Source organism: Poecile atricapillus, chromosome 5 (genome assembly GCF_030490865.1).
Source record: "Poecile atricapillus isolate bPoeAtr1 chromosome 5, bPoeAtr1.hap1, whole genome shotgun sequence".
Taxonomy (NCBI): domain Eukaryota; kingdom Metazoa; phylum Chordata; class Aves; order Passeriformes; family Paridae; genus Poecile; species Poecile atricapillus.
This window is the reverse complement of record NC_081253.1, coordinates 6,353,454-6,423,711: the sequence shown is the minus strand read 5'-3', so window position 1 is coordinate 6,423,711 and position 70,258 is coordinate 6,353,454. Positions and strand designations below refer to the sequence as shown.

The 70,258-nt window shown below is 41.2% G+C and overlaps 4 protein-coding genes across 7 annotated transcripts in view; 2 read left to right on the top strand and 2 right to left on the bottom strand.

Annotated features, from left to right (window-relative positions):
* R3HDM1 (R3H domain containing 1) overlaps nt 1–16,591 on the top strand; it is a 78,428-nt gene extending 61,837 nt beyond the window's left edge. For 2 of the 3 annotated variants that reach the window (XM_058839986.1, XM_058839985.1), the window contains 10 exons: nt 150–270; nt 4,834–4,988; nt 5,524–5,672; nt 7,809–7,912; nt 8,512–8,679; nt 11,369–11,577; nt 11,787–11,937; nt 13,183–13,262; nt 14,070–14,154; nt 15,150–16,591. In XM_058839986.1, the coding sequence (XP_058695969.1) occupies nt 150–270; nt 4,834–4,988; nt 5,524–5,672; nt 7,809–7,912; nt 8,512–8,679; nt 11,369–11,577; nt 11,787–11,937; nt 13,183–13,262; nt 14,070–14,154; nt 15,150–15,499 (1,572 nt within the window). In that variant the 3' untranslated portion in view covers nt 15,500–16,591. The remainder of the gene's footprint in view (nt 1–149; nt 271–4,833; nt 4,989–5,523; nt 5,673–7,808; nt 7,913–8,511; nt 8,680–11,368; nt 11,578–11,786; nt 11,938–13,182; nt 13,263–14,069; nt 14,155–15,149) is intronic. The other variant, XM_058839984.1, reaches the window with a different exon arrangement.
* Nucleotides 16,592–23,169: 6,578 nt separating this feature from the next.
* UBXN4 (UBX domain protein 4) lies at nt 23,170–37,815 on the top strand. The gene is made up of 13 exons (XM_058840103.1): nt 23,170–23,326; nt 28,741–28,843; nt 29,699–29,727; nt 30,561–30,679; nt 31,271–31,436; nt 31,876–31,978; nt 33,523–33,577; nt 33,713–33,877; nt 34,659–34,786; nt 35,509–35,611; nt 35,949–36,080; nt 36,410–36,618; nt 37,184–37,815. The coding sequence occupies exons 1-13, from the start codon at nt 23,248–23,250 to the stop codon at nt 37,320–37,322; spliced, it is 1,530 nt and encodes a 509-aa protein (XP_058696086.1). The 5' UTR covers nt 23,170–23,247; the 3' UTR covers nt 37,323–37,815.
* Nucleotides 37,816–38,379: 564 nt separating this feature from the next.
* Nucleotides 38,380–55,099, bottom strand: LCT (lactase). 2 transcript variants are annotated; one of them, XM_058839925.1, is made up of 17 exons: nt 54,424–55,099; nt 53,442–53,521; nt 52,127–52,210; nt 51,339–51,441; nt 50,911–50,986; nt 49,491–50,178; nt 48,455–49,100; nt 45,603–47,165; nt 45,006–45,274; nt 44,555–44,845; nt 43,537–43,735; nt 42,699–42,901; nt 42,232–42,341; nt 41,572–41,706; nt 40,443–40,666; nt 39,325–39,561; nt 38,380–38,592 (listed from the first exon to the last, which is right to left on the bottom strand). In XM_058839925.1, the coding sequence occupies exons 1-17, from the start codon at nt 55,097–55,099 to the stop codon at nt 38,381–38,383; spliced, it is 5,796 nt and encodes a 1,931-aa protein (XP_058695908.1). In that variant the 3' UTR covers nt 38,380. The 2 variants fall into 2 exon arrangements, with proteins under 2 accessions (XP_058695908.1, XP_058695907.1); XM_058839924.1 differs by having other exon boundaries at nt 49,491–50,199; nt 50,926–50,986.
* Nucleotides 55,100–56,521: 1,422 nt separating this feature from the next.
* MCM6 (minichromosome maintenance complex component 6) lies at nt 56,522–69,819 on the bottom strand. The gene is made up of 17 exons (XM_058840493.1): nt 69,669–69,819; nt 68,671–68,817; nt 68,009–68,119; nt 67,285–67,534; nt 66,462–66,627; nt 66,233–66,378; nt 65,210–65,360; nt 64,668–64,809; nt 64,245–64,386; nt 63,996–64,103; nt 63,258–63,413; nt 62,090–62,218; nt 61,094–61,255; nt 59,891–60,026; nt 59,455–59,622; nt 58,428–58,567; nt 56,522–57,806 (listed from the first exon to the last, which is right to left on the bottom strand). The coding sequence occupies exons 1-17, from the start codon at nt 69,779–69,781 to the stop codon at nt 57,693–57,695; spliced, it is 2,481 nt and encodes an 826-aa protein (XP_058696476.1). The 5' UTR covers nt 69,782–69,819; the 3' UTR covers nt 56,522–57,692.
* Nucleotides 69,820–70,258: the final 439 nt, after the last annotated feature.

Genomic DNA, 70,258 nt, shown 5'->3' with positions numbered 1-70,258 from the left:
TTATAAGGGATTTTTGAATCGCTGAACTATTTAAAATCCATTGCACCTTTTAATAAATTTTGCATCTTTGTTTTATGGATTCTGCATTTAGATGTCTGCCTTCTCTAAAGCTGCATGCAGGTAATGACCTTCTGATTGTTCCTTTGCAGATGCCACCCTGTTACTGTACCTCCAGCCAGTACCCGCACTCCAGCCAGCAGTACCGCCCTGTTTCTGTCCATTACAGCACGCAGCAGAACCAGGCCCTGCCGCAGCCTGGCCAGCAGACAGGTTGGTTCAATTCTTTCAGCATTTCATTAGAACTTTGTGTGGTTTTTCTTCCGCTTCTTTGTTTTAAACTTATTTTGCTGTAAAATTTCAAATAAAGTAGAGGATCAAATGTAGAATACAAGCTGTAACTAACCTAAGGTGGAAAAAAATTTGTGGAATTTGGAATTCAAGCCATTCCTTTGACTGGCTCATGCTGTAACTTTGATAATAGAGGCTTTAAAATTTAAAAGTTAATAATTTTAAAGATTTGTAACTTAGTAACTAATAACTTGATTAACCTGCAAAGTAAGATCGATTAGTACGTTTAAGTGATGTCACATTAAAGAGATGTACCTTAAGTGAAAGTTCTAAGCTAAAGATCCCAACCTTAGATGCTGTGGCATGAAAAGAGTGCTGTGCAGAAGATATTGATGATACTGCTTTACTCTGTCTTTCTGTCCTGTGATTAAAGGTATCAGGGTATTGGATGGAATACATAATGAGTCTTACATGGCTACCTATTTTAGTAAAGACTTTTCAACTGTCTAAATTACCCTTCTGTCAATGTTATCAAGCTTGATTTCCATCTCCTTCCTTTCTTGTTGTCTTTTTTTCCTAACAGATTTTAACTGTAGGCTACCATTATTCTGACAATCTGTACTTCTAAATATTGTTATGACTTGTTCAATAAGATTTGTATTACTGAAAGAAATTATTTCTCAGTAATATCCTGACTCATGGTCAAAACTTTCAGAAGTAACTAGTGATGTTTGGGGGCAGAGATCCTTAAAGACCAGGCTTTTTTACCAGCTCTTAGTTGAATGCATAACATCCTTCTGATTTTCCTTCAGGAGGGTCTTAATTCCTTCCCCTGCCCCCAGCTATATGTTGCTCTACAGAAACCGGATGGAAGATCAGCTTTTACAAATATTAACTGGGTTTATTAATGTCCTATGAAGCAGCATGTAAGAGGGGTGGCTCCTCTTCTGCACTTCTTCTACGAAGTGCTCCAATAGTAGCAACACTTGATGCAGTTATTCAGGGTTCAATTCACAAAGATTTTTTTCAAAGGAAAACAAATGACTTGGTTTTGCAACTTGTGTTATCCACTGGTGTTAAAGATGTGTTACCCAACTGTATTACAAAACCTGCTTTCCTTCCTCAGAATTTTTAATACCTAGACTACTTAATAGCAAAAAGTCTGAGGCTCAAGGGGGATTACTTCTCACTGTGGGGACACCCTGTGTGACTAGCACACAAACTCCCCAACTCAGAGAGCTCAGTGTACATTTGTACCTAAACAAACCAGTCTGAATTGGACAGCACAGGGTGATAAGGTGCAAAGGTTGCTATTAGGTAAGTTCCTTTCTTATATGTTTTTGGCTCTTTGTATTTTAACTGAATTTCACTGGCTGTGGATGAAAAGTGTCAGCAGATAAACTTCCTCTCTGTCCTGGAAGAAATAAAATAAGCAAGCTGCACAGACAAGCTGCACTACTGCTTTGATCATGTGCCCTGTACCTGCACTCTGACATCAGGGGACCATGGTTAGGTAGTATGGGGATAGTCCAGCCAATAATTCTATTCAGTGTTTGGTAACTTGGTGTTTACCAGCACTAATAGGAGAAAGAAGGATCTTACCAGAAACTGATAATTACTGTTTAACTGAAAATCTCCAAACTGCTCTCTAGCCATTGCTGGTTCTCGCTTAGTGCTTTATAGGCAAATTTGAATCAGCATTTTAGAAACTGATGGTTCCATGTCTTGTTATCTGTTCTGAAAACACCTCATAAGATGGTGTATTTGAAAATTCTCTCCTTTGTAATTTATTTTAAACCATTGATGTTTGTATTAATTTGACTTAAAGCTACACCTGAAGTGGTTGATGCGTATTAGCAATGTGTGGTTTTGAGCCAAAGGCACCACATACTTGGCTCATACAGCAAAGTGCCTGGGCCAAAATGAGTGTTACAAATCTTGCATTACATAAAAGCCATGGGGTTTGTTCATCTCAGAAAGTGGTTACTAACTATGAAATAGCTTTGCAAACACAAATTCAGATAAAAGATGACAGCTTCTGAGAGCATGGCAACTGAAGCCACTTCTGGTCTAATGTTGAGGAGTGGCCTGACTTTATTGATGAGCTGTTGGATTCGGGGCCGTAACACTGTCTGAGAGGTTTACATTTCTCACAGTGAACCGGTCTCTTTTTCAGCTGCTTCCTGGCTTCCTTTTTAAAGGGGTTTCAGGTGAAATATTCTGGGGGGATTTGTTTTTAATAAAAATGCTTTCATTGCCTAAAAGATGTTGGGAGAAGAAAACTCTCCTTAAGAAAAAAAGCATTCCCGATTGCCATGTTAATGTGAGCCCAATTACCATGAGATCTAACTACAGGTTGTTTAAAAATCCAGCCTGAACTACACTTCCTGTAGAAACATCAGCTGCAGTTCAACTGGCTTCTGCTTCAAAAGCCAGGGATAAAACTACTCCAGTTGTAACAGTGGCTGAAGTTAATAATAATGGTAATAGTCATAACCAAGATCATCAACTCCCAGCTCTTTAACCAAGTGGTTGTACTTGCTTTTCTGTTCTTCAATATATGGTTTCTCACTCCTAATGCATTATTCAGAAAATGTATTTCTATATTCTGTGAGTTAACTTCTCTTACATTAACTGTGATTTCTTTTGAATTATGTAAATATTAAGAAATGTGCTCCTTTTTTTGCCTCCACTTTCAGAGTATTTCTGTGTAATGGGACAATCTGCTGTGGCAGGTGTGGGGTTTGTGCTGAGTGCTGCATTTCTGTCAGCCCACTCTATGCAGAGGTGAAACTGCAGCTAAAAATAGAGCATTCTTTGGAACGCTCTGGGGAACCTTCGTGGCAGCCAATTTGTATTGTTCCAGTTCCCTCTGCTTGCAGAATTGATTGTGTCTGTCTCTGCAAGTGCCAGAAAAGGCTGCAGAACTGCTCACGGGTCCATTGCAATTTCTGGGATATGAGGGGTTCTGACTGCACTGATTGGGTCTGTCACACCACAGCTCCCCATTCTGCTGCTTTAAAAATTCTAAGTACTAATCCTACCTCAAGCGTGTATTGTTCTGAAGTTTTGTCTAGTCCTCTGAAAATATTTATAGTGTTGTGTGTTTCTAATGAATAGCTGTCTTGGTTTTAACAAACTGAACCTTCTTCCCTTTAATTTTCTGAAGCAATATTTGATTATATTAACAGTCTTCTTTTATTGTTCATTGTTGCAATTTCTATAGAGAGCCAGCTGAGGCTGTTAGGGCACAATGTTCATTGTACCCTCTGTGGATGAAATCAATGAACATCGGTGGGTGCTGCTCACAAAAAGGTGTTTTATGTTAACTGAATTATTTTCAGAATAGACCAAGCCTTTATTTAGCACAGTTTAAAGAAAACCCAAGTGAGTTTTTGCAGCTAAATTTGCTCTATTATAGTTCCTTGCCAAGGTAGGAAGCGTGGGGAATGTCAAGGTCAGTGGGCTGTGAATGTGTCCAACTCAAACACAGACTCTTCTTGCCGTCAGTGCATCTTGACAAGCCCAGTTTTGTTATTCTGGAGGGATAACTGGCTTTGTCTCAGAAACACTGACTGTGCTGGGGTTTTGCTGACGTGGTAAGTAGTGCACACCTGTATGATAGAACATGAGAGAAAAAGAACTTGTGTTCTGCATGTGTTTGGATCATGGTAGCAGTTACCTGCTAAATGCTTTTTAAAAAGAGGAAACGGGGAGTTTAGGTTGGAATTTATAAATGCACAGATTTCCTGTTTGGCACTCATGCTTGGGGTGTTTTGGTTTGGGTTTTGGGGCAGGGTGGGGTTTTTTAGGCAATTTTTGAAAGACATGAGAGGATACCAGTTTAAGCAGTAATAAATTGTTTTAGAGACACTATAGAGGGGTGAATAAGAAAGTCTTTCTTTGTATCCCTAAGAAAACTTTGAATATAAAACATCTTCCACTGTGTACCAACATGACTTGAACTTGGAAGATTTTTCTCAGTCCCCAGTTGGTTTTAGCATTACAGATTTCAGAAGAAATTTCCCCTTTGGAAAGGATTTGCACACATGCCTTATGCAAATTTTCCTGAAGTCTGATTTAGTTTTGCATCAAGTCAAGATGCTCTGACCCCTGGGGCACCTGAAGTCCAAGCTGAATTTTGCATATATAGAATTTTCAGACTGAAGTACCTGGAATGGCTTTGTTCACAATACCAGACAATGAGTTGGGTTTGATCCTGTCTAGCATGCTTTGTTCAAGTGCTTCCAGCTTTCACCTGTCAAATCAAGGTGTTAATGCATGTAAGCCAGAGTGTAAATGAATAGCGCACGCATGTGGGAGCAGCATTGCAAACAGTATGGATAATATTTCATGCTGAATCCAAATGAGTAAATATGTTAATTTTAATTTTGGCTTCTTTTTATGTGCATGGTAAGTTCAACTGTTGTGAAGCTGCCCAATTAAACAAGCCATTGGAAACTGCTACACGTGTATTTTCGCATAAGCAACTATGCTTAAAATGTGTTCATTATTTCAAAATAAGATTTAAATGTATAATTTCAGGTTACCAGATTTTGCCCAACCAGCAGCAAAACTACCAGGGTTTAGTTGGAGTTCAGCAGTCTCAGAATCAAAATCTAGTCAGTGGCCAACACAACAACATTGGGAATCAAATTCAAGGTGTGATTGTTCCATATCCCTCAGTGCCATCTTATCAGGTGGGTAATGTATTCGTAACTTTCCAATGACTCTTCTGTTGGGGTTTTCTTTAAGTCCTTTGCTTTATGGTACAAATGGTAGAAAGCTGCAAGCAGGTGTCAAAAGTGACTTTGGGGACAGAAGTTAAAGATACAAACCCACAACCGAAGTGACAAGAAAGTGTCACAACTGTACAAGTTCTAGTCCTGTTGAAGGCCAAGTCCTGTGTCAGTTGCAGTTCAGAGGGTGTGGAAGAAAAGCTTGGAAGGTTTCGTCCCACCACTCCACTATCTGTTGTAGAGAAAATATCTTGTTACTTCATAGAGTCCCTTGGAGCCAACATTTCCACTGGGGGGGGAAGAAGATTTAAAGAATTTTTTTTAATAGAGCATTGTTATTTTAGCTAATGTTATCATCATTCTTCTGGATTTAGAGAACTCCAGGAGATCTTTCCATTTCTGGGGTTATTTTTAAATTCTTATATCAACTGGGTGATGGTCAAGAGGCAGAAACATTGTCTGCAGGAGAAAATCTTAACTGTGTGGCCTGTTGCAGGTTTCGGTGCCTCAAGGTTCCCAAGCAGTGCCCCAGCAGACATATCAGCAGCCTGTTATAATTCCCAGTCAGTCCAGCCAAGGGCTGCCCACCACAGGAATGCCAGTCTACTACAGTGTCATTCCATCAGGTCAACAGAATAATCTAAGGTAAGTTTAACTGATACTTGCTTTCTCAGCAGCTTAGTGGCTTTGTAAGAACTGACAGGATCTGCTTTTAGTACTGCAGATATTGAAACTATTAATTTAAAGGCAAACTTATGGGCTGCCTATATATACTCTATTTTTGCTCTTACACGATTAAGCGAAACAAGCAGTACTGCTTTAATTGTGATGTACTTGTTGGACTGGAAAACATTGTCTCCATAGCACTTCCAGCAATACTTTACTGCAGTTCCACCTCTTAAATTTTTTGCATTCCATTTCTTACCCATGAAACACCAGTGTGCTCAGCAGCTCAGTCTTTCTGCAGTAATATTTAAGAGGACTATCCATATTCACTGGTTTTGTCAAAGATATTACATTAATAATGTGTAGAGGAAAAGTAATTTGAATCCCAGAAAAAGACTGACTTCTTTTTTGAAACTTTGTATGGAAAAGGTTTATCTTATTCTGTATTTAGATGAGGCCTGCTGGCACCAAGCTGGCTGTGTAACAAGTATAGAAACTTGGCTTCTGTTTGATAAATAACCTTTTTTCTTTTCTTTTTTTTTTTACCTACCTTGGTAGCAGCAAATTGGTCTGCATGTACAGCCCTCCCTGAATATACACCCGTGTCCCCAAAGCAGTCTATTTGAGAACAGATAGGCAAGTACCTAGGAGAATTCATTAGGATTAATGCTTGTTACAAATTTTTCTTTCTCAAGTTTTTTTGAACTTACAAATGTGCAGCATCTAAAAATACCCGGGAGCTTTTAAACAAGCAGCAACAGTGTGAAGCTTGTTCATCCTTTTGAGAGTGCAGACTTCAGTAGTATTTGTGTCATCACCACATGGTTTTGTCTACTTAAATCTGAATTCCTGTTCTTTGTATCTGAAGGTTTTTTAATCCTTTTCTGTAGTTATTATATTTGAGATTCAGTGAAGTCACAGGTAGGCATAATTCTAGACTTTTCTTGAATTAAGTTTGGTTGCTTGATCTTTTGTGTACTTTAGAATGTCCCTCTCATTTATAAGGAATTCAGAGCAAACTAGCAACCAGTGACAGCATCTTACTTTCATCAGAATAGTTTCGCTGCAGCACTTGAACAAGGAGAGCAGAATGCTGTTCTGCAGGAGCTGAGTGTCAAACCTACAGGTCACTGCTGAAAACTAGAATCGGTAGGCAGATCAGAAGCTGTTTGAGAGCAACTGTGTTAGTTTTCACTTGGTTTTGTCTGCTTTAATGGAAGGGAATCTTACAATTCTGTAAGTGACCTGTGGGACAAAGGATGGAAAAAACTTTTGACAACATAGGTAAAAATAGTAGGTTCAAGAAGATTAAACCTACTCATTTTTTTCCACAGTTTGAAGGAATTGTTTTATTCTCAGAATGTTTTTCTGTTAGTACAGGATTCTATATGCACTGTTCTGATTATGGTCCACCAACTTGATGTTCTGGCTGAGCATTAGTGTGCTCAGCAGAATCTAACAGAATTATAATAGAATAATAGAATCTAACTATGTCTGTTACCTAGTTTTCCCCTGATTACCCTGAAAATCTACCTGGCATAAATAAACTTTTTTTAAAGTTACCCTTTTCCTACATTTTGCAAACAGGTGAATGGTTGTTTATCCCCTGGAGCCCTGTTGCATTTCCCACGCCCCGCTGGAAAAAGCCATCTCCTCCCTGGGCTGTGTCAGTGGACCCTGGAGCAGAGCTGTGCCCCAGCTGCCCAGGGCCAGCCCCCAGCTGAGGGACTGCATCCCAAATCCTCATGGCAGGGACTGTGGGGATCACTTAACTGAGACCTAGTTCTGCTTAAGTGAGCAAGACAACAAATTGGTGTTTTATTATTATTATTCTGCATGTCTTCATGCTGATATATGGACACAAAAACAATATCAAAATAGGTGCATTAATACATTTCTCAGTGTAGGCAGGGCACGTGTTTTTGCTAAGGAAGAGGTGGGAAGCTTCAGTCTTCTGAAGAATGAATGAATTCAGGGGTAGGTGGGAATATTACTGATTTAAAATTAACAAAAGCTCAGTGATTTGCAGTACATGTACACAGCAAATGCAGAAGTCGTGATTAAATGAGTGTAGCATAAATTCCTGTTAGTCATGTTCTTTTTTGGTTATTACAGTTCATCTGTAGGATATTTGCAGCCTCCTGGATCAGAGCAGATACAGTTTCCTAGAACATCATCACCATGCAACTCACAGCAGCTTCAAGGACAGCAGTGTGCAGGTTGGGAAAACAAAGTTTTTATTGATAAGCTTAAAAAATGTCTAGCTATTATTATGCTGGGTGGTTGGATACTTGCTGCTAAGGGTTTGATTTAGAATTAACTGCTGTATTCTATTTCCTCTTTTGTTCCATTTTTGAATTTATTTTCCATTTTTAACCCTGAGGCAGAATAATTTGAAATCTCAATTTTTTTTATCTTTGAAATATCTCAAGTTACTTTTTAAAAATCCAGTACCATACATCATAATGCCTTGCACATCTACTGGTGAGTTAAGACAGACATGGGAGCCATACATTGGCAGCAGAATCACTTCCATCCTTTCCTGAATAGCCAGATGGGTCTGAAAACTTGGAGATTTGGGCTTCCTTTTGACAGAAGGAGTGAGGTACATTTTGGAAGCAGCATATTTGGCTCTTCTACTCAAGAACCCTTCTAGGTTTCAGTTAACAGAGTAGGAGCAGTGATTTTCTTAAGAGGAGTTTGAAAACTGAGCCTTGTGGGGTAGCTTTTTGACCTGCTGGAAAGCTGAAGGTACTTCAAAGCTGTGTGGGGTGTTTTGTTTTTATGGCAGCCTTATTTACTGCTTTTACTTTCATAGTTTATAGCAACCATTCAAGTCAGAAGCCATCACCTCCTACATTATTGCCACCTTCATCCAAGTCAAAGCCACAGCAGGCTGCTTCCATTGTGCACTACAGCATAGTGTCTCCACCCTCATCATGTAAAAGTTCACCCACTGGTCTTTCCATCATGCAGCCAAAAAAAGGTATATTTTATTGGGATTTTCATCTAAGCCATTCTGTCTAGAACCTGTTGTAAATTTTTAGATTGGTTTCATGGCTAACTACTAGAACAACTGCAATTCAAGTGCCATCTCTGATTTTATTTTTATTTTAATTCTTCATCTGTATTGCTATTATTGTATCTTTTAAAATGGAAACTTGGAATTTAAGTGAAACAGTGGCTGCTTGGGGATGGCCTGGAGGCCACCCTTAGCAGGTAAATGTTACTCAGCGGAAACATTTAAGTCAGGTTCAGAAGGTTTTGATCTACAAAATACTTGGGTAATTTTTAGGAGACCTGCAAACAGAAGCCTCAATGTGTTTGAAAGCAGTGTTGACATAGATCTTGTCAATCCATTAAACCTTTATAAAAGTTAGTATCCAAACACTTAAAACTCTGAAGGTTCAACCATAAAATTGATGGACTGGTCAGGAAAATAAGAGCACTGGGGCTAGCCACCAAACAAGAGATTACATAACAATCCTGTGACCACAGTGGCACTGTCTTTATTTACTATTCGGGAATTTGATACATTAGAGGCTTGGCTGGTAAAAAAGGGATAATCTCAAATTCTGCTATCTCAGTATTTTGCAAGCAAGCACTAGATTAAACAACCCTAGATCAATGACCTAGATTCTGCTTCAGATGTGGTGTTTCTTACAAACATTAATCTTTAAGGTATTTTTTGAACCTGTTTATTAGTAAATAGATAAATGCAAATAAGTAGCAAGATAGCTGGATTAGCAGTTCATGGGCAGGTTTGGTTTGGTTTCTGTTTTGCTTCAAGTTTGTTTGGCTTTCATTCTGGAAGACCAGAATGTCATTTCAGAATGTCGAAAGTGGGCTGTGCACTAGTTTGTTTTTCTGCCCTCCTGTCTATCGTGGAAGTGCGAAGTGCTGGTTTTGTGCAGTTCTGATGGCCTGGTTCAGACTGTAAACTGGGGTTTAAGGAAGTTTCAGGAAGGAGGAAGCCCTCTATGGGGAAGCAAATTCTGGGGAATAAATCAAAGCTTGTGCTTTTCATTAAGTGAAGACATTGAGATGCTGAGTGAAGGCCTCTGAGGTAGGGCCAATGAGCCGGTCCACAGACAAGCAGCAGAGCTGTGTTACAGGGGACCAGACTGTAAAGCTGGGGAGGCTTTGAAGGATTTCTGGGTTTCCCTTCTCATGGGATTTGACAGGTCATAAAGTGTCTGCAAACTGACTGATGCACTGTATGTCACTTCATTGTGTCAGGGTACTCGGTTAGGAAAAGAATTCCATTTGTTTTAATTTCCTGAAATGCTGGGGAACTAGAAGCAAAAGAAAAAACACAATTTTCTGAATGTATAAAGTTTTCTTCTGCAGTTTAAATTGCGTTTTAGATTGACACTCTCTTAGAGACAGTACAGTAGATGTTTCTGAAAGACAAACATGGTTTTCTTAGGTGTTCCATTCTCACAGAACAGAGATAAGTCAAGAAGAGTGTGCTAGAGTGTTGCAGGGTAAAATACTGTATATAAACCAGTAAGATGTACATTATTATCATTTATAAAATACATAAATATATGCAAATATTAAAATTAAACCAAATGTAGCTCTTGCAGGGACTGCTTAATTTATGTCCTCTGTTAAAGCTGACCAGATACCTGATGTTTCAATTGCAATCTGTAACACCTGGGTAAAACTTCTTGCCATTAGAAAGAAAGTAGAGATGTTATAACATTGTTAATTCAGTTACCCATGTAATAAATATTTCCAAATACAATTTACAAAAGCTAATGTAGTTTTAATATTATGCTACATTGTTTAGTTTGATTTTGAAGAAGTCTCTTTTTTTTGAAGCCCAGGGGTAGTGAAAACAATAGCCCATTATAAAAAACACCAGATGAATGCATTTTATAATCTGTATCTTGATGCTGTGCTATGACATGGCAGTAAATTGAGAAGACTGCAAAATCCTGCTTCAAAGATGGATGATTAAATGACGTTTAAACTGTGTGTTTTAACTGTGATTTCTGAGAAACGCTGTAAAAAGTGTGTAAAGCAGAAAAGGAAATTGCAAACAACTGCTTGCAAATTAAAAGGGCATTATATAAATTACCTGGGGCAGAGGGGGTAGATGGCTTGTCTCTTGGGCAGCCCCTCCTTACAGCTCCTGGTGTGAAACCTTGTGGAACAGTGCTGAATGTTCAGGTGTTCTCCCCTAACTCTGGAGTTTCTGTGGCTACCACCGTGCCCAAGTGGGCCAGCATGTGGGGATCTGCAGTATCTGCCCAGGAAAGCACTCCTAAGGGAGAACTTGTAAGCTTGCCTAGGCTAAAAGCTGATCCCAGGTCTTTCTGATATATGCCATCCTACCAGAGAAAAAAGCATTTTGAGTCTGCATTGCTGTACATCACGTAAAACTAACTAGGAAACTTCTATTTTTAAATTAAGCATATTTTCACTTAGTATCACATTCTGCAACACAGAGCTCTGATAGAAACTGCAGTGAATGTTGAAGACTCTCATCTACTAATAAATAGAGCGATTTCTTTCAAAAGTATTCTCAGCAATGAGTTTCAGTGGCTCCACTGTCTCTCGTTCTGGGAACACCGCTCCAGTTTTCTAGAATCAGCAGCTTCTTTAGCAAAACATATTCCGTTTGTAATTTGTCCTTTTCTTGGTGCCTTCCCGGGCGATGTGCTAAGCGGCCGGTGCTGACGGTGCCCGTGGCTCTTGCGTTGCAGCCGTGGCGCCGCCGCCCGCCGGGGGGGTGCTGATGATGCAGCTCAACGTGCCCGGCAGCGCCGCGCCGCGGAACCCGTCACCGCCGCAGAGGAAACCCGGCAAGTACTACTGTGATCACCCCCGCGGGCACAAGGCCACGGAACTCAGCACTTTAGACGGTGCTGCACAGGTAGGAGGTGCTGGTTTGTCTCTCCAGGATGATTTAAAATACGTATATATTATAACTCTTTTAAAAAGTTCTTTTTGGGGAATAAAAATCTTGCTCTGATTACACCCAACAGAGCTGTTTTACCTTCATTTAAATCTTTGAAGGCTGTGGGTGCTGTCCAGCATCTTCAGGCAGTACTTTTTGAACCACTAACCTGTTGTTTATTCCAGCTGCAGCATAGTCCTCAACTGGGCAGCCCTGTCACCTCACCGGCCCAATCACCAGCACCAGCCCAGCTGTCAAACATGAAGAACATCCGTCCCACACTGACACCTCTTTCTATTGTGTCCCAGTTTTCTAGACCTTTTGTCCCTGGACAAGGTACATTTTTAATTAACTAAAATGCGTGTGTGATTTCTATTTGAATGTTTTAAAATACAGGTTATATGAGGATTTTCTGATGAGTTGTGGCTCACTTTAGTAGTATTGCTGTTGAAGCAAAATCACCAAAATTAATCACTCAAACATCATTTAACATTTCACCTTATCACTGTGCACTGATACTGTCCACCATATCTTCAAAGGCTTTTCATCTCCTCATTAATGTGTTTCTCTAGCACACTGGCTTTCTCACATTGTGAAATTTCCCATTTCAGCATTGAAAATATTAATAAAATGTTTGCTAGCATTTAGCTTCAGGTCTTAACCATAAATAATTAGCTGATGATGCACTGTGATTGCACCACTGCATAAACATGTATTCTCATTCCTCTGTAGAACAACATGATGGATCACATAGCCAGGACTGTACCTCAGTTAGCATTTCAGACAGGAGGACCCACCCAAGGACACAAAAAATTCCTTGCAGAGGAATTTCAATCCTCTGCTGCCATGTCAACTGAAAATCAGAAAATGGGGAGTTCTCACTGAAATGGGATAGTTGATAATGTTTAAAATGCAATCATATAAACCCCTTTTGTCAGTGAGTATTCCCAAACTCAAAATTAACAGGCCCATTTTACAGAAAGATTTACTTTAAAGCAAATCTTACAGAAAATTCTGTATGTCTCTCTTATTGATAAAGAGAACTTTATTTTCTTGTCTTTGTCTTATTTGTTGCATAATCTTTGTCACTGCTTTGTATTCTGCTGTAGTAAAAATTCCTGGTGGCCTGTTCGAAGCACACCTCTTAGCTCCCTTAATCTGTTGTGATTATTGAAAACTTCTAGTGCATTGTCTTTGTGCATCCTTGCAACAAATGGGAATCTGAAGATGGACCTGGCTCTAATCAGGGCTATAACCATGAAAATGACTAAATTAGCATACTGAGAGGAGCTTTTAGACTTAAGCTCATTTTGAAATGAAAGGCCTTATCTAAGACTGCAGTGAAGAAAAACTTTGAGTGTAATCCCTAAACACCAGAAAGTTTGTACCTTTTCACCTTGGGATCAGGATGTGGCTGACACTGATGGAGTCAGGGCATCTCTGAGTTTTAGCCCAGCCAGACACTCGGCTTTGTGCACAGCAGTTCTGCTTTCTCTTCTGTGTAACATATTTAGTGTGAGATGGACTTGGAGGAAGATTTCCTGTAACAGAAAAACCCTTCTAATTACCTTTCTCTTTAAGGAGATGCCAGATACCCATTGCTTGGCCAACCCCTGCAATACAATCCATCTTTATTACGTGGACAAGTAACAAGCCAACAGGTATTAAAACTGAGAACAATCTCATGGCAACAATGAGAAAAAAAAAAAACCAATTCAAGACTGCCATTACAACCACCTTGAATGGGGGAATGTGTTATTGCACTTGAAGAGTAACTGAGTGGAAGGTGCTTGCTTTGCAATAAGTTTTATTCCATGTCAATGCTCCCCATTGTTCTTGTTCGTTGTATTAAAAAAGTAAGAAACATTTTATTTTTTTTATTTTAAGCAATTCACTAGCTAATTAAAAAATCTAAAGGGGTCCCTTTGCTAAAACTATTTTCTTTTATTCAAGTAACCATTCCTAAAAAAACAACCAACCAAAAAAAAAAAAAACAACAAAAACAAAAAAAAATGCATGCAGTAATTTCTAAAAAAGAGTGGGTTTGTTCCTTATAAGAAAAACAAACCCAAAACATTGGTGTTAGCAAAGTTGAAAAGTGTTTCCCTCTATTTAATTTTCGGGCCACACAAACCCCCTGCCTCTACCTTGCTCAGTTCTCCCCAGTTCCACCTTAGAGATGTGACAGCTGGGGCAGGGGAGTGTTCTTCCAAGATGAATTAAGGTGATTTCCCCCCCCCCCCCCACCCCCCATCACTGACTCCCTTTATTCTGTAGTGAAGGATTGAATGTGCTTGAGTTTAGGATTATCATATTCAATAAGTAAAATTGGACATGAAAATCTTCTCTGTCCCATGGTAGTGCGGGTTATTTTCCATTCCTCTGACTGCTTTTCACTGAGCTGACTAGAAATTTTAATATATTGATGGATTGTCATTAATGTATACCCTTTATGTCAATCTTTCCAGTGTCAGCCTGGAAACAGACATGGAAACAGGGGAAAGAAACCAGCAAAGAAGGCTGCTTCAGCAGATCTTGGTGCAGGAGAACCAGGTATGGAAATGCTGACTGACACAGTCCTCCGGAAAAATTAATTATGTTGATGGACTGAGAATGTTCAAGAAAAGCACAGGTGAGAAGGGCCAGAGTGAAGAGTAATTGGACAGAAATGGACGTGGCAAACATTGGAAACATAAGGATGGAGAGGAAGACATGGAGAGAGGCGAAGAGGGAAGTTAAATGGGAAAAATGTAGTTTTAAAGGCTGGAGAAAAGACCAGAGAAGTTTAGGATTGGAGAGTACTAGAAGAGCAAGCATGTCAGTTTACTGGACATAAATTCTATGATACTGTTATATTAAATATTAATTATACATACCCCTGCTTCCTTTTACTGGTGTAACAAGTGAAATCAGACATAAACCACAAATTAGTTTGTTCTTTTTGGTTTTTTTAGTTTTTCCTGTTCTAATATATATAAGCACATGGATGTGGGAGACATACTAGGAGATCTACAGATTAGCTCATTGGAATTGGTAAAGATGTCATCCAAATAAAATCTGATTGCATCTATCTTAATACCTTTACTGGAAAGAATTTTTGCTTCCTACTGTTAGCTCTTCACAGTTACAGATAAATCATTTTTTTTGTAACAATTTAGTGGAAAGGATGTTTTTTTGGAGACAGACTAGTTTTTTTGGCATGTTGATGTGTGAAGCATTACCAGGCGAGGCCAGTGAGATGCTGTAGTGAGTTCTGAAACCTGCTGCAAAATGAGTTGTTGACGATTTTATTATTTTCCCCTCTTTGTTCTGAGGACCCTCTTTGTATTCCCAGCTTTTATTTGCACACTTGTACAAGTAAGCAAATTATATTTGTAAGTAGTGCTAAATGTGAGGCCAAAGGCCCTCTAGAACATCAGGAAGGCAAAGCCTGTGGATTTGGTATCAGCCGACTGGAGATACAAGTATGAAATTAGTAATTTTTCATTTAGGGTGTTGTACCATTAAGTGCAATAACCAATTTAGATTCACTGTTTTTCTTCTTTCAGCTGTGGGGAAAGTTCTAGAAATAACTGAGCTGCCAGAAGGCATAACTCGTATGGAAGCAGAGAAACTCTTTGGAGAACTGTTGAAAGTGGGTGCCAAGATCCGGTGGCTGCGGGATTCCCAGTGCCTGCAGGCGCAGCAGCAGCGGCGGTTCTGCGGGGACGGCGGCACGGAGCCCTCCCGTGCCGGGGACCTGGCGTCCACCTACACGGTTCTGGCCACCTTCCCCAGCATGGCGGCCGCGCAGAGCGCGCTCAAGAGACAGAGCAGTACCTCAGTGAGCAAGTTCCGCCTGAGAACCAGCAAGAAGCACTACGACTTCCACGTCCTGGAGAGGGCCAGCTCGCAGTAGCAGTTACACCGCTGGACACTCGGCCTTTGCTACTTCCATGTCCTCCCTCCTCGATTGGTTTGATGTCATGGGGTTTCTGTTCTCTCCATACAGACTCCTGGGATGTTTTGTCACATGACATTTGCCATTGAAGAATAAATAACCCAGTGAATCCAGCAAGATGAAAAAAATTTACAGAGTTAATCCCAGACAACAGCAAGGAATCATCTTTGCAAGAGGCAGCTTTCTGTAAGGAACGCTGCTGAAATGCCCCCTACTTTTATAGTAGTTTTGTTTTATATTTTTGAAATCTTGTATCAGATCCAAAGTTCTATTGTACAGCAGATGTTCATAAAAATCCATATGCAGATTTGTATTTTATAATCCCTTTTCACAGCCAGCACACAGCTATCCATTCCAAGGCAGGAACCTGAGGATTGGTGGAGGGGAAAAGAGAACCATTCTTAAGGAATTATATTAATTTTCTAGCAAACTACCCAAGATCTTCAAGTTAACCTGTTCTTTGTCCCTTGTGTGGGCTTTTTTTTTTGTTGTTGTTGTTTTTTCTTTTTCTTCTTTTTCTGGGTTTTTTTTTTTTTTTAAGAAAAAGAGATTATCATTTTAGTAACTGACTCCTTAGGTGGTCCTTGTGTTTTGCAATACATTCAAACAATGTCAAAAGAGATTACAAGTTTGTACCCTTGAAGAATTTGCTTCTGATCCAGCAAGCTTAATAATTACTAGAAGGGGATTATGAATAAGTTACAAAAAATATTCACTGTATCACATTTTAATATTTCTTTTTAACAAAAGTGTGAAGAAGCTTTATGTATCTTCATACAAGTGACAAAATGTTTGCACTTTAATTGTGTTCCCACCAGTATGGGTCTCTTTCTCTTCCTTTTCACGCTAAGATAATTGTGTTTGATAAGTGCTGGAAACCTTTTTAATGGTTTAAGTTTTCATCATTTGCAGATGCTCACTGGACATTAAAGATTCATTGCACATAAATGAAAGAAAACTTTTTTCAACTTGTGTAATTTGCAAGTCTGTACAATGTGTGCTGATGCAAGCCTTTTTCAGTTCAAAAGAATAAATGTTTACAAACACAAACTTTTTCAGTTCACTTGTTTAAGCTTCTAGGAGTTTTCTGAAACCTGGATGAACTCATATTAATGGCTGGGATTCAAATGCGAGAAAAGAACTTAAACCCACAAATATTAGAACCTCCTAAAAAACCACCTGCTGTTCCTCCTATGGCATTTATGTTATCCTTCATAATATTTAAATGTTTCTCTATAAAAGTAAAAAAGAGAAATTAATCAGATGTTGTAAGGGACTGTTCCTGATTTTTTATTTTTAGCTCAGGAACTGATTTGCTGTGTAGACAAGGAACTACTTGGTCACTTCATAAGGCTATCATTTTGTGCATTTGTGACTGAGGAAACTCAAAATAAACTTTGTGTTTAAACAACATTTTTCAGGGGATAAAGGTGAAGAATTAAGGTGCCTAAACCAGCATTAATTCTCATTGTTTATACAAATTTTTCTATCCATGAACACCCAAACAGTGCTGAAGTACTTGGAGGAAAACTGACCTGTCTGGGAATAATGTTGCCTAATAAATTAGTTTTATGGGACTTGATCCTGTGAAATGCTGCAGCAACACATATTTACTAAAGATAAACTTAGATGCTCCCCTAAAACAAAGAGGAGGATGTTCAGCTTCAAGTCCCCAGATAAAAGACAAATGTACTCATTTGAGTCTGCTTTTCTAAAAGGATGGCTCTTGGCATTCAAGTTGTGCTTGACTGAGGATGTATTTCTTGCTGCTCCTTGGGCTGGACTGCTGCAGTTTACTGCACCCAAACCCAAAGTTGGTAAAAGCCCAGTTTATCAATTACTCCCTCCTCTGAACAGCACAGACACCATGACTACTGCCTGCATTCTGTGACTGACTCCTGCTGATTCCCATGCTAGTTTAGGATTGTGGTTTAATCCTGTAAAAGCAGATACAGGATTAAAGAGATGTAAGGACAGGTGTTTCAGCCCAGCAAGGCAGCTGCCTCCTGTCATTAACTCATTCCACAAGATTCTTCTAGATGTAGAAGGGTAGGCAGTAGCTGAGAGATTCCATCTATTCTGAATGAGCCCAGCACTAAATTCTGCATCAAATCAAACCCTTTCCAAAGGATGTTGCATAGCTTGCTGCATTTCATAAACTGTCCTCACAATAAACAGAAAAGGTAATGGGAGTTAAGCGTGGAGAATGCAGCCCTTTGGGAAGGGAGGGATACACTGGTTATGAATGAGACACAGAAAATATTTCATTTTTACCAAGGAAGTTGTAAACTTGAATATAAGTTACCCTAGAAGAAAAAATTAAAACATAAAAGAAGCCAGTTGTGTTCTAATCCAGAAACCAATCCTTCCCAGTTAGTACAGGTATGCCATCCTTTCTGAGGATGTTTTATTCTGTGTTAAACAGGGACAGGTAAAGTTTTTAATCAATGTGCTGATATGAGCCACACAGGTACAATTCACAGGACTTGGACACTGTCAGAGGCTTCTGATGTCTACAATGGGCAAAGTATTAAAATATTTCCACTTCACAGTTGTGTTTATTCCTGTCTTTGTGCTATTTTGTGCTTTCTCTAGTAAGCAAATAGGATGCAAACGCATCTAGCCAAGAGAGCTTATACCTTCCTGGCCTTTATACCCTCCTGCTCCTTTCGCTTCCTTAAACCACATAAGCCCAGGTACTGTATGCAAAACTCCTGGAACTGCATTTGTTCCACAGATTTGGATCACGGTCTAGGAAGCAAATAAAAGCACTTTATGCATTAAATAGATGCACGAAAAATGCATCCTCATGTTCTCAACAAATATTTTAGTACTTTAGTACTTTTTTAGTACTTTTAGTACTCCAGTGTATTTGAGCTTCCTGTCATTTACAATTAAAGCTATTTTTAAAGCAAATAGTGGCAAAAGGAATTAAGTGAGGACTTTATTGCAGCAATATAATATGTTTTGTTTTACTGAAAGCATGTCTTAACTTTTAGAACTAAGGAAAAGCACTGGAAGAATAAGCAGAAAAACTGAACAAATGTGGCCATTATCTACACCACAAGCTACTAATTTCTTGATTTTAATTTTTAATTAACACACATTGTAAAATCCCTCCTGAACTGTGAACACTTCATATAATTTCTGATATTACAGTCAAAAAGATAATTAAAACTTAATAAATTTAAGCCCCATGCTTTGAGGACTCCCCAAACCCCATGGGCCTGGATGCTGGAATTGGTTGGATCATTCCAGCACACCCTGCAATATCCTCATAGCTTGCATGTGCCTGCCAGGCTGTGGCTGGTGTGTTTTGGTAAGGTTGGGAACAAGCATCTTGCATCTTCCCTTACATTCCTTCCTGAGCAAATGTGACCTGTTCTAATATGAAATATTTTGTTTTCGCTCACATACACTTAGAAAAATGACATGAAAAGGAGCAGAGTGTCTGTGAAGAAAGAAACCCTGCGCTGTGGTGCACACAGACTGCAGTGCTTGGGTGTCTCCACCTGCAACCAACCCTTTTGTAGGACACATGATCTTCAAGATCCAGGTGTAGAGGGCAGCTCTTTGCAGTTGGGGTTTTATCAAAGCACCACAAGAACTGTGTGGCTCAGTGAATCCAATATGGTACTCAGGTACACAACACACCTTTAACAGGAGATCTTTTTACCTATTTCCTGTCTCTGCAGGCCAGTTCCCTCTCAAGGTGGAATGAATGGTTATATTCTCATCCTATGACACTCATTTATGCCTTAAAACTTCACACTTGACTTATCTATTGTTTTGAGTTAACCTTGTACTAGCTTGGATGCCTGAAAGGGAGTTAAAATTACAACTTTCTATAAATACTATTTAGTTCCATGATACATTTTTTCCACATAAAATTGATGCAGGCTTTAAGTTCTTGTATTTAGCCCTGAAGCAAAGAATGTTTAGATTAAGCTTTGGAGAAAATTGACCAAAACACTTCTAAGTTACAGGTCATGAAAAATTATTGTAGCTGGAATTTTAATATATTTCTAACAATGAAAGGAATTATTTCAATCCCTTCAATGTTCCTACATCTTGATTTTCATGAAGGTTGATGCACTGCTTCTCCTCAATGTCCTACTCCTATTAACATTCAAAACGTTTTGGGTATTTTGGCTACTGATGTCAGTAAGTATAAAATTAAAGTGCACAATGTTAGTGTGGCCTCATTTTGGAAGCTTTATTTCTTGGATGTAGACCAGAACCCTTAAAAGGGCCTGATTTCCGGAGCATTCTGAAAATTAAGTCCCTGTAAGTTATCTTATTCTGGAACCTAAGACTAAAGTCACCATTCACATCCAAAATCTTCGGTGTAAATTGTCTCTTGGATTACTTGAAAATGTGTGCTATCATGTTCTTACCACGATGTGTATGAGCCTCCTCTCACTCCAGTGTCTGCCTTGTGTCCTCAGACTCGTAGGGCTGGAGTTTGGCCCTGACTCAGTTCAGCAGCCCTCACTGTAACGTTTATTTTTTATCCTGCTTGCAACTGCTTGATGCTTTGTGATGTTTTTCAAAATTTGTTGGGTTGGAAGTGGATCTTGCTGAAGACATGATTAAGCATTAAAATTGGATCCAGGACACAAACACTTCAGTGTTTGCTGCTATTTTTTCATTTTCCAGTCTCACTGGTAAAGCTCATGCACTGAGTCATTATATGGGATGCATGCAGCTGTAATGGACTGTGCCTGCACTTGGGAAGAGAAACCAGAATATCAGATGAGCCCGGTGCTGTAAACCAAAGAGCTGTAGAGAACAACTTGTGTGTCACTGGCAGTTGTATGCTTTTAAAACTGGAATAAGTTATAAAAATAAACTGTGTTGCTGTGGCTAATGCTTAACAATGAAGTTTATTTCTTAATTCAGCTCCAGTGTCCCAGTTAACTGGAAATCTGAATCAGCTGGGGATTGATGACGATCCATGGTGCTGACAGCAGTGGAATGTTTCAGACACAGGCGAGCAGAGGTGGAAGGCACGCTCGATGCTGGCTGGGGTAGGGACTGACTTCAACACCAAGGGATCTGTTACACTTGATCTCCCAAAATTACTTGACAGTTTAAAAAGAATATTTACTAGCAATATTGCACATCATACTTGAATTACAGTGGCCTCAGTTTGAACTTGAGAGGGATACACTGGCATTCTGCTTTTTTCTGATATCCTAACTTTTGCCCTAGTTGTGGGGTTAATTAGCTCTGTCCTTCTTTGGTTTTCCAATGTAGTTATTAAGAAACATCATTAAGTGTGTTCTGATAGTCCACCACACTGATTTTTACAGTCTGTGAAATACACCAGACCTTGACTCCACAGTTGCTCAAATTTGTTGACTTTTTACTGGCTTAAACTGATAACTGAATTGTTAATTAACTGTTGATTTAGGGTGAAGCAACAATGCAATTTAAAATAGGAATTCCCTAATAAAGATAATTTCCATTTTAATCCAGATGGATGTGTCCTGGTTTTGGGGAGAAAAAATTACTCTCTTAGAATGTGAATTACTACCTTGCATTGTTTCCCATGCCAATAACTGAAAACACAGAAGACATCCCCCTTCAAAGAACTGAATCCCAGGTATGTTCCACCTGTCAAACTATTTTTTCTTATTTCTCAGTAAAATGTTCTACTTACTAGTTAGTTATCCTGTGTTCTTCTAGAAGAAGAAGACCTCTGTTGTTTCCAGACACACCTGTGCTAAAGGCTGTCAGATGAACAGCAAAGGCACATCCAACAGCAGCAAGTCAGTGACCCTAAAGTTGGAGAACTCCACTCCTAAAATTGTAATTCTTTGAGAATGTAATATAAATAGTTCCTGAGCATGTAAGAGACTGTACACCTTCACAAAAATTACTTGTCCAGTCAATAGTAAGCCCTTCTTTTTCTTCCTTGTTTAAAGTAGTATCGAAGAGTTTGAAAATCATACTTGCAAAATAATTTTCAAAACATACAGTGCTCAACATTTCACTCACCTTTCTCGTGAAACTTGGCTTATAACTTAGGGTTCCAAATCAGATGCAGTAAATGCAAACTACAGTTGCTGGAAATGTCAAGAGAATTAGTGCAACACATCCAAATTTATTAAAGAATTTAAGATACTCCTCAGAATCTACATGCACTTGTGTAACAGAGATGTCTCTTTGTTTATCGCCAAAACCAAATTTATAGTTTGATACTATCCAACCTTTGGCATTCTCCTTAAATCTGTTTTGTATCATGAAGAAAGAAAATACAAAAATATACAAAATTTTTACAAATTCATCTCAGAACCATGTTCTGATGGTATTTCTTTACAAAACTTTCAGAGGCACGACACACATGCAAAGCTCACCCAGTGAGCAGAATTACTGTGACACGACTTCCATATGCTGCATCTTGGGAGAGTAAAACAGATTTTGTACACTGTTGACAGCACTGATTTGCTTCCTTTTCACTGTAAGTTTGTAGGATTTTTTAGTTGTTATTATCCAGTTACAAAAGGTGCAACAGAAAAAGCTTTCCAGACTGAAAGACACTGTGCTTTTTGGCCTTTCAATGTTTGAGTGTCTGCCTCAGCAAGTTACCCAGTACACACAGTCACAGTCCTAGTGGTGTTTTAGAAAAGCTCAAGTGTAGTGTTCTGTCCAAAATGTTATCATTAGAGCACTTGACATCAACTGTCCTGTCCCCATTGCTGTGAAATGTCGACCAAGGAGTCCTTCTGCCGTGCTGGCTGTGCTGTGCCAGTCCCTCACAAGGCCTGGGAGCAGGGAGGATGGCCTGGCTTCACCCCCTGCCTCGTGGAGGATCACTGCACACCACACTCAATTTTTGCTGCTCTTCTTGACACTGGGCACCCACCACTGAAAGAAGCCTGGCACCATCCTCTTAGTACCTCCCTTTGAGATACTTATATTCTATCTATCTATTGTGCACTACAGAGTCACAGAGTCCACTGGTTTAGAAAAGACCTCTGAGATTGAGTTCAAACTGACCAAACACCACGTCAACCAGACCATGGCACGGAGTGCCACACGCAGTTTTTCTTTAAAGAGCAGAGGAATGGGGACCTCCACCACCTCCCAGGGCATGTTCCAATGTCTAGCTATCCCTTCTGTGAAGAGATTTTTCTTGATGTCCAAACTAAAGCTGCCCTGGCGCAGATTAAGACTGTGTCCTATCATTCTGTCGCTGGTTCCGTGGGAGAAAAGCTCGACTCACACCTGGCTCCACCCTCCTGTCACGAACTTACACAGAGCGCTAAGGTTCCCCTGAGCCTCCTTTTCGCCAGGCTGAGACACCCCCTCAGCCGCTCCTCACAAGACTTGTATAAACGAGATCCCCTCTCAGCCTTCTCTTTCCTAGGCTAAATCCGGGCAGCTCCCGCCGCCTGTCCTGACGCCCCGAGCCCGTTTCGCAGCGGGACAGCGCAGGGGGCGATGCAGAGCGGCGGAAGCACTCCCGACTCTCGCTAAAACGCCAAGATGGCGCCGTGCTGAGGGGGGGCGGCATCCGCCACCGCCCCCCGCGCGCGATCGGGAGGGGACGGGCGGGGCGCGTGCCGCACGCGGCCGCCAATCAGGGGGCGGTGGCGCCGGGCCGAGCGCGCAGGCGCGCGGGGGGCGGTTGGCGCGGCGGCGGCGGCGCAGGCGCGGTGCGGCTGTCGCTGAGGGCGGCGGGTGCCGGCGGTCCCACGATGTGGTTCGGCGGCTCCGTCCCCGCCGCCATCGCCGCCGCCAAGGAGCGCAGCTCCGTCTTCGTCGTGTTCGTGGCAGGTACGGTACGTCCCGGGGCCGCCCGCTGTCCTCCCGGCAGGGCCCAGCAGCGCCTTCCCAGCTGTGTCCCGCCCGCCGCCCCTCCCGCCGAGCGGGATTTGTGCTGTGTCAGCCTCAGCCCTCCGTGTCCGGCCCCCGCCCGCCCGCTTGTGAAGCGGAGTCGCCCGTCCGATGTATCGCCTTCCCCTCCGTTCTGCTCTTCTGCACTCGCCGGTGCAGCTCTCCGGGCTGTTTGTTGTGTTTTGTTTCCTTTCCTCGTACCGACAGTGCGTGTTTCATAACACTGTAATTAGAACCTGTAGGAATCACATCGTCTTGTGTACGCTGCCTTCCTCTATGAAAAAAAGATGGGAAAGAGGAGGCGGTCTTGAGCTGCGCCAGGGGAGGTTTAGGTTGGACATTGGAAGGAATTTCTTCCCAGAACGAGTGATTAGACATTGGAACAGGCTGCCCAGGGAGGTGGTGAGGTCCCTGGGGGTGTTTAAGGGAAGCCTGGACGTGGCACTCACTGCCATGGTCTGGTTGACAAGGTGGTGTTTGGTCATAGGTTGGACTCGATGGTCTCAGAGGTCTTTTCCAACACGATTGAAACTGTGATATTCTGTGATTAGACCATGCTCTTTAACTTATTTTTGAGCTTTTGCATATCTCTGTATGTGTTGTTTCTTAAGATTTTACTGTTGCCTTAAGTGTTCATGGCTTGAAATTTTTCAGGTGCCTCATGAAGCAACAACGATGTTAAAGGTGTGACTTGATGTTGTTCCCTTAAGAACTGTTGAACTGTAGGACTCACGTGGCTTCAAGAAGTTCACTCCCAGATGGGATGTGAACAGAAAGGTGTAGTTAAATTCCTTTTGTTGACACAACTCTCCATGTGCTTGGAGAACAACATTTTCTGCTGGATAGTAAACATACTAATAGAAATCAAGGTCTTGTAAGACCACAGATTGGGCTGTGTTGGTGTTAGAGTAAGGGATGGGATGGAGCAGCTCCTGAAGAACCACAGCCCTTGGGAAAGAGTCACATTGCAGAATTTGGGAAGGACCCCATGCTGGAAGAGTATGAGGAGTCCAACCCCTGAAGAGGAAGGAGCAGCAGAGACAGGGTGTGAGGATCTGACTGCAGGAAGGGTGGGGAGGAGATTTGTTTTTATTTCCCATGATCCTGCTCTGGTTTTTGATTAGTAATAAGTTAAATAAATTTTTCCCTAAGTCACATCTGTTTTGCCTGTGAAGATAACAGGTGAATGCTCTCCCCCTGCTCTTACCTCTTCCCATGAGCCTTCCTCATGAGCCATTCTCTCCCCTGCCTGGCTGAGGAGGACAGGGATAGAGGGACTCTGGTGGGTCTCTGAGTAGTTTCAACCTGATATATGAGGGGCAGAGAAGTGCATGTTGTAACTTATGTCTAGTATTTTTTATTAAACAAAGATTGTGCGCATAGTGGGGCCTATTAGATGCTGATGTTGACTGGGTAGATGTAGGAGTATGTAGATGTACAGGGGAGAAATAAATTTCTGGTTGCAGGGCTGTAACCTAGTTTTGTCATTGTGTGTGCTGTGAGGATTTGTTTTGTTTGTTCTTATGAGCCCTGGAAAAGGCAGAGCGTGACTTCAGCCAGGCACATCTCTGAAATGGAAGAGTTGGGAGAGTTCTGCTGACACCTGGTCCACCCTGGGCCCCGTGGGATCAGGGCAGCTGACCCATGGTAGAGCTGATCATTAAACTGTTCTGATACATGTGCTGGGAAAGGGAGTTGGGAAGCCCAAAAACTTTCTCACAGTGTGTGGAAGCAGCTGTGTTTGAAGGATGTAGAGTGCTGAAAGAATTGTCTGGTTTTGTGTTAGCAGAGATTGGGTTTGTTGTTTGGGTAGAAACACGTTTCAAACTTCACAGTGATGGTAACTTTGAGCCTCTACGCCCCACACTTCCCACTGGAGACAGGCATTTGAGAACACCTGGAGAATAGGCTTTCAGCAGTGTTTGATTCTGTACACTTCATCCAGTAATATCTATGGGAAAAAAATGAATAAAGGGAAAAAATAATGAGAGAAATTGAAAATGTTAGTTAACAATCATTTTGGGGTGGCCATTGTGGTGGGATAGCTGTTCTGATATGTCCATCTGTGTTTGGTTTCTGCCACCATCTGCCTGTCCCTCTCTTCTTCTCTGCACTTCATTTACATTTTCTCTAGAAAATGAAGAAGTGGATTATTCTTTCTGCTTCCAGTGTATTTTCTAGTCAAGCAAGGAATAATGTGTTTATTTATCTTAAAAATGAGGTGACATTTGTGATGGTAAGTGTACATTGTTCAAGCAAGTTTCTCCTAAAGTGTTTTTGCTTGCAGCCATAATCCCAACATTCTTGAGCTCAGTGTTTAAAACCTTCATGGCACATTCTGGTGACAGGATGGTGTAAGAGTATTAAAGATCCCATTGAACTCATGGGAAGTTGCAATAAAAGGAATTTCTCTGTTCTCCCAAGAGAGCATGAGGTGAAGCAGGTCTGCGTTAGGAAACTGGTTTGAAATATTAAGGTGAGATGTTAGAGGCCTCTGGACACACCAGGTAAGGGGCTTGTGTTGGGGGTCTGATGAGTTACTTTTGGCATCAAGTAATTGCCAGCAGCAGTTTCTCTCTGTTGTTGCACAGTGAGCCTGTTCCTTACGCTGAGACAGGTCTGGCAATGCAGGTGCCCCAGGGGATGGTGTGAGGTGGTGTCCAGGGAGGTGTAGGCTGGATATCAGGAAAAGGTTCTGTCCCCAGAGGGTGTTGGACAATGGAACAGTCCCTCAGGGAAGAGTTCAGGATGAATTTGGGAAATGGTTTCAGGTACATGGTAGGATTTTTGGGGTGTCCTGTGCAGGGCCAGGAGTTGTACTCGATGATCCTTGTGGGTCCCTTCCAACCCAGGATATATTATGATTCTATCAACATCCCCGGTATCTTGTTGGTAGCTGTTCTGTAGATGATTTTATAGCCTACAGAGGTAGAAAAGCCTTTGATTCTTTGAGTCTAAAGTCAGTAGTTCATTTGATACAAAACCTAATCTGTTCTGACTGAGGTGTTTAAAATTACTCTTTCCAAAGGTTAGACATGTTCTGATCATGAAAATACCAGGCCACTCATAAAAAGTGCTTTTCAGAGTGAAAAAATGAAGGGGTATGAGTGTGACAATAAAAAGCTTTCAATTAAAATGTTTGTTTCTTTTTAAGAATGTTTGTAGAAACCCTCCTCCCTTTGTTCATAACCGTATTACTTTAATACTTTTTTTTACAAAACGGTAATTTGTACACATAAGCTGTTTGTTAGTTATTTGCAGCCAAGATGTATCAAGTCACTTTCCAAGTTAAATAAGTGAAATGATGTGGAGGAGGAGGAGGAGGTGAATGGTTTAATGTCCTGGCTTCCTGGCATTTCCAGAATGGCAATCCTCTTTTACTGAGTAGTTATGAAATGTTGGATATGGGAAAGTCAGGCTTATCTCTCTCCTGAAAGGAAAACACTTCCCTGATGACTGTGTGCTGAGGGGAATTAAAGTCTTCTGACAACCTGTGATGGTTTTGAGTAAGTTCCTCATACAGGAAGTAAATTATTGCACAAAAAGAGTCTTGTCCAGTATGTGAATCACTTGAGAAATGATCTATGTTTTCCCTCTGTAGATTTACCTGATCAGATTTAAGAGATGAGGAAGTGTGACTGTGAATTGTTTACAGATCATTCCACTAAGTGAAATAAAGTGATGTTTGTTTGAGAAACAAGAAACATGAGAGTTTTGGGATCTAGAATTTTGAGGCTGTTGTTCTGGCTCAGTGTTAAGCCAGAATTATGAATTATCCCAAGTTCTGTTGCGCTTGACCTCTTGACTTTTCTGATGTTTTTCCTGTGATCTGGCAGTTTTGATTTTAGGATACAATTGCTACTACAAAACTGTAATAAATGAACCCTAACCCCTGAATGAGAAAGGGTTATCAGACAAAAAGATGTATGAGAACAAGCAGCTGTTCAGTGGGCAGTTACAATATTAATCAGTGCATCATGGCACAGAGCTTTATAAAACTTGAGCTATCAGCATTTTCATTCAGTCATTCTCAGACTCTACTGTGAGCAGCCTCTGCCCTGTTCGTGTCTTTCAGCATTCTTTTTTCTCCAGCAGTTGGTTGTGTGGAAAAGTTAGTGTTAGGCAAGTATTTAGATATTTTTAGTAGCCTAATCGGATAAGCACATGTCCTTTTGCAACAGTGTGTGGTGAAGCAGCTGCCTGCCTGTGAGCATTTGGAAACAGGAGAGGAGGCTGAGCCGCTCTGGGCACAACAGCTGCATTGGCCACACTTGGAAGCACTGCACTTAAAGCAAGAGGAAAGGTTCCCACGTAAAATAGCCTAAATATTTGCTTGCTTATGCAGAAGAATAATAATAGAGGTAGATACTTTCTATCTTGCTCCAGTAATGCCAGGGGAAATTGAGACACGTGGTTGAAAACCACTTTTCCAAAATTGTATTTTTGATACGTGCCCCTGTGAGAGGCCTTGTGACCAGATAGCAGCACTTCACTGGAAGATTCCACATGTAGCTCCTGATCTTTAACAAGTCAAAAATATTGCATGGAATGGCAACTGGGATGAAACAAACAAGTGGTTTGTTGTTGTCACTGAATAATGGACTACTATACTTCCATACTTGTGACTCAGATTCTTCATCAAGACTGCAGTCCATTCCAAGCTGCTAGGAAGTAATACAGATTGAAGATAAAGAAGTGGTTGCAGGCCAGTGTACTTGTTGAAAGATGGTTAATATTAATCAGAATCTATTAACCCACACCCTCACTAAAATGGTGTTTTGGGAGATAAATGTACGATGTAAGATTGATATGTTTCATCTGATCAAAATAACACCTCTGAATCTGTGGACCCTGAACAGCTTTTCAGTTTCTCTTATCCAAGTAGTTCCTCTGCATTTATTATTCTTGTTCTTCTCTGCTCCTCACACCTTTTCCTCTCCTCCTACTGTTACTGTTCATGTCAGGAATACAAGACTAAGTTATAAATAATCTGCAAATAAATGTTTCTTGGTTTGGGGATTTTTTTTAACACTTTCAAACTGTGAAACCTTACCTGTTGAATTACGTACTTACACGGAGTGGAGAACACAGCTTTACCTACTAGCAGCTGATGTACTAATATGTAATTAAATTTATAATGAGGGGCAATCAGAACATAGTTTTGACATGTTACCAAAGTGAACCAGCTGGAGTGAATTGTGTCCAGATTATTAAAAAAATAATTATAAACTGACTTGAAAATAATCCCCAAAGTGTTTTACAAAGGTGATTCCAAAGGATTGAAGCAAAGCTGAAATCAGTCAGAAACAGCAATCTGTGGTGGATTTAACTCATGTGTGTGCTGTGTCTTGCAGGTGAAGATGAACAATCTACAGAGATGGCTGCAAGGTGGGAAGATGAGAAGGTGACTGAAGCAGCATCAGATGGTTTTGTTGCTATTAAAATTGACACCAAAAGGTTTGAGCCTATTCTAATTCTGTCTCTTAAACAATCTTTCATTGATGATGATGATGAGTGAGAGGCTTTTGAAGTCCTCACCCTGATTAGGAGATAGTGTAAATACTTGGTTCCAGAGCAGAAGTGAATTCAGTACTCCTGAAGTCCCTAGAGCCTGAGAAAATGTCAAATTTTATTGTTGTGTTCTGCACATACTCGTGTATTTCAGACTGTATTCCAGTACGAGCAATAGAATGCTTGAAGCTGCCCTTTCTCAACTGGAAGAGACACAAAAATGCTATTAAAAATGCTGTAATAAAAATGCAAGTGCTAGAGGCAGTTCTTGGTTTGCCAAGTTACATAATGAATTAAAAACCTTTCATGAATTCAGAAAGATAAAAATCTGTAAAGCCCCAGAGAAAATGTGTTTGCCTCCATTGTAACACATAGAATGGAGACACACTTAAGTTCCTGGGTAAATTACTCAGCTATTTTTGTTATGTTTGTGTTCCAGTCCATGTGCACAAAGTGCAATGACATTTCCCCAAATGGTATTATTTTGAAATGCTCTATAGACATTTTATTAGATTTACTACATTATTTGTGCTCAATAGACTAAATTTCTTTTTCCTGAATTGCCTCTTAGCACTGCTTTCCTTTCCTAACTCTTATGTAGTCAACTGCGATAACCAAGGATTGTCACCATGTCAACACTTTTGCAGAATGTTAATGATAAGATGCAATGCAAATTTGCTTTTAGTGTTCTCTCAAGTATTTAAATAGTTTTGTAGGACAGTTATTTTTATGATGAAAGACTTAATCTGAAGTTGTTGCAAAATGATTGCTACTCCTAAATGAATATTTTCTTTTTAACAGTGAAGCATGCCTGCAGTTTTCTCAAATTTGTATCCTTTGAGATCCGTTTAGATGCTACATTATGATTACAGATAATTGCTCTATACAAGTTAATACCCTTCTTAAGACAAATACTTACAAGCAATGCTATTGAAAATACTTATTTTGGCACAAAACTATGCAATAAACTGTGTAGTTAATAGATACCATCTGTGTATTCAACTAGCTGTCAGTTATTAGAGAAAGTGAGCAAATTGGGTTTTTTTATGTTAATTCTATGTAATTCTCTAAATAGAAAATTATCTAAAGCTTTATATAATCTAAATAACCTGTTGGTCCTACTAATCAGCATTAGAAAACAAACAAGAAATGCTTTAAATTTTGATCTGGGGCTCAGAGGTGCAGAGGAGGAGGAACAAGCTTCCAACCCAAGGATCTGGGTTCTGTCACATACACAGGTGTGAAGTCAGGTTAACCCCTGCCTGCCTTAAGGAGGTCACTGCTTATGGTCCATTAATTCTTTTTGATGCTGGGAATTCTGTACCTTAACTTGGATTTCCTTCATGCTCTGGAGATTTCTACTTAAAATGTCTGACACTAAAACAAAATCATTCTCAAATCAAAGCATAATCAGTTGCCTGGAAAGTCGGAGAAAAATACTTTGGCCTAAAGCAGTCCAAAGAAAAGAAGAAATGCTTACCAGTTGCATGTAATGTTTGCCAGCATATTTTTTTTGCTTCCTCTCTTGGCCCTGGCTACAGGTGACCAGTGGGAGATAAGGGCATTGGGCTAGAAGCTCCTGTAGGAAGGAGGTCTGCTTTGCCCTGTAAAGTTACTCTGTATCAGCTTCTGGCATTCACCACCCTTAACTGTCACTGTGCAGATCCTGTAGTGTGCGTCCCATCCAGCTTTTTTATAGGAGACAATGGAATCCCTTTGGAAGTTATTGCTGGCAGCGTTTCTGTGGAAGAGCTTGTCACCAGAATCCATAAAGTCAAACAGGTAATGCTGACAGGCTGGATCTTCCAGATGGAGCTGGTAATGCTCTGGACAGTGATGGCCCTGGCCCTCAGCTTGTGCCTTTGGGAAGTTACTGGTGAAACTAGAACCAGTGAGTTACTGGTTCTGTCCTTCCAACAATAAAATCAGCAACCTTGAATTCAGTACACAGGTTGGAAGCACTGTGCACAAGTGCTGCATTAATTCTTGTTTGATTTAGATCACCTCTGTAAACCCACAGTACTGAAGAAATGTGTCAAGAACTCTAAACTGGAATGACAAAATGTGACAACTCACCTTTAAGGGGATTACTCTTCAGCTCATAACATGGTTTTGTAATATTGTTCTGTAATGTGGATTTATGAAGTTATAGACAAGTGTAGGTTGCTTTATCACTTTGATTTCAAGTACAAGACTAATATTAGTAAAAAATATGAAATGCAGGATTGTACCATACTCAACAATATGTGTTAATTCTAGTTTTATATTTTCAATAGGACTGATTCTTCAATAATAATTCAGTCTTGACCTTTTAACCTGTGAAAAATATTTGAACTTTCATAGGCTCCATTCTCTCTTTTCCCAATTTCTTAGATGCACACAGGGAAAGGGCGGCCTTTGGAAAATGGCAGTCAGGCATCTGCTCCCTGTCCCTCCTCTCAGTCTGATGGTGCTCCAGAAAGTGCAGAATCCAGAGCAGGGGTTTGTGACTCTCCTAAGGCTGTTATGCCTGAGACAATAGCATCTTCTGCTGGTAATGGTTAGTGTTCTGACAAAAATGCCACCTCATTTGCTTTGGAAATCGTTTTTCTTAAGTTGTTACATGATAGTACATAAAAGGCAATAGATTGAGCAGACTCACTGAGGAAAAGCTTGGCATATTCCAGAATGCTTTGCACAAGTCTAGAGGGAAGGATAACTTGTCATTCTGCAGTTTTAATAAGTGAGGAATCTAGGGTTTATAACTCAATAAAATTGTGTATGCTCTCTTGAAAAATTATTAAATTGAAGAGTTTTTTTGCTTAGTAACCTGAAACCAAATTGTTGAGGGGGGGAGTCTTAAGTAGCAGAACCTCATATCTCCTTGAGGTATCCCAGTTGCTGCAAATTGTGGCTAGCAATGAGCCTAATAATTTTTATGATAAGAAATACATCTTTCCTACTTTCTTATGCATTATTTTCTTGTAAATCCTTTGAAGATGAAGCAAATTCACGTCAAGCAAGCCAGGAAGCAACTAATTCTACAGATGAGCAAGCAAATGAAGCTCAGCCTGTGAATGATCTTACACGCAAAGTAGAAAGGCAAGTCTTCTTTTGCAGGCTTTTTAATGAGTTGTATTTGCTTCTTAGGAGGGAGTTCTGTTGTGTTTTGGGTTGGTTTGGGGTTTTTTTAACAAATACATTTAATTACAGGATTTTGGTCCTTAATCTGTTGTCATCTGGCAAATATTTACGTGGTCTTGTTTTGTATTACGTGTCTCTGACAATATTAGGGCTGATACCAAACCAGGTTTTTAATTAATATCATTTCTCACATACTTTGAAAGAAAGAGGTAATCTGGAAAACTCTTAAGTGTTCTTTGATATAACTTCAATAGAGATGATATGTTTGCTGCAAGTTCTTGAATGAATTGAAACATTGAACTCAAAGTACTGGAAACTGGTGTAATAAAATGCCAAGCTAGGTTTTGTATAGAGATGTCATCTTATTTCTTGTTAATTCCATGTCTTCTTGTAGTGTAGGGATATTGAAAAAGTCAGTGGAATCCTGTTCTGAGACTCATGCTTTGATCAGTGAACAGTAATGAATTCAGTTTTTTGAAGTATGGTGATCAGAAACACCTGGCTCAAAATATGATTAATTCATTATTCATTGTTTTTAAAAAAGGGATATTATTTCTAAACTTGTTTTTAATAAGATTGATCCTATTTGAAATATCCTGTCTAAAACCATAACACAAGTTTAGCAAATAGGAATATTTATAATGCTAAAATATATCTTAAATATTTTCATGCATATTTCAGTGTTTTTCCAAAGTTATTGGACAAGAGGTATATATTTTACTTACCACTGATCAGACAATGCAGTCAATATTTTAATACAATTATCAATGTTCCTTTTTAAAAAATGCATTAATCTTACATACAAATCTGGCATAATTTATGTACAGCATTTTTTTTTGCAAGGGGGAAGATGAGGCCAAGCTCAGTGGTAATTATGAAAACAGCTACCTTACAAACATTTTTCTGATTATATGACTTTTCACATTGGGTCACGCCTGCCGTTTCCCCAGACTTCAGATATGTTGGGATTTTATTGTCAATCTGTATTGAGAAATTTACTTTGTTCTTTTAAGTCAATCTTTATTCTGAAGCATTTTTCTGGATAGCTAAGACAGATGCATGTGCATCTATGTCAGGGCTAAATATTACTTGTGTTCCCTTTTAGGAGGTGATGTGCAGAAGAAACCAGATGGCTTAAATATCTAAAACGAGATTGAGATTTAGTGTTTCTGTTGCCGCAGATCATAAATAGTATTTGCTTATTGTATGTCTTCATAAGTTAGTTTAACAGTAGGAATATATAGGATTCTTCATTTAATGAGTGGAAAAAGGACAAAAAGGAATATGTTAGAACAACTCTAAAAGTGCAAAAGGAGGTGGTGAAATCACCACCACCCTTTGCATGGATGGTGCACCCGCATGGGAATGAATCACTGCTGGTACACAAAGTATTAGCACTGTGCTACAGCTCATTTTCATGTGTTCTCCTGGGTTTGCAAATGCTTCATTAACATTTGAAAATACTGCAATGATAAGACTTTTCACTTTGTTCTTAAATTTAGGTTAACAAAAAGGCTTGAAGAAAGAAGAGAGGAGAGAAGGAAAGAAGAAGAACAGGTAACACAAAAATGTAAAACCCCTTGCAGTTGTTTTTTTCATATACCCTTATTTGAAAAAAAAATGTTTAGTTCCTTCTTAAACAAACATACTTCAGTCTTTTCTCTTGTCCAATTTTTATATCTATCTATTTAGAAAGAAATTAAGAAAGAAATTGAAAGAAGGAAAACTGGTAAAGAAATGTTGGAGTACAAAAGACGGCAGGAAGAAGAATTGACCAAACGTATGTTAGAAGAAAGGAACAGAGAAAAGGCAGAAGAGAAGGCTGCTAGAGAGCGCATAAGGCAACAGATTGCAATGGTAAATTTTGCATTTTGGAAGAAAGCTTGCTGCTTCTCTCTCTCTCAGTGTACTAAAATGATAAATTTTCTCATTTGATGAAGCTTTGAAAGATTGTTCATTTTTCCATTGGGAATCCTGTGGCCTTGTATAGTAATGATTTTTGTGTTTGGGGAGTATATAGCATTTCCTATGTATAAAACGAAACTTCTGCTTTCATCTTTACAATTCTTTTCTATCTGAACAAATATTTCTGTCATTGCTTGAGCCTAGTGGAGAATTATCATGTAAACATAAAAATAATTGCAGTTTAAGCATGGTGCTAAAAGAGAAGCACAGTGAGTATTTAATTGTAGAACATACACAAGAACACTGCTCTCAAAATGACAAGGAGGATTATTTTCCAAGTTAGTATATATGTGTGTGCATATACGGATGTAAATAGGTGGTAACAACTGGAATTCTTCCTCGTTATTAGGTTTTGGTATAGAGCACTTAGAATTGCAGTCCTGTAATTTGTCTTCAGTTTTTTGCCTTTATCTTCCCTGGAGTGTTGAGCTCACATGGGAGGATCATCTATTAACAACTGGCTGTGGGAAGTGACTCAGTGATCTTGGCTAATGACACAAGTTTGTGCAGTTTGGCAGCGATTAATTCTTCGCAGTTCCACTGTCTTTTCACCATATGGTCTGTTTGTATCTGTGCAGTTGGTTCATGAGTATAGATCATAGCTGTCTGTTTTAAGGAATGTTAAGTAACAAGTTATGTTAACAATTAAGGTTTCCCTTTGATCCTTCCACAGGATCGTGCTGAGAGGGCAGCTCGCTTTGCAAAATCGAAGGAAGAAGCAGAAGCTGCAAAAGCTGCAGCTCTTCAGGCTAAACAGGCTGAAATAGAGGCCAGAAAAGAGGCAGCTCAAAGGGAGCGAAGGTGAGTTGTAGTAGACACAAGTGTGTATCTTGGGGTGGAGAGGTAAAGAAACCTTTTTAAGAGAGTTAATGTATATCCTAATCTCTTGGCAACATATTGCTGTGTTGAGCTGTTTAAATAGTAACATTAAAGGTAGCTATTTACATGAACATTATGTTCTTTGATAGCTTTCATACTTTTGGCATTTGTGATCATGAAACACTAACCACCTTTTCTCAAATGTTATTTTAGTTAGATAAGAGCTTTTAGTGTGTGAGCTTTGATTTAAATACCAGTATAATGGAGCTTGGTGGGGTCCTAGGTAAGGTGAGACTGCAAAAGATATTCTGGACAGAATGACTTGATGTCAGCATGCTGGGCAGCTCACTGCAGATCCAGGTGCTGTGGGTCCAGGGGCTGTGTGTGTGGATGGCTTGGATTCAGCAAGGCTGGGTTGGGGCCATCAGCTGCCCGTGTCACAGCTGTCTCCTACTTTGCCCAGCACTGCTGGTTTAAGAATTATCTGAACCTATGGGGACCTTATATGGAGTTACGGAAGAGATGCATTGTGACAGATCAGCAGGTGGTTTTCCACTGTGAATTCAATCTTACAACCCATCTGCACTGCCCTGGGCAGGATGACTGTCCCTCTGTCCCACATTTCAGTACTACCAAGCCTAAGACCCAGGAGCCTTTGTCTGTAAGTGTTCATGTCCTGACTGACCCCAGTACGTGTCCCACAGTGCAATAGCCAGGATTCAGTTCCGCCTCCCCGATGGATCTTCCTTCACTAACCAGTTCCCATCTGAAGCACGGCTAGAAGAAGCCAGGCAGTTTGCTGCACAGGTAAATGGGCATTTTGTTTCTCAGCTATGTGCTGATTATGATTTGGTGAGCATCAAGTAGTTGTTGATGGTGGTGGAGTTGTCATCAACTCCTTTCCTTGTTGGGTATTTGAAGAAAGTTTTGTAGCAGCTTTCTTCAGTGCCACCCGCTGCCTTTGGATTGCTGCAGTTTATCATTAGTAACAGATAGAGAAAAATGAAAGATATTTCATATCCTGCTATGAGGATGATTGATAGTTTGATACAGAACTCTTGTTAAGGTATACTCAGCTAGCAAACATGCAGTTGTTTGAAAATGAACAGTTATAAATAAAATGTTTGTATTATGTGCTTCACAGACGGTTGGTAACACTTATGGCAATTTTTCACTGGCGACAATGTTTCCCAGGAGGGAGTTTACCAAAGAAGATTATGGAAAGAAGTTAGTAGAACTCGAGCTAGCACCCAGTGCTTCAGTAGTGTTGCTGCCGGTAGGTGTTGGATTTTGGTGTGTTTGATTTTTCAAACAGCAATACAGTAGCTGGATATTTGCTGTTAGTCAGCCATGATAGTATTTGGCTTGAATTTGGAGATTTTCTTTGTCTAAACAGCTTGCAAAATTATTCTAGTTTTTGTCAGAACTGGTTTAGAGAAGTTTTTCTGAAGCAGATTAAATGGTGGCATAGATACTAGCCTAATGTGTAACCAGAGTTGTTCCTTTGTGTCTACTGAGCTGTTGTATGTAATATTGTGTGAAATACTCTGTCCACAAGAGCAGGACTTTAACACCTGACAAGTTTGTTTGATGTGTTCATGACAGGCAGGAAGACCTGCAACTTCTGTTGTTCAGGCTTCAGGCAGTGACCTGTGGAAGTTCTTGGGCACAATCCTTTATCCCCTTTTAGCGGTTTGGAGATTCATTAGCAACTTTCTGTTTACGAGCCCACCTCCCTCTCAGCCCTCTGTGAGATCAGCCCATCAGCAAGACCACTCAGCTCCCTCAGCGTCGGGCAGCATCGAGCAAAGCAGGTAAGGCAAAGTGTTTAAGGCAGCTGTTTTCTCAAGCTTCTTGCTGCGGTTGCTTTAATCTTGTAGTGGGGAACTGAACTTCCAATTACACAGTAGGAAAAGCATTGTCTTGCAGTCATTTATGAATAGGGAATTCAGCTGTAACTACAAAGGTGAGCTTCACTTCAGCTGATACTGTTTGGAAGATAAAAATGTTAAAAATGAGATATCAAACTGTTATGGGATGGTTGTTCATGTAACAGAAGCAGATGGAGTCTGGTTTTGACAGGTTTTGTATTGCCTAGAGAATGAGATCTCCCATGTACCAGGAGAGCTGCTCAGCTGTTTCTGGTGAAGAATCCACATCTTGCTTCAATGACAGGGAAAATGAGAGTCTGCCACTCTCTCTGACTGCTAAGTGACACATTTTCACCTGGGTATTGCTTCCCAAGGAAACAAAGGGCTGAAGAAAACTATTATTGAGGATAAGAGAAGGATGGATGATTTGTGTTTATTGCATTTGCTGCTTCTCTTGTGTAATTATTACTGAGGAAACTGTCAAACCTCACTGTTCTTTGCGCCCTAGGCAAGCAGTCAGGAAACGAGTAGTGGAAAAGAGGGGGGAAGACTTCAAAAAAGAAGGCAAAATATATAGACTGAGGACTCAAGATGATGGAGAAGATGAAAACAATACTTGGAATGGAAATTCTACACAACAAATGTAGTTTTGAGTAACTGCAGTTACTATCAGGCTGCTTTTCTTTTTTTTTCTTTTTTTTTTTTTCTTCTCTTATTTGATCTAAGTCAACTAAAGCTTCTGGACAAGTGGGGCTTATTTTACACTGACTGAATTACTTAATTCTTATTCCTGTGGTGGATTATGGAATAAAGTCACCTATGTCAGAAAAATCAAGTGGGTGTAAGTGGAAATAGTAAAAAGACTGAAAATCTCCATCAGCTTTCATAAATATTGCCCTATGCCATAGAAAGGCACTTTTTAATCTATAAATATTCTGCTACATAAATTTAAGGGCCAGCTATATTAATATAAAGGTCATGGTAGACAATGACTGATTAAAATGAGGGTTTCAGAAGCACTATAAGTAGCAAATCAGGTAACTAATTTATGTTTAACTTTTTTCTTGCTTCTGCAACTGCAAGCAAAACCTTGTAGTTTTTAATTCCCTAAGCACTCAATAAACTATTTTCCAGAAAACATGACTGTCTTGTGAAGTTCCTCTGATGTACCACAAGGAAGCAAGCAGGGTCATGCACTGAAATTTAAAATATAGCAGACAAACATTTTGTTCCAGTTTAAATGACCTCACTGTACATGAAATAAAGGGAAAAGGGGGGGGGGGTGTGAAAATCCAATCTGTACAATAGCTGCAGTATAACAGTTTTCACCAGGAGAGACACTATTTTGTCTTAAAATTCTAAGGAGCTGGAGAACTCCCAGGGGTCCTTTCAGAACTGTTGATGATGAAGCAAGGACAGATGCCAGGTGATGTTCAGAATCCTTATATGCAGACAGGAACAAGCAATTTTACTTTGGTCTTTAAGAAATCAAATCAGTAATGCCCATGAACAAAAGAGACAGTTAACATAGAAAAATAACTTTCCTCTCCCTTTTTAAATTGGAAAGCAAACAACAAAATGCTGGGGAGCCATCTCTGAGGCAAGACAAAGCTGCAATACTGCAAGCACTAGTTTCTCTTCCTGGTGCTATAGACTGGTTTTTTTAAGAAAAAAACAAACTAAAACATTTTATGAGGTGGAAATATTACATTTTACTACTAAGTTCCATGTGTGATTGTTTATGGGATCTTTTGGACAATTTTCCATATTTGTATGCAAAAAGAGCCAAGCTCAGTGCTCCAACTGCAGAAAGAGCAAAAAGCACATAGAGTGCTATTTCTGCATCTTGGGATGTCAAATCCAATCCCAAAAAGCTCACGGTGTCAGCTGTTCCTGGAGTGGGGTCTGTTGGTGTCACTGAATGGGAAAAACAATGAGAAAGTGTTAGTGCAGAGCCTTGGGGAACTGTTCCATGCAGGTGTGAGTGCTGCTGTTTGCTGCCTCCACCAGGCTTTTAACTGTGTTCAGTACCCTGGCAGGAGCTGTAATTCTGGGCATCAGGGATTGATACAGTTCTAGCTCAGAGTAAAGGCACAGCTGAGGCTGACAGTGCAATTCCTGATAGTACTAGTGAGTATTCTCATTCCCAAATCCCCACATTAACACTGGTTGCTTTTCACTGTACTATTCCAGTTGAGAAGACACAAATAGTGATAAAGGAATCACTATTTCCAAAGCCTTACCCAAAACAAAGATTTGTATAAAGGATTCAATTTTTTTTTCTAAACAATCTTGTGGGAGTATTGAATGTGTGTGGTTTGGAAAACATCTTTTCAGTTCTGCCCTTCAGAACAGGGCAGTTCTGTTGGAGAAAAGTCTAATGGAATAACTTTTGCTACATTTTTAAGATAGACGTGTGTTGAAGTGCTCTTGCACAAGGTTTAGCTGCTAGTCTGATTTTGCATAGGGAAGTGACGACTGAGGTCTTAAAAAATACTTAATAAATAATAGAATACTTAATACTGAAAAAAAATACTTTAAAAAAATACTGCAGAAAATGGTGGTGTCTCTAAAAAACTTAGACTATGGAACTCTTGGGATTAGGATTAGATGCAAACACACAAGCACCATTTCTCTTGTATCACTTACCTTCTGGCTCCTGTTCCAGACAGGGATGTGGGCCCGTTGCTGGGTCTGGAAAGCCATTGCAGTTTATGATCTGTGAGTAATACTTGGCTGAGGCCTTGGGGCGCCGTGGCAAGGCAGGGTCTGAGAAATTCACATGGTAGAGGCCAAACTTCTCCTCATAACCTGCTGCCCACTCGAGGTTGTCCATCAGTGTCCACGCAGTGTAGCCCCGTAAGTCGACACCGTCGAGTACAATGGCTGCAGGCAGGAGCAGAGAGGAGAGAACAGGTCAGTGGTCACCCCTCAGCCAGCCAGAGCAGGAAGGTGCTCCAGAACATCCACACATGGCACACAGTGAGGTTCTTGCCACTTGGGACTCATTGGTTTTGTTCTCCCCATTCCCACCTCTCTCCTGCCTTGACTTGCCTCAGCTGCTTTGAGGTAGCTCAGCTGCCAAGTTACAGCCAACAAGTAGCCTGGGTAGTTCACTCAGTGCCCAGGACTGGACACTGCTTTTCTCTGCTCCAAAAATCAAAGCTTTTGTGCAACAACCAAACATTTAGGAATAGAGAAGAAAACCCATTAAAATGCAACCCATTACCTAAACAAGTGTTTGTGGGGCCTTGCTGCTACAAGGCAGTAAATGCCTAAACACCTGGCTGTTTTAGTACATCAGAAAAGCAAACTGAAAAAGCCCTTTCCTGAAGTTGTTTGACCACTGCTGTAACTGAAACCAGTTTGGAGGTTGGGTTTTTAGTGTTGTTTTTAAAAAAGATGCTGTTTTTAGACATAGCAGTAGTCAAGACTAGAAGGAGTTAAGGAGTTCATCAGGTACTACTACCTTCTTCCACGAGGTACAGCAAATCAGGGAACCTGCAGGTTACCCCACTAAACCCAGGGTTTGTTCTTACTTTAGATCTTCTTTCCTGGCACATTTGTGACTATCTGTGGACAGTTTTTGGCAAACCCAAAGGCTCTTGGAAATGGATTCAATAAGCCCATGTAACCGTGTAACTTGCAAGTGTGATGGCAGTGGTCTTTCAGCTCTTCACATCTTGCTTTAAACACATCAATCTTGTGGTAAAGCCACTGCTGCTCTCTAGAGCTTTGGATGACCAGATGTCAATAATCACTCTTACCTTTGAGTGCCTCATTAATGTAGGTCCGAAAGTAATGCATTCTCCAAGTGTCATTGAATTGAAAGGCTCCCCTCTCTGAGACCCCATTTTCAGTCACATAAATGGGAGGGTTGTTGTACTCTTCCTTTATCCACTTGAGGATCTTCCTGAATCCAAAGGGTGTCACCTTCAGCCAGGTGGAACCGGAGCTCAGCCAGCTGCGGTCGGTCACTGTGGCTACGCCCCTGTGGAGAAGGACACTGCTCAGGGCCAGTCCCAGTGCCAGGCTCCTCTGTGCCCAGGGTTGAGGTGCTGCTGCTGCTCACAAGCCTAAAAACACTTCTCATGCTTTGATTTACAATAATGCTGTGTAAATCAGCTGTGCCTGATGATGTGATGTTGGTTCCAAATCTTTGTATACTACAACACCATTTCTACTTTTCAAGGCATAATGCAGTGCTTGAGCATGCAAATTTGCCCTTTATATTGCATGTAGGAATGTAATGAGCCCACTGTCCTACAGGGTTAAATTATAAGGGACTGGGATCTAGCAGCAAAGAAAGTTATAACAATTTCATCTATTCCCTGTGGAAACATTTTGGAAAGGAGACAATTTTACCTCCATGTGTGGTCCCCACCAGTACCTGAATTCTCATTAGAAAAACTAGTAAGCTCCTACTGTTTACTTTTAGAAGCTGAAGAATGAAATTAGCATCTAAATAAAAAATCTTGACTTAATCTATACTTAACCATGAAGTGATTTAGCTATTTAGACTTTGAACTTACATTTATCCAATGCAGTGAGGGACCTAAACCTGTTTAGCAGCAAACCAGGGTAACACCTCACAGTTTAAACTGCAGATTGAAGGCAATATGATAAATTATGATAATTTTACGATAGATAAAAACAAAGGAAATATGATAAAATATTTTTTTATCACCTCATGTCCAAGAGAAAGGCTGTTGCTGGACTTTTGTGAAAATAACAGGACCTCAGGTACTGCTTGGTTTTATTATCCCTAGTATTGGTTTATAACAGCTTAAAACACCTATCTCACAGCTTTATTTGCTATAATTTTACACTTGTCAGTTAACCCAGGCTCCAGGTGCGCAGATTTTACTTGAACAATAATTTACATTCATCTCTTACCTATCAGAGTCATATGACATAACACCCTTAGGATAGTTTAGGTTGTATGTTAAAACTGTGGTATAATGATTTAGACCAAAATAGTCATATGTGCCTTTAATTCTTTGTTTTTCACTTTCAGTAAATTCTGGAAGTCTGCAAGAGAAAACAGAGAATACACTTTGCACACACTCCATGGGTAATGCTGGGACCCCTGGTACCAGCACCACAAGCACAAGAAGAGAAACTGGGAATGGAAAACAATAAATGTAACTGAGGAGGACCAATGAGTTCAGTATATAGTGTTAAGAAAAGTTAAACAAATTTACCACAGGCATTAGATAAAGTACTGTGGCTAATGCAGGGCAGTTACTGTATCAGTGAGCTGACAATTTACTACCCCAAAGATATATTAGCCAATTTAGTTTGCAAGAGAGGTAAAGACAGTGAATAGGCAAAGCCTCCCACCTAGATTGGAACTAAGTGATCTTTAAGGTCCCTTCCAACACAAACCATTCTGTGATTCTCTAAAAATGTACACTAGAACTTTTCTGTGAGGATACAATAAGCCTTTTTTATAGTAATATTGGAATAGAATCATTGAAATGTATAATTTTTGTAAGAAAAGCATGTTTCAGCACAGCCAGTGAAACAAAAGCAGGTGTGTGCCTGGGCTCTTACCGGGATTTGCTCAGGCCCTGAGCCAGACTTCGTTCCCGAATCCTTCTTTTCATCACTTCATTATAATCACCATTTTTGTAAATGGGGTGAGCAAACCAACCTAGAAAAAACTAAACCAGGAAATAAGGGAGGACAATTATATGTCAAAACATGGGATTTAGCCATTCCTCTGTCATGTGTTTCTTTATAGGTGATACCTAAATTTATAACAGGCACTTGGAGATACAAAGGGATGCCCATATAACAGCAGTAAATTTAATAAGCTTTTGTCACTGCAACCATACTTTGTCTCATTTCTGTTGCATTCTTGATCAGCCCCCATAAGGGGATACACTTCCTTGCAGTGATGCCTCTGCCTCATTGTTTGATTTCAGTGAGATGCTGACCTGTGTCCGGGCACATCCAGCACGGGAGGAGGGGGTGTCACCTGAAGCAGCAGGGGGAGCTGTGACCAGGGGTCTCTGTACCTGCATGAGTCGTGTGGCAGCTTCGATATCTGCCTGGCTGTGTGGGTTGCGTGGTTCTGCCCAGTCAGAGTTGATGGTGATGGAGATGAGCCCTCCCTGCCTGGCCCGGTAGGTCTCGTTGTAAAGGTGCCAGGCCTCCGCGTGTGCCTTGATCAGGTTGTGTCCCACCACGTAGGGAGCACGTCCCGGCCGAATTGAGACACCTGCGGGGACAGGGACAGCTCAGGCAGTGGAGCAGCACTTCCAGCCCTCTCATGGCTGCTTCCCAAGTTAACACAGCCCCTGGGCACCCAGAACTGCCCCTGGTAAAGGAATGAACGAGCAACACCTGGCACACCAAGCCCAGTCTGGAATCAGCGCTAGGCAGAGGCAGCTGAAGGAGCAGCTGCCACGGGAAGGCTGTGCGAGGAGGATCCTGCATTGGCCCCTCCTCCCTCGGCAGTGGCACACGGACTGCCAGCCCTGGCAACAGGCTGCTGCTGCCAGTTTGGAAAGCAGAAAGCTGTGTGTTCAGGTCAGCTCACATCCCCTCTCTCTTGGTTCTACCCCTCTGCTGAGCTGGGTCTTCTTTCAGCCCTAACTCATCTCCACAGTCCCTGGAGCTGGTCTGGAAATAAGGTCTGTTCCAGGCAACAAGTGTAATCCAGACTTGGAGGTGACAGCAAGAGTGAAAGAAGGACCTGTTCATCATACCACAGCAATCCAAACCCCCTCTATTCACACCACGCCATTTTCCTTGTTCCACCTTTGCAAGCCCCAAGGAACTACTCTGCTGCAACATAAAATAATTGTGCTGACAGTGCCATGAGGGCTCTGAGGTTATGCCCAGCAGTCTTACCTGGAGCAGCTGTGCCAACGCCATAGCCTAAATAGGCAGTATTGAAGGGTTCATTGAGGGTTATCCAAAATTTCACTTTATCCCCCAGCCTCTGGAAAAGGACCTCAGCATATTCCTTAAATCTCTGAACTATAGCATCATTCTCCCACCCACCAAGGTCCTGCAGTGCCTGTGGGAGGTCCCAGTGATAGAGAGTTACCTGTGGGGAAAGACAGGAGGACAAAGGACTCAACCAGTCACTCTCACAGTAACTCAGATTCATTTAAGATCACAAACTGTGCTTTGATCTGCAGTTACCTGCTACTAATGTAGTTTGATGTTGTAGTGATCACTCATGCACTCAATAAAATACATTTTTGCCAGTTTCTTTAGGGACTGCCTAATGGTGAAGATGAAGCTTTTAGCAAAAACCACCTTATGACAGCAAGAACTCCTCAGTGAAGAACTGCTGCACCTGCACTGACTCTCAGGTGAAATACAATCCACCAGAACACCTGTCTGGGCTGGTACAGGGGTATGAGGACAGCTCACAGTCACTCAACAGTGCTGAAAGAGCTGATTGATGCAGGGGTGAGGTCACCATCCATGGTATGTGACAAATAACACTGATCAGTGGAGCTTCCTGACTCCCAGAAAAACAATTGGTTACATCCATCTCTAAGAAAGGCAAGAAGGAAGATCCCAGGAATGATGTTAGTCAGTCTCACCCCAGTGTCTGAAAGATGCCTGCATAGGTCCTGTGGAATCTATTTCCAAGGTGAAGGGACAAGAAAGCAGTTGGAAACAGCCAGTAGTAAGTTTACCGTAGTCTTTCTGGGTAGTAATTTCAACATATCTCTACATTCCAAGTTCATTTGCTCATGCAATACCCCATGTTTCTTCCCATAATGAATTGAAAAAACATGAAAAACAGTTTCTGTGTGAAGGAGGGTATGGATGGAAACACACACGTTGCTCTGAGCATCAGATTTGGGGGTTGCTATTTTTTAGTTACCTGAAAGTTACTGGGTGTAGTTACCTGAGGAACAATGTTGGCTGCCAGAAGGGCATCGATCAGCCTTTCATAGTAGTTCAGTCCCTTTTCATTGATGTACCTGGTGGTCCCATCTGGGAGAACTCGGGACCAGGAGATTGAAAAGCGATAGTGAGACACCTTGAGGCTTTTCAGCATTTCCACATCCTCCTCAATCCTGTGGTAGCTGTCACAAGCTACATCTCCAGTCGCATCCTTGCCAATTCTCAAGGGAGTGTGGGCATATTTGTCCCAAATGCTAAGTCCTTTCCCATCTGCTCTCCATCCTCCCTCAATCTGTAATTGAAAATGGGAGAAGAATTATTAGTAAACCCAAATTTAGGTCTTGGCCTAGCAAAAAATTCAGCCTGTTATTCTTTGTGGTGCCACACAATGAATTAACTGTCCACAGATACTTGAGGAGCCCATCTCAAGTATCTGTATCAGTTTTCCTGACCTGGTAAGCTGCAGTTGCTACACTCCAAAAGAAGTTCTCTGGAAACTCTCCATATAAAAATTCATCTTCCTTGGGCAGTGGGATGCCATTATTGCGGATGATTTCTGCATAGTACATAGCAGAGCGCTTTGGCGTTCTCGGCCTGTTGGGGTTGTCAAAATCAATCTGGTGCAATCCAAATCTTGGATCATAACCATCCACCCATTCAAAGTTATCCATCAGAGACCAAGCATTGTATCCTTTCAGATTAACACCATCTACCTTGTAAGCTGAAAGACCAAAAAAAAAATGGAGGAGCATCAGCAGCATAATCACACATTAAATGAACCCTAAGGAATTCACATGCAAGCACATACAGGTTCCTGTTTCATACAGGTGGCACTGGTCAACTAAGGTCATTGATAGAACCTTCATAGTTGGAGGAAACAGAGTACAGCCACGCAAAGGAGATCATAAAAACAAACACTATATTTATATTGTGTTCAGACTATTTAAAGAGTGATATCAATCACTTTTAAAAAGTACTCTTCACAGAAGTAACCAGAAATCTAGAGAGGAGACACACAACACCAATAGAATAAAAGCAAATTCTGGTACCTTTCAAAGCTTCATCAATGTATGTTTTGTGGTAAAATATCCTGGCATTGTCATCAACATCCGATTTGGCCTTTGCCCCCACGCCATTCTCAATGATGTATATTGGGGGGTTTCCATATTCCTCTTTGATCCAGTTCAGTAGCCTCCTCAGACCCCAGGCCACAGGCCGATGGTCAGTGAGAGCTGAGGAAGGCCAGGAGCTGTCAACTGTTAATGAAACTTCCTGGTCATACTCATAAGAGAAGGGCTTCAGACGTGTTGTTGAATGGCTTACAATTTTGGAGGAGTATGTGTTGAAGCAGAAGACATCTGCTGTGCCCCGGATGTATTCGCGCTCCTCCGCTGTGAGAACTGGCAGGCGCGACGATGGCAGGTTCTGGAGCTCACTCCTGTTCCCAACTTTCCACTTCATGACCTCGGGGTAGTCCCCGTTTTTGAAAATTGGGTGTGTGAACCAACCCACCAAAAACTGCAGGTACCTGTCAGCAGCTTCAATGTCCCTGGGGTCACTTGGTGTCTTCGGCTCAGCCCAGGCAATGTAGGGGCACAGGGCAATGACCCCTCCCTGACTCGCTCTGTATTTGTCATCGTAGGTGTGGTAGACCCTGGCATGAGCTTTCAGTAAGATGTGGGCAACCCTGTAGGGAGCAGTGCCAGGGTCCTTGACATTGGGTGGGAACAACCCGGTGCCATAGCCCAGCCAGGCAAAGATGTTGGGTTCATTGATTGTAATCCAGAACTTCACCCTGTCCCCAAAGGTCTGGAAGCAGAAGTCTGCAAAGCTGTCAAACAGGTCAATCAGCTCGTTGCTCTCCCAGCCACCGATGTCCTGGAGAGCTTGTGGTAGGTCCCAGTGGTAGAGAGTGATAATTGGAGTGATGTTGTTTGCAATCAGTCCATCAATGAGACGGTTGTAATATTCGACTCCATGGCTGTTGATTGAGTTGTTCCTTCCAGTGGGGAAAATTCGAGGCCAGGACAGTGAAAAGCGATAGTTCTTTACCCCTAAGGCTCTCAGCATGTAAATATCTTCCTCCACCCTGTGGTAGCTATCACAAGCTATATCTCCATTATCATTATTGTTTACATTCCCTGGGACATGGGTGAAGTTATCCCATATGCTGGGTCCTTTGCCATCAGCATCCCAACCTCCCTCTATCTGGTAGGCAGAGGAAGACACACCCCACGTAAAACCCTCTGGGAATGTCCCATAAAAATACATGTCTCTTTCAAAGGCAGTCTGGGATGAAAACTTCTGCCAGACAACCTTTGTTGCCTTGGAGGGAACTTCTGATGCTGGTAAATTTGGCAGCTTTGCTGGCACAGGTTGGTCAAACACCACTGGTACAGAAGATCTGCCCAAAGTTTGGGATGGAAAACCATTTTTTTCAATGACACCAGAATAGAAGTAAGCAGATGCCTTGGGAGTCCTTGGTCTGTTGCTGTCTTCAAAGTTGACATGATGCAGCCCAAATTTTAGGCTGTATCCCACTGGGCCTTCGAAGCCATCAAGCAGGGATCGAGCAACGTAGGACCGGACATCAACGGCGTCCAGTTTCACCGCTGCCACAGAAACAACGAGACATTGTTAATTACCCACCTGAACATTTCCTAAACACACCTCAGCACAACAGAAGCATCACAGCCAAGGATATGTGTCACAAGCCAAACACTTACAAATGGTTTTAAAGGCTAAAAAAACTTCCCAAATAATTATGAGTTATCTGGCAGGAAAAGCAGTCAGCACCGTAATAGGAGCTGATGAAATGCTTAGTGGTAGAAATATGTGAGAAAAGAAGTACTAGTCAAGAGGTGTCTGAGTACAAGACACTTGTGCCACTGGCATTCCTTCCCTTGTATTCTTGTCATAAAATGTTCAAGCAGATTTCATCAATTTAGGTGTATGGTGCACTTTTAGATTTAACACTGTAATTAAACTGAAACATTTCAGGTATTTAGTGCTTGCCTATATTCCTTGAGCACAAGACAGCTTCTTTTAGCAGAACAGTGTACCCAATACCAGCAGAGGCAAGTCCAGCATTCCTCCTCACATTGCTTACAAAAAAGCACTAAATCTCTCTTATTCAAAAAAAGTTCACTCCCATGTGCAGTCCATCCTCTTTACTTCTGCTGAGGCATAGCAACACTAAATTGTGTTTTCTGTAGTTCTTCCAACACTTTTAGCAGTATGTTGAGATCTAGGCCAAGTAGATAAAATGATGTATACACTGATCACAAACACATTTAATACAGCATATTTAATGTTTTCCTGACAGTATTGTTTAGTCTATCTAGAGAGCATCAGCCAAATCTCTACTTGAAACCTCAGCTCTCTACGTTTGTCCAGAGCTTGCCACTAACGGTATTTTTATGTCAAAAGATAGACATCTTGCAAAGATACAAGCATAACCTGAACATTCTCAAAATGATTTGAGGTAAAGATTTTAAGGAGATATTTCCAGTCTGCAGTGGTTACTGCTAGTTAGATCTGATTAATTGGTAAAGGCAGTTCAGCCCAAATTTATGAGAGGTCTACAGGCAAGAGCCTGGAGGCCAATCATCTCCAGGGGAACTGGAGTGCATGAACAATGTTGTCACAGAGGGACTGACCTTAGGGTCCAGGCTACATTAATCCATATATAAAAAAATGCATTCCAATATCTAAAGAGAATGGAGAGCTCCATATTGGACACCAGATAGGCTTAAGTATATAAAGTCACACTCATTATCCATACAACAGGTGGCTGACCTCACATCACAGTGCAAGTGGTGATGTATCAAAACTAACCACCATGGAAGGGCTAGAATAACCATTTGGCATGATTAAAAAAAATAATTTAATTTCTCCATACCTTTCAGGGCCTCATTAATGTACAGGCGGAAATAATCCACTCGCAGAGTGTCATTGATAAGATCCCCGGCATCTTCTGTGGGCACACCATTCCCTGCTATGTATATTGGGATCTTTGACCCTGTGTATTCCTGGGATACAAACTTCAGCAGCCTTCTTAATCCCCAAGGGACCACATGGATCCAAGAAGAGGCAGCCTGTGGCCAGGAAGGATCTACGTGCAAGGAGAAATTCCCAATGCTCTCGTAGCTTGGTGTGCACATCCCGTTAGTGCCGGCACTGACCAGGCGGGAAGTGTAATGGGAAAGGCCAAAGAAATCTGCAGTCCCTTTTATCAAGGATTTCTCCTCCTCTGTAAACACAGGCAGCTGTGCAACTGTCGTGGAGCACTGCTGGTTCACTTCCTGGATCTGAGCCTTTAGGATATCTGGGTAATCACCATTAACAAATACAGGGTGAGCAAACCAGCCAAGCATGAACTGGAGGTACCTCTCAGATGCCCTCACATCCTCGGAGCTGGTTGGAGTCTTGGGTTCAGCCCAGTCCGAGTTCAGCACCAGCCCCACCTTTCCCAGTTGCTGAGAACGGTATTTGTCATTATACAAGTGCCAGACCTTGGCATGAGCTTTGAGAATTGTGTGAGCAACCTGAGAGCAGAAAGCAGAGGAAAATGTGTCACACTGCATTGCACAAAATCTCTTAAGCATTGTGTTTATTGCCATGTGAAAATGTCCTCTCCATCCAAAAGAAAAGACCTTGACAAAATAAATAATGATAGACAAGGAGTGTAGTAGGATTTGGAAAAAGCAAAAGAATCTGACTATCCATCCACATCAGCTTTCAAAATAGAAAAATAAAATAACAACACCTGGCCTCTGTTAACTGACCCATTTTTAACAAGTGTCATAAATCCAGCAACCAAGTAATAGTTGCCTCAGAGGCCACATTAGGTTTGAACATAGTTAAAGCACAGAACCATCATGGAAAACAACCCAACAAGAGTAGCTGCAGGATCCTAATTGTTCCTGTGCCCCTACCTTGTAAGATGCTGCTCCTGGGTCAGTGATTCCTGGAGGATGCTCTCCGGTGCCATAGCCAGCATAGCTGATAACCCAGGGCTCATGGAACGTAACCCAGAGCTTGACTCGATCCCCAAACTTGGAAAAGCAAAAGTCTGCATAGCTCACAAAAACATCTATGATACTTTCATTCTGCCAGCCACCAAGAGCCTGCAGAGCTTGGGGCAGGTCCCAGTGGAACAGAGTCACCATGGGCTCAATATTAGAGTCTAACAAGTTGTCAATTAAGCGGTTGTAATAATCAACTCCCTTGGAATTGATGGTCTTGTTGGTGCCAGCAGGGAAAATTCTAGACCAGGATACAGAAAATTTGTACAGCTGGGGGTGAAGACCCCTAAGCAGGTAAATGTCATAGCTGGTTTTATAGTAGCTGTCACATGCCACGTCTGCTGTTTGGTTCATGTGGACATGGGCCCCATGCCCAAACTGGTCCCAAATGCTCTCTCCTTTCCCATCCTCTGCCCAAGCTCCTTCAATGTTAAAGGCACCTGTGGATATGCCCCAGAGGAACCCACGTGGGAAAACATCTTGCAGGAAAGAATCCCTCTCCGATTCAGACTGCTCAGCAAACATTTCACAGACTGTTTGATAGGAGGACTGAGGGGCAAGAACAGCATCTGGGTTTTCCTGTAGAGTATTTGTTTCACTGGAAATGTAATGAATAGAAGTTAAAATCTCCAAGGTGGATGCCAGTGCTATAAAACTTGCAAACACAGAATATGAAGTTTGTTTCCCATACAAGTCACATAAGCCACATATAATTCCTTTGACATCTGATCAATCTAACCCTACTATCTGCCAGCTGGAACATGAAGGTGGAGGGCAGTGGGTAACTGCAGAACAGCTCTTTGCATGTAGAGTCTCATAATTCATTAGTTACGTCAGAGGTGCAAACAAAATCCTTGCAGTGAGCAGCAATTTACCATTCTACAACTGCTTCATGAGTTTCCTGCTACTGGAATCCTTAGCATCTCCCTGCACAATGACATCTCCCGTGTTTCCATAAGCTCAATTGGCTTCTCCCCTAGGAAAGCCTCTATTAGATTTGTTTATTTATAACCATTTTGCTCTTGAAAAAAAGCAGAAAGCTTGAAAAATGTACTTGTCACTATTGGCTTGAAGGTGCAATTTGGGTAACCAAGGATGAGAGAGTGGAAGAGGATTACATTATAGGATTAGTAGCAGATAGAGGATTGCAAGTAATTGGAAGAGACTGGGCTCAGCAGAAAAAACAGCCCTTTGCAGCCCTTTCAGAAACTAACAGCAGATTTTACCACTAAAATGTCTTGTCTCTCCCTGCACAGTTTTCTAGAGGATGCTGTTTTATTACTGTATCTTATTATAGTATTGTACGGTGCTACAGTATTTTCTAGAGTACCTTGAAACATCAGATAAGTAGTCCAAGAACTCATTAACATCACACCCAATCAGATGTGCTTCTTCTTTATTAATAGCTGAAAACAAACAAATGGTAAGTGTTGTAGTTTTAGATGCCATGACTGCATGACACTACTTGTAACAAACAATTATATCTTGAAAGAAATTTTTCCTAATATCCAACCTAAACCTCCCCTTCCACAATCTGAGGCCAATGAAAAAGAAGAAAAGATTTGTGAAAGATTTCTTGCTTCCCCTCCCTCAACACTCACCATCCATCTTTAATTTTCCAAGAAAATAAAAAAACTATAAAAAACCGTAAAGTTTATTTTATCTAATAAAAGCAGCCTAGATTGGATTATTTTGAATTTCCTCTCTAAGTTACCATGCAGATCTTAACTAAAAAACTCTCCTTCAAACATCACTCACCTGTGACAACGGCAGCTACTGGTTTGAAAGGATGCTCTTCCGTGGAAGCACAGCCAAGGACCTTTAGACTAAAAACCAAGATGTCTTTGTCCTTCCAGACACTCTGCAAAGCAGAAATCAGGGAGCAGTATGAAAAGAAGCATCAGCCACCTAGTAGAACCATGTTCTTGGCATGTTTTGCATTTTACACAAGCAGTTCCTTATCCTGCTACCCAGATGCTGGATGACTCTTTGCCTATGAATTTTAAGAACACAGTTTACTACCAGAGGTTTAACATAGGTTATAATAGGTACCAGCCTACAGCATCACTGATGTTGGTGCTGCCAGGAGATCTAATCCTTTAATGAACTCACCCTCAGTAACATTTCTAGCACTGCCTCTGCTGATGAGGAATGTGAAATTTTGTAGCACTGCTGTAGAGCTCATGGTAGAGTTTAGTATCTTTCAGTACTAAGGTATTGGCCAAACAGCTTATCAAACACTTAGCATGTGAGAGAGAAGGTTTTTCAGTCCCAGACAAAAGAATTCTTCCATTCCAGTTATTAATGCTTCAACAATAAGCATTGACCACGAAGATCCTTTCCAGCATTTTCCAATAACAGTTTTTAAGTCAGAATAACAACAGAGAAATGAGTACTTTGCAGCTGCTTCCTAGTGTAGCTGCTGCCTGAGCTTTCACAGAAAATCAGAACTATTTAGACATGCATGACAGCACATGAAATACTGCTCCTATTTATGGTCTGTTGTTTGCTGCTATCATTTTAACCCTGTGCATAACAGCAGTTACCTGGAATTTACTCAATTTCTTGTAGAAATCTCTTTCATTTCCACAATGGTACTGAAGGTTAAGAGACACAAAGTCTACTGAATCCTGGAAATAAGAAAAGGAAAATAATCACGCTGGAGAAAAATGGGGTTTTTTGGAAGTATTACATTAAAAATACATAAAACTGTGTGAAGTTTGATAAAGACATATTGCTGGATTAAGAAGCCATACAGTTGTTTGGGAGCCCTGGACAATATAGAGAGCACAGACTGGGTATTTTAAGGGAAGATAGATGTGTTTTGCATACCTCCTTCTAAATAAAGTACAAATTAAACAACTAAATTAAATTTTATTTTATGAATTTAATATTAATGATCTACAGGTAATTTCTTAATTGCTGTTTATGATTTATCAGAGAAACTTTTATAACTATGTGGTTCAGGTAGGCCTTACAATAACCCTCATCTCAAAGTCCACTTCAGAAATCTTTAATCATTCCATACCACAGGTGTTATCCCACTAGAAGTCATCAACCTCAAGGGAACAGATTGCATTTTCTTGCTAAACCAGCTGCTGATGTTGGAAGAAAACTGATAAGCTTTCAGTTTGTTTTTCAGTCCAAGGTTCTCTTCTACTTTAGTTGGCTCATCTCAAACAACTTCTTTGCTCTCCCTACAAACCACACCTTGCTTAAATCCTTGCTGTGTCACATTTCATGACCTGGTTCTAAGTTTTGAAGGATTATGAATACAACAAAAAACCCTGCACTGTCATCTGTGCACTATAACCTGCATCAGCATCCTCTGGGTGAGGACAGCTATGAAGAGGGAACTGGATCTTTAAGAAAGAATGTCATTGCTTTTTTAGAGATTATGTTCTCATGTTGTGCCATCCCTGTGCAACTACATCGCTTTTAGCACAGCTCAGTCTGGGTTTTAACATAATCAGCAAATATTTTAAATAGCAGCTAATTAGGATAATGTATCAATATCTTTGGTGGTGCATTAAGTACATCTGCAGAGAAAATAGTAACAGGTACACTTTATGGAGACACCTTATCATTTAGCAAGTATATTGTTAATATTGCCAATTATGAGAGCAAATTTGTCTCCATGTAGCTTAATCAGTGCCTACCAGCCAAGAAAGGATGCTGAAACAAGTTTTAAATCAGCAGTTTCACATAATCAAACTAATCAAATAATTAAAGCTTATCAAACTGGCTGACCTGCTTAAAGCTTTTTTAACTTGCAACAAGTAATTTGAACCCACACATAAAAACCAAAGCTAAATCAAGGCAAATTTATATAATTTTGGAAATATTTCCTTAAGGTCTTACCCAAAGAGAAACTGAAAGCAATTCTGATGAAGCACTGTCCAAGACATGATCCATTTCCAAAGCAATGGACAGTTTTCCACCTAGAGAAAGAAAGAGGCAGTCTGTTAGTAACATATTAAGGACAAATAAAAATTTCAGTTTACTGCAGTTATTTTAAAACCAGTTTTAAATTGTTGAAGCTGTGGAACACCAGCCACTTGCTCCAGGTAGTTGATTTCATAATATTCTGTGATTTCAAGGGAAAACTGAAGAAGGTAGAAATTCAAACGCACCATTCAAGGAGCCTTGTCAATAAAATGTCAGTCCACTCCCTGCATAATTATAACTAATATCTTTATTAATTTTCATGCCTTTGTGATGGTTCTACAATTTTATTATTTTTTTAATCCATTCTATGATGAACATTTCTGAGATGTTGGGGTGGCAGGAACTTGGAAAGACTGGAGATGCAGGAGGGAATCTGGGAAACTTTTAAGGGCTATCGCCAAATAGTGTGAACCGTACAACAAAGTATTCTTAACAAATGCAAGAATTAAAAATTAACAAATTAAAAATTTGGGAAAAGAAATAGTGACTCAGCCAGCTCTACTGGTTGTCTGTCTATGACAGAAAAATTCCAAGGCCAAAGAAAGCAGACCAAAGGTGGTACCTGCTTGGAAAATCCCAGGTACCCACCATGGAAGAGGTGAAATTCTGTTGCTCTGTGCAACACAGCTAGATTTGGATTTAAGTACTGAAGACCCCAGTGTCTGCAATGAGGAAAGTCAAAGGACATTGCAGACTTCCTCACAGTTATTATCGCACAGGAGAAATCTTATGCCTTGTTTATTTATTCATGGTTTCAGGTACATTTTAGAAAGGTTTTAGTCTTTCCTCTGTGTGTCGGGAAGAGGCACACAAAAATATCTACTGAGAGACTGCATGTAGCAGTTGCCATTTAATGCTATCACAAAATATTTGTGGAAAACCCTGCTCTCCTTACCTGCTGGTGAGATTTTCTCACGGAGCACGGTGTAAAATCCTTCATGAGCAGCAGCCACGGCCTTGACTCGTTCCTGGGGCTCACTGTAGGGCAGGCTTTGAAGGACCTCTGGCAGGTCACTGAAGGACAGCCACACATCCACCAGGTCCCCAAAGGCGTGGAAGCTGAAGTCTGCGTACTCCACAAAAAGCTCGGAAAAAGCCCTGGCTCTCTTCCCGCTGGCCTGCGCAGCCACCGCGTCGGGGACGCGGCCGTGGTGCAGAACCAGCACTGCTCTGAGGTTTGCAGCAGCCAGAGCCTCCAGCAGCTGCCGGTAGCACCACACCTGGGCTCCATCCGCCCTCATGGCATTCCCCTCGGGAAGAACGCGTGCCCACGGCAGGAGGAGTTTGTAGTGCGTCACCTCGCGCTCGCGCAGCTGGGAGAAATACCGGGGCAGCTCAGAAGCCATGAGATCTGGCTGGCACAGGTAACCCTGTGCTTCAGCCACGGCAGGGCCCTGCTGGTCCTCGGGCAGGACCTGATCCTGCAGGCCCAACCTCTTTGCCAGCTCATGGGGTAGAGGCCCAGCAATGGTGGAAAAATTCAAAAAATTCTGAGCAAACTCCCCATCTATCCCAAGGCTGAGAGAAACCAACAGAAAGAAGATGACCGTCTTACAATAAATCAGGTCCATTTCTGAACCTTGCTTCAGAAACAATTATTACACACTACTTATACACCAGTAGAAGTAATATTTAACTGAAATTAATCTGGTCCATAGATAAATGTTCTCTGAAACAGCTGACACTGGAATAACAGACCAGGACTTTCACTCAGTAGATAAACAGACAGATGACCACAAAAACCAGTTTCAATCAGTTGGAGAAAGGTCATATGAAAACATTTTCTGATATGCTCATGTTTCCCTTTAAGTTTAAATATCAGCTGACATTTGCTAATATTGCCTCCCATTTAGAAGAAGATGAAATAAGCAGATAAACCTTCCCTCTCCTTTTGGCCATTTTCAGCCCTAGAAGAATCCCAACACAGCTCTGGATGCAGACACCAGCAAAAGTAATGGTATCTGCATGGCTGGGGCTGGGTCCACCACAGCTCAGGGCATACAGGGCAGCAGGAGGCATGCTTGTGCTCTAATCCTGGGTGGATAAAGGAAATCTGAGATGTGGCACCTCACCCAGCTGGAAAAGTGACTCGTGTGAATTCAAGCAGAAGCAACAGTGTGCTTCCTCCTGCCCAATAATATCCAGGAATCTGTGTCTCATCTCTTTGCTTTCCAAAGTACTTCCTCCTTCAGCCCTGAAAACGCTGCTCTCCCAGCAGGGTGGCACATTCAGGTCACCCACCTGAAGGGTGCTGCTGAAGGGCAGAGCTAACTCGACTCTTCTGCATTCCAATACAGCAAAACTGAAGAGCTGAGAACGTTTTTAAACCAACTAAACACAAAATTCTACATACCTATGAAATGTAGAATGTATGAAATGTTGGGTCTATCTCAGAATTCATTTCCTTTAATAACAAAAATTTTGTCTAAAGTGTACCTGCAATCATCTGGGCAAGTTATTGCTGTCAAGCAATATTATCTTGAAGTTACAGCAGAGGACATCCCTCAACATTTGCTGCTACTCAAACCTTAGCCAGGGATTGTAATAATTTCTGTACTTTGACCCTATTTGACTCCCAGATGATTTTTTTTTTCCTGAAGAGCTCTCTATAACATTCTTCTGAGTGCTCTGAACAAGTTACCTCCACTCTGATGTCTGAATAGCAAGTTTGAACATTAACTTTACAGCACCACCTGGTGCTTACTTTTCAGAAGAGCTGCATTAACTCAGAGAAAACCCCTTTCCTACAGAGCTGGAGAAAGAAGCAGAAAAAAATACTTTATCCTACATGAAGAGTAATTATTTTCAAACAAAGAGTGAGAGAAGGGGAGGGGGAAAAACATAGTGAAGACCAAACATCTTTCTATCATTATTTTGAAAGTAAAGGAAAAATAAAGAATAACATGAAGGTGGTGTTGCAGGTGAGTGGCTATTTTTAATGAAATGTAGTATTTGCCAAAATGTGGTTTATGAAAGAAATGAGTGGAGAAGTTACTGCAGCTGGAATTAGTGCCCAGTGATGGGCTAGTATTGATGACAAGTATTTATGATTCTCTCCACTCCTTAGACAGAACTTTAATGATATGCTTAGTTAGACCAAGGTGTAACTCTCCAAAGGTGGGAGAGACTAACAGGAAAAGAATATTGTCTTACAAACCAGCTCCACTTCTGAGCCTCCTTCAGAAACAGTTATTTCACACTACTTCTAAATAAAATGTGTAACTTTGATACCTTTCATGCATTACAAATGTTTCTTAGGTGCTGGTATCCAGTCAACAAGACAAATATTCAGGTATTTTTAATTCTTAATAGATTATTTAATAATCAAGTAGTTGAGAGTAAAAAACTGAGAACAGAAATCCAAGCAAAGTTTTCTTATAGAAAGATCTACAAACAGGTTTACAAATATAGTCTTAAAAATCCCTCACAAATGGTGGCAGTTTTCAATTCACTTACAAGTCAAGACATTCACCAAGGTTGGGGTTTCTGCCCTGCTGACTTAAAGCCTTGCTTTGGACTTGGCTATTTGCAATTTGCTACTTGACATACGTAACAGGAGCCTGCACAGTTTTAGTCCATCTAAAAAGAAAGAGAAGCAATTGGTTTCTCATTGTATTTACAGGAAGTTAAAAAAATTTCATAGAGAGCATCTGTCATCCAGGAAATTTGCTCTTCCTTAAGACATTAAACAGTGAGATCACTATTTTTTTCAGCCTCAAATTACAGCACAGAAAACAGCAATCTCACATGTAAGTAACAACAACTCCACTCCCAAACATTTAATGAGCTTTTATCTGTGTTAATAAGAAAAACAGTAAAAACCTATAGCATAAAACATCTACTAAAGAAGAAAAATGTAAAATTAATCTTATTTAAAACAGAAACATCTACATAGCTTGGTGATGAAAAAAGCTATTGGATGATTCTCCTCTGCATCCAGATGATGGCACTGAAATTCAGAGCTAACAGTGGAACTAATGTACATGTGTCATGTCTTTAAGAACTTTCCAGATATGCTCAGTATAAATGAGAAATCACATATTACTGACCACACTCTGGCACAGTCATCTGAATTTAAGGAATTAGCCATATAGCAACCCCTGCAAGAAAAGAATGCATTTTCTAACTTGTAACCAGTCAGCTCTACAATGCCACTGTCAGCCCTCAGTCCTCCAGCAGATAGTTTGGGTTGACAACCAGATATGGATCATCATCAAAAGTCTCCTCTTCTTTGGATCCTCTCAGTCCTGTCTGGGACAGTTCGATCAGAATGTGGTCCTGCAACAGACAGAGATTTGTGTCAAAACAAGGGCAGAGAAGTTCATTTGTACTCTTTGAAGGGCATTTTCGTATTGGTAGGGCCTCTTATTAATTAACCCTTTTAATTGTGTACTCCCTCTAACAGATTCTTAACAGCATTTAGTGGAAATCACTGCTATGTTGTATTCTTTCTGGGAACTTTTCAGCCTAGTGCTTTCCAACCTAATGGGTTTGTGTCTTTAAAAGTGAAAAGTAGCGTATTTTGTCATACCTTCTCCTCCAAACTGCCCACATACCCCTCTGACTAAAGGCTATCCATTGAACAGAAGTGTTAATTGTATTTTTGTATCCTAACGTATAACTAATACTATAGAAATACAGAAAAATACCACACTTCTATAGAATAGCACTTTGAACTTTTACTTATACACATCTCTAATTTATTACAGTGTTTTTTCTGTAATTACTGTAACAGGTGTTAAACAAAGAAGGCATATATACTACATCAGTCAATATAATGGAAGAAGAAAACAGATTTCTCCTTACAGGAATGTATTTTATTAAAAATGAAACATATTTAATATATAAGTTACAACCCTGTACAAGTTAAAATCACTATCCACACATCTCTATACATACATAATGTGTAAGTCGGTGAATGACCCTCTCTATGATCTTCTTTTTATTTATTAGCTCTTCTTCGGATTCAATTTCAGATTCGATTTCCTTTAGATACCAATTAATGAGTTCACTCCTCTTTAGTGCTGCCTCGTCCTCTTCTGCAGAGAAAATAACTTGCATAAATACAGCAGCAGTAAACTACCACATAAACCACAGGAGAAAAGGATTTATACATTAACATTCACAATGCTGAAGAGAGAAACACACTTTTTAAGATGTTTAGGAAATGTCAGACTTAAGGGTTTTTTTTCTTAAAGCACTGTATTTTGCACAGGAGGGTATTGTGTCATGGTTTAATTGGAGATAATTAGATTGAGAATGGAAGCTTAAAGTTTTGTGCTTTCAAGTGGCTTCCAAACTCCATCAGCCCTCAGCTTCAAGAAAAACCAGTTCCAAGGACCCACACACCTTTCCTCTAAGTAAGGGCTAAAGAAACACCACTGTCAGACAAAGCCAGGAGTCATCCTTCCACACGTACTCAGCATTTGAACAGACATTGTCATCTCCACAACCTTCCAAAAGCTTTGTAGCTTTAGTATCTGCTATGAGACAACTGCTGCATTTCATTGCAGGAGTAGCCTCATTGCAACTGAAATATTTTAGCTTCTGAAGAACTAATCCAGCCATTTGCTTAATGGCTGTGGTTGCCAGCATGCATTAAAGCTCCTGCTCCAGTTTTCACTGCTGCAGACTCTTCTAGCTTTGTTACACTATTGTGTGCTACATACAAATCCTCTTCTGGCTTTGCTCTGCTGACATGCTGCTGCTCAGCTTAATGGGTTTTGATAAATGACTACGGTAACAGAGCTAAAAATTCCAAGAAGTCACCAGATGTAGTATTGTCATATGAGCATAGGTCTACACCTGATCTGTGAAATTTGTTGTTCCAACACAAGAGAAAATCCCATGTACAACAGCAAGAAATGCACTAGTAATTGCTCCCTGAACTCAGGGTCTGCCTTCTTTGCAATTAAGAAATTCTTACCTTCCTCTGCTTTCCTGAGGTGCAGCACCAGGAGATTAGAAATTCGTCGGTACTCAGAGAAGCCCAGCCTGAGGGAAGCTTTGGGTGCAGCATCCTTGCTCACATCCTCAGAATGGCCATTGATCCCATTCACAAGACCATTGACCCCAGCTGGAGCTTCTGCCTCACCTGTTTGGACACATGCCCACGTTTAAAGCTGCAATATCTTTTAGCTATTTAATACTCTGAACCACTGAAAAGCCTTGCATTGACCAACCAGGTGAGTTGCTGAAGGAGGCTGAAGAAGCAAGAGAGTTAAGAACCGAAGTCCAGATTAGTAGAGCTCATTAGATAAGAAACAGATGAGAAACTGAAGAGAAGCACATGCTCAATCAAGGTAAGCTGTAAAGACTGGAAGGACTTTCCCCTTTGAAAAATTTCTCTGTAAGGAATTTACCATTGACTCCATCTTGATCCTCTCGATCCTCCATTTGCTGTTCATCATCTTGGTCTAGATTGACATCAGGAGTCTCAACTCTAATGATGGACTTATTTAAAAGCCTGAAAGCTTCCTTCACATGTTTTGGATGAACCTGAGGAAGATTTGAAAAAACATATATTAAATAGGCACAGGAGCTCTTCTAGTTTTCCAACAGCTCCAGAAACTCATCTCTGACTCTGACAAAGGGATTTTCTACGCATCTCACCTAATTAAGCAGTAAAGACTGCAAGTTGAATTATATCCCATCACAAGTACTCCAAGGTCATGCAAGGTTATGGAGGGAAAAGCAGCCTGATTAATCTTTCAGGGCTTAGCAATCATGTGGAGTCGATAAAATTTTTACTAAGCCAAGAACATTTGGGGGAAAGATCAGTGGAGCAAGAAACATGAAAGAAATTAGTCTGAACAGAGACAATATGAAAGAAAGAGAGATGTAATTAATGATACTATCCTCCAGAACTGAAAAGCAAAAGCTGGAAAAATCCTCTGTAGCTGAGCCATAAACTAAAAGCTATCTGTTTTTAATAAGCCGAATTTAATTTAAAAGACCCCAAAGAGTGTCCTTACACAACCAGTGAGCAAAGTTCCATCCCTGCATGTGTCACATAGCCTCTAATCAACATTTCAAAAGGCCTGCTGGGTTTGAAAGCAGGGACTAGAGGGGCAGTAATCACACTAGAGTTAACAGCCAGAACACAACGTGCTTTTCAGCAGCGGCTGATGTGAGCAGGAGCTCAGATCACAGATACAGGTCCTCCTGGGGAGGTCCAGATACTTTGATGAACTTTGGCTTTTTTAGATTGTAAATGGAAGAGAGCCAAGAGATTACACGTGAAAGAACAGGAAAGAAACTGCCAACAGCCCTGGCTGACAGTAGTAGGTGACTGCCACGATTTGAGGGGTGGGAGGCTGAGAGTGCTGACACAGCTGTGATACAAAATCATGCAAGTTCTCAGTTTGGACCAACTGACCTCAGTTTTACAAGTCATCCCTTAAAAACAGTGTTTCTGGTAGACAGACTCAGACTGAGTATGACCATGACCCCAAGTTCTCCTCCTCACCCACAGGACTACATCCAATATCACAGTCAAATAGCAAATGCAGAACTGCCACACATTTCCATGAGCATTTCCCAAGCTTCCATCAAGCCCCTGATACCTCATCACAGCAGTGCATGCGGGCCATGGCCTCAGACAAGCGGATCATGCTCTCCAGCTGCCTCACTGTGATCCTCCAGGATGACTTGCTCACTCCAGAGCCATCGCGCTGCCGCAGCCGCTTGTACTGCTCCACTATGAAGTCCTCAGACTCCTTGGATATCTGTGTGGCATCAGAGTGACAGGAGTTCCAGTGGTCAGGGTATTATAAAGCATTTTCTTCTTGCATTAGATCCTTTGCTGTATTGGCTACTGCTTTTATCTGAAATATTCTATGCTATACACGTACTCTATGAAAGTATAATGACAATCACATTAAGTTGAAATTATGTTGTAATAATGATTACACTTATCAATGATAATGACATTACAGTAAGTACATAGCATTAATTATTTCACAGCAGATCTTTTTATAATTTTTATTTTTCTGTTCCACTGACTTGTTTCCAGGCATAATTTGTGTCTGTCCCTACTAGACTGTTCTGTTTATAGACTTATGAAAAATCCAACACACAGCCCCATCCAAGCTGCTACCTGGATAGACCCAAAAAAAATCTGTAGTTAGAATGGTTTCTCATGTTCTGTACCTGACTAAACAGCAAAGAAATAGGCACAATACCCTTTTAAAATAAAGACACACAAACTGTTTAAGCAGTAAGTCAGTAAAATACAAAATCTCTGCAGCAGCCATGCTGATTAACCCATGCCTGTGAGCTACAAGAAGACCATGAAGTGACCCCTCAATTGTTCTAGACCAAGGTTAAGAACTGCCATGGACTATAACAACTGGACTGGCTGGGTTTCTGGAGTTTATGAGTACCAGACTCCAAAATACAATCTGTTTCTAGGTAATAACTTGAGTTCATGTCTCTTTTCTTGAGAAAACACTATCCCAAGTGTCTTGGCATTTGCTCGAGAAAAGTCTACTGCAGAGTGGCTGTTCTTTTGGACCTCCTCAGAACAACTATTCCACAGTTTACTTAAAAAGTAAAATTACCTTTGGTTTAAACTGTCTTGCAAAGAGCAGATATCTTCGGATATCATCCAAGGAATAGACACGGTCAACAGACTCTTCCACTCGGGAATGCAGATCCACGATGCGCCGGGCAATGGCGTAATCTACCACCTGGGATATTGGAGCTCTGTCAGGATCACTTGCACAGCATCAGCCAAAGAGCAAAACAACAGCTCTGTTCTTCCTTCCCATACCCCCTGCTCACTTGGAACCCTCAGGGCAGAGCTAGCCTTTCCAGTAGCCAAACTCTCTGCCAGGAGGTCCAGGAGAATGCCCTGGGGGTTTTTAATACAAGGAAACACAGCAGAGAAGGGATAAAAGGCAGTTTTAGGATTTATAACCTCTTGGAACTCTCCTGGGTTACGAGTTAGCCAGAGAACAGGCAGAAAGCAGCACTTTCCAGCGTGGGAACTTTCTTCCTTTTCAGCCTGCTCTGTTTCTCTCACCAGTCCCTTCTCAATTAGATAATCACTCTGAGCAGAACAGTGGCTGAACCAACATTAATCTCAGGATCTCATGCGTTCCCAAGGCAAATGCCACATAGACAGGTGGCAGCAGTCTCAGCCTTAGTGACCAGCCATTTGTAAAAATGACTAATGGTGTTAAGTTTGCAGGTCAAACCACTACAGGATGAAAAGACAGTATCCTTGTATTCAGCAGAGCATGTTCAAATTTGTACTGCAAGCTTTTAGCTGCACAGACAGCAGAAAAGCAGGAGCAAGACACTCTCATGAGATTTGCTTCACTCAAAACTGCAGAGGGCCACCAAATTGGTCAGAGGGCAGGAGAACACGATGTATGAGAGACCAGAAGAGCCAGGACTGTTCAGCTTGAAAGGAAAGCAACTGCTTCACTGGCTAGCGTAGATGTGATGAAGCCAAATAGATCTTGGATAAGAGGTAACCCACATGAACTGAACCATGAGAAATTCTGATTAGATATAACAGTTGTTATTTTTTGAACAAATGAGAGTTGTGACACATTGCAGGGGCCTGAAGAGACTGCAGAATCTCCATCCTTGGAGATACTCAAAACTCAACAGGTCAGGTCTTGGCAAACTGTTCTCAATGATCTGTTTGAGTGCACAGTTAGATTAGAGACCTCCAGGATCTTTTCTGACACAAACTATTCTGTAATTCCTTGAAATTACCTCATTACATTCATCTACAAGGATGAAGAAGAGATCAAAGCGGGACATGATGGGAGCTGACAGGTTGATATTTTGTTTCAGTGACTTGGATCTGTCATATCGGCCACCAACTGGGTTTGCTGCAGCTAAAATGGAAGTCCTGGCATTCAGAGTAGCCTGACAGTGGAGAAAAAAATAAAAATAAATTAAAATATATTTTAAAAAAACTGTATCTGCGACCATTTCCTAAACCAACTCATTGCAACCCAAATAGGTCAGCATAATGTCTTTCAGATGGAGTTCAATGAAGGTATTACAACAATCACTCCTCAAAAGCATCCAAACTCCACTAACAAGCCCTTTCTAACCAGGTCTCTGCCCTGAGACACAGTTTGATCAACACTGAAACACTGCCACACTCTTGCCAATAATAGTGAAACAAGCTCTTAAAATTGCTTTCACAAGATCCTGTTTTTCTACAAACACACACCATTCTGTAACCTTTTTTTGGGTTACTTCAAGGTTAGGCTTTTCCCATTTTCTGTTTCCTATCCACTACTACCTCTTTTTACCTCTCAGTAACATTTCTGACTTTCTTTGGGTATGTGCCACAAAACCTTTGCAACAAGCAATCCCTGTCCTGCCACAGTGAGGCGGCTGCAGAGGTGACATGAAGATGTGGCAGGTGAAGCTACACCAGTACACGTAACAAACATTGAGGTGATGCTACAGACTACAGAGAGGAGGAGTGCAAGCTACCTTCACTCCAGCTTTAGTAATGGATATTGTCTGCTGTTCCATTGCCTCATGAATGGCTACTTGATCCCGCACGTCCATCTTGTCAAATTCATCAATGCAACAAACCCCCTGCAGCGGAAGAATGAAAATAAGTGAGCCAGATTCAATCACTTTTGGAACAAAAAAGCATCACTAAGACCATTTAGGGCTCTCTGTCATTAGTCAAACTCATTCCAGGGATGCAGGAACCTCTCCCCTTCCCAGACTCACGTTATCTGCCAGCATCAGTGCTCCAGCCTCAATGACAAATTCGTGGGACTCTTCATCTTTCACCACAGCTGCTGTCAGACCCGCGGCACTGGAGGCTTTGCCACTGGTGTACACAGCACGAGGACTGAACTCATCCACGTGCCTGTGGAAAAGAGTAATAAAACCTCCAGTATTTTATCTATGATATTTTTAATTGTGCAATTATGTTTTATTTTTAATATTTAATGTCCTTTGAAAATATTTGGAAATTCGTAAGTTGAGTTTGCTTTAGCCCTGTTCAAATACTTCTGCCACATCCACACAATCTCTGGGAAATATTCTCAAGTATTTTACTTCCCTTTCCTATGTTTAACACAGAAAAAGTGCACATTTATAGCTCTAGTCACAACTGGACAATATTTAAATACTGAGTCTTAATCTTACTTTAGAAACTGACTCTTGGCTGTACTTGGATCACCAACAATACAAACATTGATGTCCCCACGCAATGAAGTGCCTTCTGAAGTGATCTTGGGAACTCCTCCAAAGAGCATCAGCAGGACTCCACGTTTTACTTCATCATTACCTGCCCCAGAAAAGACATTCAACTAAACATCCAAAGAAAACACCACAATTTTCCTATTTAAAAAAAACTTCATCCCACTAGAATTTTAGAGCATTTGGGCATATCCACTCGGAACTCACCTGTTTGCTAAATATCCACTAAAACCTGTAGGGTTCAGTAGCAGAACACCTGACATCAAACCCAACCCTTTAGATTGGGCTTGCAGGCCTTAATGATTTAAACACCACAAATACTCAAAAAACAGATTTTCCTCTTCTAGCACAACCAGTGCTGAGGGGGAGAGTTTGTGGTAGCTGGCACAGGGCTTCGAACCTTTCCCAAAAACTACAGAAACAGCAAAAGGAATTAATATTTACACAAGTGCAATCTTCTGTCTTTGAGGCCACAAATGGATTCTTACCATGGACAGTGGGGAAGAGGCTGGTGCACAGATTATGGTAAAGGTTCTTATCTTGGCTCATTTCAAAAACCTTTTCCCACTCTTTCACAGACATTTGGTTTTTAATGCTTTCTGCAGTCTGTTCTTCATCTCGGAGCTCTTTTCCACCAAACTAAACCAAGGAAATAAAACAGCAATAAAAGTAATAACAGAGTCATTAATGAATGTGAGTACTGCAGACAGCAGAAAAACTTGCTCTGAAATCTAGATGGGAGGAACACATTCTGAAAAGCTGTCCTTAGGCTAAATAACCTCATCACCTTGTAGCTTTAAAAACCAATAGCCAATTTCCTTGCAGGCAAAATCAATGGTGCAACTTCAGTTAGTGAGCAAATCCCAAGTGAGCTGCTTGTAGAGAGATTAAAAAAAGAATAAAACCAATATGACTTCCTTTGACTAAAATTGTCTTTGTAAGCATTCTAACTGGAACTTCCAAGGTCTTTTGCTGCTCTGAAATGAGGGCCAGAAACTTCTACTCCCAGAACATACCAGATACCCTTTTTATGCTATATGATGGTGATGCTGTTAGCAGAATGATAATTACAGTACAATGCCAAAACCCACATGTAGTCAGTATTACTTGTGCTACAGTAGCATTCCAAGATGTCACTTGATAAACCAGAGGGAACAAAAAGGACCCCTGTTTTTCCTGTGACAAAATACAGCAATAGGATTTCCTGGAAGAAAAGGAAATGCTGCAAAAATGGATGAAAGCTGAATGGAAATACATGTGCCAGTTAACTGTGTAGAACCAACTGTAACATTGGCAAATAACCACACCTGTGAAAAATGCTATGAGCAACAAAAACAAGAAAAGAACCTTGCTATATAAATTCAATGAGCATATAGACAGTCAAACCAACACAGAAAGGTGGCACTCACACAAACTTATAGCTTTACCCATTCCTGCTCCCTAATTTGAGGGAAAACCATACAGAACAGAAATCACCAACAACTTTAAATCCCCTTTCTCCACAGACTCACCCGTGGATTTGTCGGTGCAACGTAACAAGCCAGAAAGACGAGCTTATAGGAGAGCTCCCGGACCCCGAGGGCGCGCAGCCCCCGGATGCCTTCGCTTTCGTAGCCCTCTGTCCCTGTCACCCGCGAGCTGGTTTCTGCACGCAACCCTGCCGGTGAAACAGGAGTCAGGACAGCAGCTCCCAGCACGAGCGGGAAGGACACCTCATGGAGGTCATGAGTAGCAACAAACCTGGTGTGGAGAGCTGGGACACATCAGGCACGACAATCAGTGAGCCGGTGAAGTCACATTTATCACCTGCCTGGGCAGACTCCACAGCCTCTGCGCGCAGGATCACCTCCACGCTGCGCGGAATGCTGCCGCGCGGCAGCTCGCCCTGCGTCTCCTGGATGCGCACCTGGCAGGGAGAGAAGCTTCAACACTGAGCACGTCACCAGGTATGAAACTGCTTCAAAAGCTACACTGCTAATAGATGTGCTAAACAGAATCAGACTGCTGCCATCCACGTCAGTCCCTCTTACAATACAACAAACTGCCAAAAATCCCTTCACTAATCAGCATCTAAGGAGTCCTAGAGCAGGTTAGAGGATGTATGAGGGCCACGGTGACAATTATGAAAAGTAACCTGAAAATTTCAGTTAATGTGGCTGACATAAAATACAATTGTGGGATGTGAAGTGCTGAGGATTTGGGAGAGTAGCCTGGAAGAGCAAAACTCTGCAGATATCAGTAAGCAACTCTTTTCATACTTGTATAAAGCAGCTACACATGATGTACTGGCAACATGAGACTAACTCTGGCTTGAATATGTGAGGTTTCAGTGGCTTACTTAGGCAATAAATGTCACACAGCAAAACCAATAATTTCTCATTCTTAAACATAAGTCTTCCAGACCCAGAAAGAAACCTTTTGCAAAAAGTGCCTTTTCTTGAGGTCTTTTCTTGACATTGACATAAAAAAAATTAACCATCTTCAATGTGTAGAAGTACAAACACCTTCCAAATACCACAGGAACATTATTGCTTGTCATCACCCTCCAACATCACCCCTGTACCTTTTGGAAATCAACAAATCTCGATTTGTTTGTGTCCAGCAGGAATCTCCTTCTGTTGGCACAGACTGGGTTTCTGCAGATGTTAGGCAGGGTGTATTTGAATTGCTGCTCCACATCCTTGATCACTGTCTGGCAGTCGAGGCACAGGAAGGTTCCACTGACCAGCTCTGGATGGACGGGGTGGCTACGAACCACCTGCCCACTGATGCGCAGCAGGGAGCCAATTTTTGCTGAAGTCAGTTCTCGAATTCTATTTAAAACAGAAATTCAGAAGGATTAAATTACTGAGTTGACAATTTTAGGCCCAGGGTACTAAGATACAATATAGTGTCACTCTGACTAAAGAACTGCTGAAACAAACAAAAGAAACAAGCTTACTACAATATATTCTCATTGTATGATTTTACATAAACTGTTAGATTAATACTAAAGGTAAACTAATGCAAAAATTACATCACTGATATTTAAAAAGCAATACACGCTAAATTTTTTTTTAACTAAAGAGGTTACACTTGTTTGTGAAATATGATGAATTTAAGTATCTGAAAAGTATATGAAAAACTGTGTCAAAGAATCTCCTGCATAAGATCAGGAAACTTTGTTATAAGTGTACTGGCCAACAGCACACTTCACACTACATAACTAAAACATTTTCAGCATGCTTTGACACATTTTTCCCTGGTAGTAAAACAGCTCAAGTTTCTGGAATTACTAATAATCTTACTTGTGTCTGGTAGGCAGGTCCTGGAATGCAACATAAAAGTCTTTGTTTGCAGGAACATTTCCGTGGTCTCTGGCAAAAGTCTTTGTGGCTCGACACAGGTATGGATAAACCCTGAAATATGGGGAAAAAACTTCAAATTTTAGAGAAGCTATCAAATGTCTTCCCTGCTTTAGATTACATAAAGGCTTGTATCAGATTTTCAGGTTCTGGCTTTTAATGCTATGTTGTATAACCCACAAAAGACTCTAAATATGACTGTGAGACAAATGTGATATGACTGCATAATAATGTTATTTGCACAATTGCACTGTTGTTTGATAATAGATTTTTTTGAAGTCTCATTTTATGACACTTTTATCCTTATGTTAAGAAATGTATCTTCAAAATAAGTAACCAACTCAATAAAATATTGTCAGAGCATGAAATTTTAGTTTATTCTGTATTCTCATACTGACCACGTACTTTACCACAATATATGCAATTACCTGGTTAACTCATGGTTTCCAGAGGGGAATCTACAGAGAATTTTTTTTTAGCCAGTAAAAAAATAAAATCTTAAAAAATAAGCCTCTAATTTTCCTACATAAAAGCAAGATATTGTGGGCCTGAGACTCCAGCAAAGCTCAGTTTTAACTGAAAAAAAAACCCACTCTACATTTTACCTGTAAAATTCCTCCTGAATAGTGGTAGAGAACTGCTGATTAAACTGCTCCAAATCTGCAAAGCTGACGATCAATGTGTTCCGCTCTGGCCGGATCAGTTCTTCAGCATCTCGCAAGTACTTGACCTCCCCATCACTGTTTTGGAACCTGAAAGTGACTCAGGAAAACGTTTCACAGTCACATACCAGGCAGCAATTAAATATTTCTGAATTCAGGAGAAAAGACAGAGTAAAGGATCACTCACATTCAGGCATCCCACAGTCCCTAGCAAAGCCCTTTTCCAACAATGTTTCTTATTCCACCCCCTTGCTTTATCTGCCCTATCCACACTCTAGCACAGGCACACCAGGTTTACATTTCATAAGGCAGGAGAGTTGTCCCAGTACCAGACAAAATTGCTCTGCACCAGCAAACAAGGTTTTGTTTCCTCTGGGTGATGTTAATGGTTTCCTTATTAGATGCGGAAGGGCCCCTCAGGAGGCAACACGCAGGGAGCCAGATGTAATAATGTGTATATTAAATAAGCAGCAGAAAGTGTTTTCAACACAGCTGTGACAAAACTTTCTTAAAAAGGACCAAATGCACCTAAAAAATCATGTAATCATAGAATGGTTTGGTTTAGAAGGAATTTTATGATCATCTCGTTTCAAGCCCCTGCCATGGGGAGGGACACCTTCCACTAGACCAGGCTGCCCAAAGCCACATCCAACCTGGTCTTGTTCACTTCCTGGACATCCCAAGTCCTCTGGGCAAAGCTTCCGCGGAAACTCTCCGAGAAGTTCTTTGCCTACCAAGAGAACAGCGTGCTGCCTTCCTACAGGTTCCTCCCGGCAGAGCCTGAGACCACAGCAGAGCTTCTCCAGCTGAACGTCAAGGGGAGGGGGCACCAGGCCCTGACAGGATCTTGCCAAATGGCGGCCCCTCCGTGAGGCGCTGCCGGCCCGCCACCCGCTGTCGGCCGTGCCCGCCCGCCGCCAGGCCCGGCCCCCGGCACTCACTCCTCTAGAAAGTCCAAGAACAACTTCTGGCACTTCTCGGCCACTTCATCGCGGATCTGCTGGTGCTGCGGCGCCGCGCCCGCGCCCCCCGCCGCCGCCACTGCCAGATCCATCCCGATCGCTGCCGCTGCTCCGCCCGGCCCCACAGCGGTTCGCGCCACGCCGCACACCACGTGGGCTGCGCGCCCGCCGCGCCGGCCAATCAGCGGCCGCTGTGAGGCAGAGCCCCGCCCCCCACGGTCGTTTTCGCGCCAAAGACGAGGCGCGGGCGGGGCCGGGGATGGGCTCTGAGGAAGAGGCGGGGGAAGCGCCGGGCAAAGCGCCGGGCAGAGAGCCGGGCAGAGAGCCGGGCAGCAACGCCCCGGGCTGCGCTGCCAGGGACAGCGAGCGGGGCCGGCTGTGGGTTTGTCGGCGAACTGCTCAATGCTGAGGACGGCTTAGAGCTGTGCCAGAGCTGCACAGTGTTTCCCATTGAGAAACAGAGGCAAAGAATGTCAAAGGGTTCTAAGGGACCTTAAAGATCATCTAGTCCCAACCAACCTGCCATGTGAGGGATACCTCCCACTCGAACATGTCTTATCTCCAACCTG

Bases quoted from the DNA above. Each gene is read 5' to 3' on its own strand.
- UBXN4 (XM_058840103.1), top strand. From the start codon at position 23,248: ATGTGGTTCGGCGGCTCCGTCCCCGCCGCCATCGCCGCCGCCAAGGAG. The intron at 31,437-31,875 runs GTTAGTGTTCTG...AATCCTTTGAAG, and splicing joins AGCATCTTCTGCTGGTAATG to ATGAAGCAAATTCACGTCAA. The intron at 36,619-37,183 runs GTAAGGCAAAGT...TTTGCGCCCTAG, and splicing joins GGCAGCATCGAGCAAAGCAG to GCAAGCAGTCAGGAAACGAG.
- LCT (XM_058839924.1), bottom strand. From the start codon at position 55,099: ATGGACCTGATTTATTGTAAGACGGTCATCTTCTTTCTGTTGGTTTCT. The intron at 47,166-48,454 runs GTATGGAGAAAT...TTTCTGTGGCAG, and splicing joins CATTAATGAGGCCCTGAAAG to CGGTGAAACTGGACGCCGTT. The intron at 42,902-43,536 runs GTAAGACTGCTG...CTGTCCCCGCAG, and splicing joins CGTTGGCACAGCTGCTCCAG to GTGTCTCAATTCGGCCGGGA.
- MCM6 (XM_058840493.1), bottom strand. From the start codon at position 69,781: ATGGATCTGGCAGTGGCGGCGGCGGGGGGCGCGGGCGCGGCGCCGCAG. The intron at 64,810-65,209 runs GTAAGAATCCAT...TTTCTGGGGCAG, and splicing joins CCTCTTCCCCACTGTCCATG to GTAATGATGAAGTAAAACGT. The intron at 63,414-63,995 runs GTAGCTTGCACT...CTCCACTGTCAG, and splicing joins TTACTAAAGCTGGAGTGAAG to GCTACTCTGAATGCCAGGAC.